This window comes from Mus musculus, chromosome 13, assembly GCF_000001635.26.
Source record: "Mus musculus strain C57BL/6J chromosome 13, GRCm38.p6 C57BL/6J".
Lineage (NCBI taxonomy): Eukaryota > Metazoa > Chordata > Mammalia > Rodentia > Muridae > Mus > Mus musculus.
In genome coordinates this window covers 113,578,995-113,650,770 of record NC_000079.6, presented here as the reverse complement: position 1 = coordinate 113,650,770, position 71,776 = coordinate 113,578,995, and the positions used below count along the sequence as shown (strand labels likewise).

The 71,776-nt window shown below is 46.5% G+C and overlaps 1 protein-coding gene across 1 annotated transcript; it reads left to right on the top strand.

The window, feature by feature from the left end:
• Positions 1 to 32,206: 32,206 nt before the first annotated feature.
• On the top strand, positions 32,207 to 58,592 carry Snx18 (sorting nexin 18). The gene is made up of 2 exons (NM_130796.4): positions 32,207 to 33,969; positions 55,909 to 58,592. The coding sequence occupies exons 1-2, from the start codon at positions 32,376 to 32,378 to the stop codon at positions 56,160 to 56,162; spliced, it is 1,848 nt and encodes a 615-aa protein (NP_570614.2). The 5' UTR covers positions 32,207 to 32,375; the 3' UTR covers positions 56,163 to 58,592.
• Positions 58,593 to 71,776: the final 13,184 nt, after the last annotated feature.

Genomic DNA, 71,776 nt, shown 5'->3' with positions numbered 1-71,776 from the left:
CGAGAGGGTCTGTTTGTGTGTTTCCACAGGACCAGACAGAACCTCTTTGGGTGCCGGAGAGATTGGTGAAACGCTGCAAGAATGAGGCTCCTGATCCAGTTGCCCCTGTGGATGTGGTGGATGATCCCACAAGCACAAAGGATGGAGCCGAGATGAGAGATCCTTTCGGTATTCCAGAAGCCGATACCAGCTCGACATGACATTCAAATTTTTCCACGCTTTTTGATCCCTGAATTCCCCTTATAGAGATAGCCGCTCTGGCTATCTATCCCTTGCTTCAGGGAAGATGAGCGGGGATGAGAGCCCTGGGATGTATGCTTGTTATAGTGTGTGTGTTTTTTGTGTTTGGCACATGTGTTAGGTGCAGAGTGTGCGGCCCACACTTTTGCCATGGTAGCATAGGCTTTTGCTGCAGTGGAGGCGGGACAATCTCCTCAGATTCGGTTTGCCGCTCTAAAAGAAATTATGCTGCGTTATGCCGTGGGGTGCGAGGCTAAGCACTGCACAGAGGATAGCTTGCTGTTGGCATCCTGTGGAAGGCACGTCTGATTGCATGAAGGTTCAGTGTCCTAGTTCCCTTCCCCTAGGAAAAACGACACGGGAGCTGGCCAAGACCTCTCTGGGTGATGAGCCTAAGGGATGGTTTTGTGTAGGGCCCCTATGCTTGCACACTGGGGATCAGACCTCTACCTTCACCCATGAGGCTTGCTTGCAGCAATTAAGATCTGGCCATAGATTAATCAACATCCTGGCCTTTTGATGCACCTGCCGCAAGCAAAACACAATCTCCCCAGGTGTGGCTTGGCATGATAGAGAGGTAGTCAGTGATAAGACTCCCTGGGCATGTCACCAACCTAAGACAGGGATCAAACCAATGCTGTTTGTCACCCAAAGACGGGTAAGGGGCATGGTTGCGAGGGGCTATCTACAGACATTCTCTCTGCCAAAAAAGAAAAAAGGGGGAATTGTGGGGAGCGGGTGTGGTGGCAGTCCTAAAGGCACCAGGGACTGTAGCTAAGTCATATGACTTGCACCTGACTTCCTCATATAAGACACAAACATCTTGAGTGCTGCGCAGGTGCACCAGGATACCGGTGAATCCAATTTGGTGGAGATTTGCCCCTGCTGCCCTGATTAGCTGAAGCTGCGTGCCTGGTGAGGTGGCGTGGCCTGCTGTGCGTGGATGGGAACTGAGAGTATAAAAGAGTGAGAGGCCCAGGGTTCGAGGGAGATATAAAAACAAGGGAGATATAAACAGGGGAGATATAAAAACAAGGGAGATATATAAACAAGGGAGATATAAACAAGGGAGATATATGGAGAAAGAAGAAACAGGACTGAATAAATGTGTGCAGAAGGATCCTGTAGCAGCGTCGTTCTTCCTGGCCAGTTGAGCGCGCGCAACATCTGTGTGAAAAGAACTTCAAGTCTTTGAAGAAAGAAATTAAAGAAGATCTCAGAAGATAGAAAGATCTCCCATGCTCATGGATTGGCAGGATAAACATTGTAAAAATGGCTATCTTGCCAAAAGCAATCTACAGATTCAATGCAATCCCCATCAAAATTTCAACTCAATTCTTCAACCAATTAGAAAGAGCAATCTGCAAATTCATCTGGAATAACGAAAAACCTAGGATAGCAAAAGCTCTTCTCAAGGATAAAAGAACCTCTGGTGGAATCACCATGCCTGACCTAAAGGTGTACTACAGACCAATTGTGATAAAAACTGCATGGTACTGGTATAGAGACAGACAAGTAGACCAATGGAATAGAATTGAAGACCCAGAAATGAACCCACAAACCTATGGTCACTTGATCTTCGACAAGGGAGCTAAAACCATCCAGTGGAAGAAAGACAGCATTTTCAACAATTGGTGCTGGCACAACTGGTTGTTATCGTGTAGAAGAATGCGAATTGATCCATTCCTATCTCCTTGTACTAAGGTCAAATCTAAGTGGATCAAGGAACTTCACATAAAACCAGAGACACTGAAACTTATAGAGGAGAAAGTGGGGAAAAGCCTTGAAGATATGGGCACAGGGGAAAAATTCCTGAACAGAACAGCAATGGCTTGTGCTGTAAGATCGAGAATTGACAAATGGGACTCATGAAACTGCAAAGCTTCTGTAAGGCAAAAGACACCGTCAATAAGATAAAAAGGCCACCAACAGATTGGGAAAGGATCTTTACCTATCCTAAATCAGATAGGGGACTAATATCCAATATATATAAAGAACTCAAGAAGGTGGACTCCAGAAAATCAAATAACCCCATTAAAAAATGGGGCTCAGAGCTAAACAAAGAATTCTCACCTGAGGAATACTGAATGGCTGAGAAGCACCTGAAAAAATGTTCAGCATCCTTAATCATCAGGGAAATGCAAATCAAAACAACACTGAGATTCCATCTCACACCAGTCAGAATGGCTAAGATAAAAAATTCAGGTGACAGCAGATGCTGGTGAGGATGTGGAGAAAGAGGAACACTCCTCCATTGTTGGTGGGATTGCAAGCTTGTACAACCACTCTGGAAATCAGTCTGGCGGTTCCTCAATTTTCCTCAGAAAATTGGACATAGGACTAACAGAGGATCCCGCAATACCTCTCCTGGGCATATATCCAGAAGATGTCCCAACTAGTAAGAAAGAAACATGCTCCACTATGTTCATAGAAGCCTTATTTATAATAGCCAGAAGCTGGAAAGAACCCAGATGTCCCTCAACAGAGGAATGGATACAAAATATGTGGTACATTTACACAATGGAGTACTACTCAGCTATTAAAAAGAATGAATTTATGATATTCCTAGGCAAATGGTTGGACTTGGAGGGCATTATCCTGAGTGAGGTAACACAATCACAAAAGAACTCAAATGATATGTACTCACTGATAAGTGGATATTAGCCCAGAAACTTAGTATACCCGAGATATAAGATACAATTTGCAAAACACATGAAACTGAAGAACCAAGACCAAAGTGTGGACACTTTGCCCCTTCTTAGAATTGGGAACAAAACACCCATGGAAGGAGTTACAGAGACAAAGTTTGGAGCTGAGACAAAAGGATGGACCATCTAGTGATTGCCATATCCAGGGATCCATCCCATAATCAGCCTCCAAACGCTGACACCATTGCATACACTAGTAAGATTTTGCTGAAAGGACCCTGATATAGCTGTCTCTTGTGAGACTATGCCGGGGCCTAGCAAACACAGAAGTGGATGCTCACAGTCAGCTATTGGATGGATCACAGGGCCCTCAATGGAGGAGCTAGAGAAAGTACCCAAGGAGCTAAAGGGATCTGCAATCCTATAGGTGGAACAACAATATGAACTAACCAGTACTCCCCAGAGCTCGTGTCTCTAGCTGCATATGTATCAAAAGAGGGCCTAGTTGGCCATCACTGGAAAGAGAGGCCCATTGGACTTGCAAACTTTATATGCCCCAGTACAGGGGAATGCCAGGGCCAAGAAGTGGGAGTGGGTGGGTAGGGGAGTCGGGGGGGGGGGATATGGGGGACTTTTGGGATAGCATTGGAAATGTAAATGAGGAAAATACCTAATAAAAAAAAGTGTGGAACTATAAGTCTGGACCAAAAACACAGTCCCACCGTGCACGCCCTCCCACATGCCCTGTTTCAGTAAAGGTGTCTTCAGATGGTCTCTGAGCATGCCGGCATCCTTGGTGAATGATGATGCTAGAATGCTGTACGATGAATCTCTGCTAAGTTAGCAATTGATGACCACATATTCATTTCATTTCTAGAAGCCACTCAGAGAACACATCTGTTGTCTCTTTCATTGCCCGAGAGGTGAGTACTGCTTCTAGAAACAATGACTAGTTGGTAGGTCAGCTAAGAACACTCTAAAAACCTGACAAACTCTCCATCATAATTCATTCTAATGCAAATCATGGAACTGACATGGTATTTAGAAATGAAGGGATCAGAAGTCCAGAGCCTCGGAAGTGGCTATGTAGAAAAACATACAAAAACCATTCATTCTTTTTTTTTTTTTTGCTTTCATTCAGCAACTGTTATATTTGAGCACTCACAGTATCTGAGCACTCACTTTGTGGAGTACTCACCATGTCTTAGCATTCAGTGTCTGAGCACTCAGTCACTGGGCACTCACTATATCTGAGTACTCTTGCACCTTGTCTGAGTACACAGTGTGAGCACTCACTCTGTCTGAGCACTCAGTGTCTGAGCACTCACCTTGTCTGAGTACTCACACAGTTACTGAGCACTCACTGTGTCTGAGTACTCACCTTGTCTGAGTACTTACACAGTTACTGAGCACTCACTGTGTCTGAGCACTCACCTTGTTTGAGTACTTACCTTGTCTGAGTACTCACTTTGTCTGAGCACTCAGTTGAGCACTCACTCTGTCTGAGCACTCAGGGTGAGCACTCACTCTGTCTGAGCACTCAGTGTCTGAGCACTCACCCACCATATCTGAGCTCTCTGCTTGCTGTTGTGATGAAATGGAAACAGTATGCCTTTGATCCCAAGGTATCTGTTCCATGGTTTTAGAAAAGTATGTTTGTAAATAAATAAATAAATAAATAAATAAATAAATACTATCATAAGGGATACAGGCGCTACCTGGTGTGTGTGGCAAGAAGAGCCTTGCCATTCTGCCTAGGTTGAGGGTGCCATGGCTGAAACAGCTTTACTACGTAGCCTTTAACTCGCTCTGCAAGTGTATGGCCTGAGATTGCGGCTGCCATACTCTTCCTTGCATCCTTACCTCCTTATACACAGAAAGAGGGACTGCTTTTAAAGGGACAGTGTGGCTGACATAGAACACAGTAGATGTAAGAATGCAAAGCTGGAAGTTCAATCAGAGTCGAGATCCCGACTCCCTCGCCAGTTTGTCTTCTGAGCTTTGCCCCCTGGACTGCTGAAGACTTTATCCTCATGGCAACGGGGACCATAGGAGAACTGCTAACAAAGCTAGGCAGGCGAGTTTGGGTTTTAGAAAGTTCCCTCCAGCTGCTGTGTGACAGAGGGCCTGGAGTGAGACTCCAGAGTTGGGAACATTAGGAAGATACTCACATAGGACTGTTTAATGCCCCCCAAAACAAGGGCAGAGGCCAGGTCTGGCTCTACATTCCTTCTTGTCCTCAGATCCGTGGGTCTCTCACATTCCACTCCTATCTGGATAATAATATAGTCCCTGCATCATCAGAGTAGAGAGAAAGTGACCCGCAAATATATGGCATGCACAGGGGCTGCCAGGTGGAGCAGGGGTCAAGACTGCCCTCCAAAGTCTTAGCTTCCAAGGGGTTTGGAAGATGGGGGTTACATAAGGCTGGAGTCCGGGGAGGTCAATGCAGTTAGGTCACATGTGGAGCCTTGATCTTGTCTCAGAATGAGACAGCATTGTGTGGGAAGCCACATGTGCCATTGCAGAGTGGCGCTGGCTACTGCTGGCCACCACGCATAAGTTTGGACAAACAACCAATGTGTACATATGCAGTAAAGCTTTTTGCCAAGACACTGCCTGGCCTGGGCATGATAATGAGGTTTTGAGAGTATAACCAATCAGATGTGAGACATGCAAATGAGGTATGATAATGAGGTTCTGTGAGGTACTGAGAGAGAGTAACCAATCAGATGAGGAACATGCAAATGAGGTATAGTGCATAACCAATCCGGGTGTGAGACACGCCTCTCCTAGGCCTATATATGCAGCACCAGTTCTGGGCTTGGGGTCTCTTCGCCTCTGCAATCAAGCTCTCCCAATAAATGTGTGCAGAAGGATCCTGTTGCAGCATCGTTACTGCTGGCCAGTCCGGTGCGTGCAAGAGAATTGGGCAAAAATGTGGCACACATTTAAAGATGTGGACATGGGGCTCTCAGAGTGGAGCCTGAACTTGCAGTTGAGGAGGAGTCTCGTACTGGAATTTTCCACTTGGAAGTAAAGATCTCGACAGATGATGTCCTTCCACTCTCAGCTGTCCACACTGAGAACCAAAATCTCAGCCTCACAAAGCACTCTTCCCATTCCCACCATGGTCATCACCAGCAGAGAGGTGGTGAGAAGTCAGGGTATGTGAACCAGATCACAAATTATCTGCTGCAGGGCTGGGGAGGCGAGGAGAGAGAGAGAGAGAGAGCCATAAGAGGGCTCTTAAAGCCAAATTTAAAAAAATTGAATCGTAAAGACAGGAAGTCATGTGCTTTAATAGCTAGAAGTAACTATTATAACTCCCCCCCCCAAAGCTATAATGTTGGGCAGCAATCAGCAAGGAAGTCCACTGTCCTTGGAAAATGGGATTTTGTCACAGCAGTTATTGTCATAAAGTTAGTAAACATTGCAATGAGGCCCATAAGACTGACCAGAAAAAGGAGCTGAGCCCCTAGACTCCTCCATTGTCTGACGTCATGGCATAAGAAGCCCAAGACAATCTGGACCCAAGACACTGAGAATTCATTCGTTTGTTGTTTTATTGTCATTTGTTATGTGACACATGGTCATGAGTAAAAGTGGGTCCTTGCTGGTCTGAGGGAGTCAGGCTCTTCTCTCAGAGTCACAGCATTGTCTCCTGTGCAGGATGCCCTGGAGGAAGCCACCAAGGCAGTCCCTTCAGATAGGGTAAGTCCTGGAAGAACAGTCAGCTGGAGGCATTTTCTAGGCAACACTAGCAGAAGCTAGATGAGTAACTCCTTCATTCCTAGAGGGAGGTCTAGGCAGCCTGGCCAGCTCTCTCCCCACAGTGCTTGGTTTGGGGTTCCTCTGGTCTCAGGCCAGCTCTCTCCCCACAGTGCTTGGTTTGGGGTTCCTCTGGTCTCAGGAAAGAAACTTCAGGAAGTAGCAAGGTCGCAACATTTGAGTGTGTGGAGCCTAGAGCCTCGTTCTGCTTTCTTTCATCTTTACTAAGAATCTCCTCTTTGAAGTCGATGTTCCTGAGTTTTATCTTTGACTTCTTTTGAATTTCAAATTCTTCCATTTGAGAGAAGAATACAAAAGAGGGTCTCTAAGTCAAGCGAGAGAACCAAAGTGATCAGCTTGTGTTTATTGATGGTATCAAAGTGGCATCATCTGGGAGATTGATGGAAACCTGATCACCAACAACACTCTTGAGAATTGTGGTTAGGGTTGCGGGGCACTGTAAATGACGTTTTTAGAATAACCATCTGTAGCAGATTAATATAGGGACTGTAGATAGCTCCCAATAACAACACAGATAAACCAAGATTTATACAGGCTTCATCTCAGAACCTGGACACTCAATCTTAACCCCCTAAAGTAATCTGACTACCTCCCAGCCATGATCCCAATAATACCTGCAATTAGGCCTTCCATGTTTCTGCTGTTCTGCCCTATTCTCTCTTCTTTCCAGCCACTGGGTGATCAGCATTTATTGACAAGGCAGAGAGTAAATGGTAAGAGTTATTTACACAAACTTGAGATAGGAGACTCCTGACATCAGCATTACAACTCCATGCCCGAATTGAAACAAGATATGAGGAGAGAGAAATCAGCATTTGCATAACACAGGGATAACCTTTACACAGCTCACAAAAACATCATGCCTTCAGGGCCAACGAGGCCAGCAAGGACTTCACACATCCAAGCCTGAAACAGTGAGCAAGCACTTGGGGAGAGAAATATATATTTTTTTGAGAATTTATCAAACATCATTTATTCTGTTTCTCTTCCCTCCGTATGCTTCTGTATTCACTTCCCTTACTTCCCCCCATCTTCTTCCTCCTTCATATCCTTTATTTCCTGCTATTCCCCTCTCTAGAGCTCCTCTTACTTGGTTTCTTTTTACTTGGCTGGTGTGTGTAGTTATTTCAGGTTCTAACTCACATCTGAAGACTTTGAGCTCGGAACAACAGATGAGAGAGAACATGAGACATTTGTCTTTCTGGGTCTAGGTTACTATTGAAAGGTGTGTATTGAGTTCAGTCATTTTGTTGTACTTCTGCTGCTTACATTCTTAGTCATTCTTTGTGCCTCAGTAATTACCACTGCATTTGGTTTCTGTCCATAGTTTCTCGGCCACATTTATACACCTCTTCAGCATTTAGTATTCCTTCTAGTGTTTTCTCTGTGAATGAGTTCTTTTAGGATGTTTGTCTCCTAGATTTCTTTCTCTCCTTCAAGCATAGCAGATACTCTTTCAGGGTATTGCAGTTTAGGTTGGTATGTATACTCTTTTGGAACTTGACATACATTTCTCCAGTCTTTGATGGCTTTTAATATTTCCATTGAGAAATCATGTGTTGTTCTGATGGGCTTTGCTGTATATAAAACTCTTTTTTTTTTTTCTTGCAGCCTTCAATACTCTTCTTTTGTTCTTTATGTTTAACTATGATATTCTGTGGGGATTTCTTTTATTGTCTTGTTTATGTGGGTTTTTTTTTGTCTATGTGGGTGTGTTTTTTTTCTTAGTATAAGATGTTTTCTTTTATGATCTTCCCCCCCCCCCAATTTCTATTAGGTATTTTCTTCATTTACATTTCAAATGTTATCCCGAAAGTCCCCCATCCCCTCCCCTCCCCGCCTCTACCCACCCACTCCCACTTCTTGGCCCTAGTGTTCCCCTATACTGAGGCATATAAAGTTTGCAAGACCAAGGGGCCTCTCTTCCCAATGATGGCCGACTAGGCCATCTTCTGCTACATATGCAGCTAGAGACAGGAGCTCTGGGGTTACTGGTTAGTTCAAATTGTTGTGGGGAGAGAAATCTTAATGAAGAGTTCTGTGCATCAGGAGCCAAGGCCTTTAGAGAAGGATGTCATAGACCTGAAGCTGATGCCATCCACACAGGCTAGCCTCCTGAGACAGAAAGTAGAGTATAAGAGGCTGGGAATGAAAGGTGTTCCACAGGTATGAATGCGATAGGCCCACAGGTGAGCTCTGTCTTAGAAATCTCAAAGACCCTGTGATCACTCGAGTGTAGAACTGAGTTGTAAGGATGACGTCAGAGGAGCTCCGACTGCCTTTGCCCATGAGTGTCCTAGGTGACTCTGACAGATCCTCACCGCGGAGACCACCGCTCTGACCCAGCACTGCTTCCCAGGATATTTGTAGTTATCTATCGGCTGCATCAACGTCAGCATCTCAGTTGTGGGATTGCAGTGGAGCATTGCAAGGAGCTATCCATGGGTATGGCGGGGTGGAACGCCAAAAGGAGATGTCAGTTTTTATGGGCATCCCAAAGGAACAAAAATTATTTAATTTATTCATACTTATTCTATTTGAAAGAGTCAAGAATATGCTGCCCCAAACCCCAAAATATGTAATTTTGAACTGAGGACACTTGCAGGGACACAGGCTGTCCAGGAGAGGGCTCCGAGACCTTCCAAAGCTGGCAAAGGACCCACAGTTCCATCAGCCTTCTATGTGCACAGTTTTTTTACCTCTTTCACTGATGTCCTGGGAGAACCGCGTGATCATTCTGCACAATGATGGGCCGTTCTGCTGGCAAACGATATCCTTGTGTGCTATTGCTCTCATAGAGGCTTTCAAGTTAATGGAATTAGCCAACTTAATTGCCATTGGAATCAAGTCATAATTAAAAAGCTAAATCTGCATTAGCAGGCTCTTTTAAGGAACAACAGCTGCTCCAAGATCCCAGAGGAGAAGGGAAATCGAAACACTTAATGGTGACTTCGAGACAGAAAGCGCCCCGAAGTCTAATCCGACTGAAATGAGTGTACAAGAGATTGGGGCTATATGAAGTTCCATGCGCTTGTATTATCTCACATTTCAGAAAGAGAAAGAAACCCCCCCCCCCAGCCTTCACATTTCATACCAGTAATAAGGAAATTGCCTCTAGGTTAGAGGTAGGACATAGTTCTTCTGAAACATCCATCACTAGCGGATTGTCCAGTCGTCGCTTTCACAATGGATCTTAAGTAGGGTTTTGTGGAATGGATAGAATGTGTTTCATGCAGGGTGAATCTAGATGCCTTTTCTACCTGTAACTTCTGTAATCAGGACCCATGTCTCATTTGCCATCTTCTCGAGAAAATATCAGCAGCAGACTAAACAGCACTTTCCCGGGAAGTACAAGATTGTAACGATTAAGTTAAGCTCGTGATGATCTTAGTCAGCAGGTTCAGATACAAAACAACAATCAAAAGGAAACTTACTAAAATTGGCGCATGGCATGCATGACCAATCAGCGTCCAGGGAGTGATTTTTTTTTTTTTTTTAAAGAATGTGGGATAAATCGAACGCGTGTCACTGCCAAAGACAGACATGTCACGGGGGTTTAGCACGACTTCATGCCAGAAATCCTACTATCAAGATCCCTAGATGCTTCATGTAAAAGAGGCCCATTTCCTCACTTATGCCTTAATCATGAAAGAAAGATTAGTAGTTACACTCAAGCACAGCTTTATTATTATTATTATTATTATTATCTTTAATTTTTTTTTTACAGTATAGTCGTTAATCCCCTCCTGGTCTGCCCTCCAACAGTTCATCATCTCATTCCTCCCCCCCCCCCACATCCTCCCATGGCATCTCACTGTTGTGTCTTCTCTCACTGAGCCCGGACACGACAGTCCTCTTCTGTATATGTGTAGGTGGTATTTGATGGCTCAGCATCTGAGAGATCTCAGAAGTCCAGGTTAGTCGAGACTGCTGGTCTTCCTATGGGGTTGCCCTCCTCCACACACAACTTCTTCCAGCCGTTCCCTAATTCAACCACAGGGGTCCCTGACTTCAGTCCATTGGTTGGGTGTTAAGTATCTGCATCTGACTCTTTCAGCTGCTGGTAGGGCCTCTCAGAGGGCAGCCATGCTAGGCTCCTGTCTGTACACACACCATAGCATCAGTAATAGTGTCAGGCCTTGAAGCCTCTCCTTGAGATGGATCCCAATTTAGGCCGGTCACTGGACGTCCTTTCTCTCAGTCTCTTCTCCATTTTTGTCCCTGCAGTTCTTCTAGACAGGGACAATTTTGGGTCAGAGTTTTTGACTGTGGGATGGCAATCCTATTCCTCCACTTGATGCCCTGTCTATATACTGGAGGTGGGCTCGGCAAGGTCTCTCTCCCCACTCTTGGGCATCTAAGGTCCCTCCCTTTGAATCCTGAGAGTCTTTCACCTCCCAGGTCTCTGGTACATTCTAGAGGGTCTCCCATCTCCTACCTCCTGAGGTTGCCTGAGAAACACAGCTTTTATTAAATAAGCTACTGTCATGCTGGCCCTTAAATGATCCCACTAATTACATTCAAGTGAAACGGTGGGGACAAATTGGGTTACTAGACAATCCCTGACAGCCATCTTTCTAGAATCTACTTAGCTAAAAACGACATTTAGTGTTGTTGATGTTACGTGTCCCCTTGACTGACCATCATTAAAGTGAACCTTCAGATGGCCTGTGAAGTAACAAAACTCCCATGAGCATTTCCTGAGCCAGGAAATTAGGGAAGTGGCACCGTTAAGATTGGCCCTTTTCTTTTCCACATCCTGACCTAGCTCCGCAGCTGTGACACGCAGAGGAAGGGACCTTTCACTGTGCTGCTACACCTGCAAACTGAGAGTAGTTCAGACCAAGAACTGGAGCGATCGTAAGCCCCAGATTCAGTGACAGTCACCTCAAATACAGAACATCCAGGAGATTAATCAGAAATCTTCGCCTTGGGATGCTTTAGGTATGATGAGCTAAAGCTAAAGGAAGCAGCAGACCCACCTGAACCGGCAAACTCCGGGCTTGGTTAAAAGATAAGAGAATATATAGTGCCCTCTAGTGGGCAACAGATAAAACAATTTCCCGCCTGGCATTCAGAGTGAAATTAATGACAGGAATGCAACATAAAGTTATGAAACCAAATATTAGTGTCTCAATAGGGTTTTAATACCTTTACATTATCCCATACATTAGTGACGTACAAGAAAGATTTCCTATCCTTTCGTTAGGTAAACATTTACATAAATGGTGAATACAAGTCACAAACACTTTTTTTTTTGCCAAACGAACATGAGCCATTGTGATTAGTTTTCCACAAATGATTGGTTTTTTTTACACACACACACACACACACACACACACACACACACACACACACACACGCACACACACACACACACACACACGAGTCATAGTCATTTCAGCTGGAACTGATAGTGTTTCCCAACTACTTTGGGACAGACTTTGAGTGCATCTCATGAATCGAAGATGGAACAAAACCTTTTCCAGTGGTGCTGGGCTGCCTTTTTCCCTCACTCTGTAGCAGGCCGACCCGTGTGCTGTGTCAGTAATAAGGAGAGTGGCTTGGGTTCCACCCATTAGTGATGTACTTGGGTTCTCTACCTGGCCAGAACTCAGCCTGAGAAGTGGAGAGCCAGCTACAGAGGAGACCCTTGGAGACTCCAATCGGACATGCAAACCTACAGTAGCTGCTTGCACAGTGTGGACCTTGTGCCGTGTAAACTTGTATAGTGTGGATCTACCGCACCAATATTTTTTAGAAAGAAGACTTTGGTGTTGGCCAGAGTGACAGAAAAGGGCTCCAGAGCTGTTTTTGAAGCATGCAATAGAATTTGGCTAGGTAAAAGGAGGGGAAAATTATTTTTGGAAACAGATTGTTTCCTAATATCAGAACAATTTATATTAGTATATAATTGTAATAAGATATAAAACATTGGTCAAAATGAGTAACTCCTAATCACATTGGATGAGGTATGATGTCATGACTAAGCTATGGTAGTGAAATTGATGAACATTTTTCAACATCTGGTTTTTTTTCTAGTTGTGCAGCCTAATTGCCAAGAATGCTATAAGCACAGCTGTGTGTGTGTGTGTGTGTATGTTTGTGTGAGTGTGTGTATACTCACTCTTTAAAACAACCCTGTATCCTCCATTCTGCAACTGATGCTGTTGAAACACAGAAAGCAGCCATTTGCCCAATGTCACCTGATGTCTGGTAGTGACAACCTTGTACAATCACCTTGCAGACAAGTCTCTGGGCACACTCTTGAGGGAGTTTTTAGATTGGCTTAAACTGAGGTGGGACAATGCACTCTAACTATGGCTAGCACTAGTCCATGGCCTGGGGTCTCAGATTGAAAAACATAAAAATAGGAGACAGCAATCTGAGGAGCAGTGGATGCTGTGTGACCAGCCGCCTCATGGTCCTGTTACCATGTGTTCTCTGCCGTGGTGAACTGCGTCCCCTCACACCGTAGGCCAGAATAAAAACGTTCATCCCTAAAGTGGCATTTGCCATATTTCTGATCACAGCAATAAGAAACATAATTAGCACAATGAGAAAGCCAGTGAGACACAGAGATAGCTGGGCTTGAACCCAGGCAATCAGACCCCCAGAGTCTATTCTAGTCACACCATCCTGTTTTGCAATTTCTCTGTCGGAAGAGGGGGAGGGGCTGGTGGGATCTTTTGTGGAATGAGCCAATGAACAGACAACTGACCACAATGAAGGCTTAGACTGGCTTAGGCTACCAAGGGAAGGTAGGGGACAGGGATGGCTGGAAAAGCTAGGCACGCTAAGCCAGGTACAATGATGGCACAGGCACGTAATCCTAATGGGAGAGTGTTTGGTTTCAGACCTTGGAACAAGGAACTGAGGTGCATATTTTATACATCAAAGCAGGCCTCCAGGGTCTCTCAACCCTCAAAGTTACCTTCCTCTAAAGGCGTTTGCTTTATGATCCAGACATTTTGGGGGCTCTCCCTCTCTCCCTCCCTCTCCCCCTCCCTCTCCCCCCCCCTCCCTCTCCCCCCCTCTCCCCCTCCCTCTCCCCATCCCTCTCTCTGCCTGTCTCTCCCTCTGTCTCTCCGTGTCTCTCTCTCTCTGTCTCTCTCTCCCATCCCTCTCTCCCTCTCTGTGCCCAGGCCCTTTCTCCCCCCATACTCCACCCCATGATGACTTCCCAGGCCTCAGTCCTTGGGGCCAGCGAACTCACCTGAGAGCAGCTTCCGGATAAACTTGTATTTAATATGACCTAATCTGGTTTGAATAGGCTCATTTCGCCATCAAAGAACTAGCCTATTAGGGAGAGGTAAAGGCAGGAAGGATGCTTGTGAGCTTGGAGTCACTTTGAACTACAGTGTGGCTTTATCTCAAAACAAAACTGCCCAAACAAAACCAACCAGGAACTTGGTATAAAGAAAAGGACTGTCAGACTATCATGAGTCTGTGTTCGCCGCTGATTTATTTCAAGGCAGACTTCATTGCCGCCCTGTCTCCCGAGAAACATGAAGGGACACTAGACTGAAACTAGAACTTGACCTTGGCGAGGCCACTCATGGGAAGGGGCGTGGCTAAAAAAGTAGCTATACATTCTTTCGTCCTTTATTTCCAACCAAGACTGGAGCCATGATTCAGAGGTTTCATCGGTATTGGAAAGCTGAAACTACAAGGTATAAAACTCCCTGGATGGGGGGCTGTGGAAGAGGCACAAAAGGAACCGCAGCTGGGGCAGGAATAAGGTCCTCCCGGTGCTGTGGATTTAACAGGTCTGCCCAATTTCAGAGTCCCCAGCCACTTCAAAGGGGACAGAGTGGGAGAACTTGGATACAGCTAGGAAGTTTAACAAGAAACTTTAGAGCACTGTAGAGAAGAAACCAAACGTGGCTTCTGCCCTGACCACACTGTTGTGTGCTGTGAAACAGGAAGTGGCTGCTGAATGTCCTCCTCACGCGCTCGCTCTCCACCTTCCGGGACAGAAGTTTCCCTGGAAACCCGCCGCGATGGTGAAGCAGATGGAGGGAGGCAGGGTGAAGAGCAAAGACCACATGTTATAAAACGGGAACACTTGCTTTTATACATCGAGTGTGCGTAGTTGGTGCCCCCTTCATGGTTCCAATCCTCCCGATCGTTCGATAGGCCCTCTGTGTACAGTACACTTGCCTCTGACTGATTGTGCCTTCAAGGGAGGGCTCCTCCCATGCCTGCCCCGGGTTTCTACGTGCCTCCATCCTGCTTCAGCCTGGAACATTCTATTAATACTTCTAGCAAGACTCGTTGCTCTTTTTGTTTTTAAATCCTAATCTTCCCCTCTCAGATTATCTTGAAAAGAATCAGCAACGCTTGGGTGTGTCGCTTTGTACATTGAACGGCTGTCTGGTCACCCTGAAGGTGATGTGGTAGACACAATAAAGCAACCCCACTGATCTATATCCTTGTATAATCTTGTCCCCTGGGTATTGGTAGAAACTGTGACTTGCTTCTAAACTGTAAAACAATGGCAAACATGATCAGATGTCACCCTGATGACCATATTTTGTTATAAAAGACTGTCTTGACTGGATGGAAAGGGTCCCTTGCTAGCTTTGAAGATACTGTGTTATGGGAATGCCGTAGAGCAAGGAACTTCAAGAGGATAAGGGTCCCAAACCAACAGCCAGCAGGAAAACAGGGACCTTGGTGTCCTAACCTTAAGGGATAAATTCTGACAACACGGAAGGAGTTCAGAAGCAGGTGCTGGCTTCCCTTTTCAGGTTTCTAGAGGAGCACACCACCCAGCTGACCCCCTGTAGCCCTCGGATACCCTGAGGTCAGGATATAGCTGAGCCGTGTTCAGATGCCTCCCATGGTAGGAAACTCTGAGCTCACAGCAAGGCGAGCTTTTGAAAGGGCTAACTCGGCAGGCACGCAGTAGATAGCCGAGAAAGGCAGCAGACAAGAGATACTCTGGAGATGCTTGGTGATAAGAAGAAATCAGAAAAGACAAGAGACTTTTCAGAGCCTCTTTTAAAGACAGGCGTACTTCACAGAATGCCCCACCCAGCCTGTGCTGTGTCAGTCATGTAGAATTTGCCTTGTATAAACACTGCGACTATGGCTTTGAGGAGATATTTGCGCCAGTCAGGTTTTAGCCAGGAAAGCAGAAATCATTATGCCACTTGAATGATGTAATGCACATGCTCTCTTGAGCAGGCGGTGAGAGCAGACAGCAAGCCTGAGATGAGCATGGCAGCCTAGAGGCTAGCAGCAACTCCGGGGTGAGGGTGGGGGGGTCTAAGCAACCTCCGGGCTCCTCCCTAAGTTCCGTATTTTATATGGTGCTTGTGTGTATGCACAGGTTAAGCATTTTGTTTTGTTTGAGACTGGGTCTGGCTCTGTTGCTCAGGCTGGCTTCACACCCAAGATTCTCTTGCTTTAGCCTCCCAGTAGCTGAGATGACAGGTATATTCCACCGTGGTCTGCTTCAGTTAGGGAACGCGTATGCCTTGTCTTATTATTAGTTGCTTATTATTAGTTGTTTCAGCAGATTCGATTACTGGAAGTCTGAGCTTCCCTACGGTAGCTGAGAAATAAAGCCACGGATAAGAGTCAACAAAATGACCAACAAAGAGACCTTCAAGGGATCCAGATCCTGGGACTGTTGCGGGAAGACTGGAAATGGGCAGCATCCTAGGGGTAACCAGAGAGCTCTGTTTCAGCGTGTTACCATAGTTGTTCTATTCCATTCCCATGAGCAATTAGACAGTTCAGAAAAATAGCTGGCTCAGGACAATAGAAACGTCTACTAATGGGACCATAATGCTTTGCTAAGCTCTGGTGCATTTCCATCTGTAAGCAAGGTCTCGGGGAAGTGAAGGGTCATTAAGTCACTAGATTCTTCATCTACCCTGCTTTATCCTGCAATAGCAGATCTCTCTCCACACACTGCTCATCCTTTGTTTCAATCAATGATAATATTTAATTTCAATGTTGAAGCAACCATCTCAGAACTATTCTAGACACTTCCTCATTTCTGTGGGTCATCTTCCATGAACACAAGAAGTACACACATAAAACTTCTGTTTGTTTTCTTTTGATCTTGTTCAGTATAAAGCCACCTTAAAGTAGGCCATTATTGAGGATCAAGAGAAAATTATCTTCATTCCCCTACACTGTGTGCTGACATGGAACTATCATAAATGTAAGACATATCATAAATGTAAAAAGTGAACTGCAAAGCCGGGCGTGGTGGCGCATGCCTTTAATCCCAGCACTCGGGAGGCAGAGGCAGGCGGATTTCTGAGTTTGAGGCCAACCTGGTCTACAAAGTGAGTTCCAGGACAGCCAAGACTATACAGAGAAACCCTGTCTAGAAAAAACCAAAGGGGGGGGGGGAGTGAACTGCAGAACATGTGTGATATTTAGGATAAAGGAGAAGATGATGATTAGTTTTGTCAATTTGATTGGATGTAGAAGACCTAAAAGACAAACATCTGGGCATGGGCATGAATGAGTTTCTAGACTGGATTAATTGAGGTGGGAAGATACATCCTAGATGTGCACGGTACCATTCCATAGAGTAGGGTCATAGACTGAATGATACGAAGAAAGCCAGCTGAGTGCCAGAGTTCATGTCTCTCTGCTTCCTCACTGTGGATGCCACGTGGCCAACTGACTCCTGTTCCTGCCTCCCCGTCCTTCTGCTATGATGGGCTGCAGGCTGTGAGGCAAAATCCACCTTTCCCTGAATTACATTTGTATGTAGCAAGCAGAAGTGGGGAAAGACTCTCCACTGTCTATTTTAGGTGTTAAGCCTGAAATCCTGAGGGTTGTCATTGCCTACTCGAGTGAGCAAGCAAAGCCTTAGCTACCTCTGCTCTTCCTCCTGCAAAGAGGAAGAAGAGGAGCCACAAACATAAGCTTGGCATCTGGTAGACCTGTGCTTAGCCCGCTTAACCCCAGGCCTCCACTCACCAGCTCTTGGCCTTAGGGACATGTTCTCTATAAATCTAGCAGTTGGTGTGTTATGTACTCATATGATATATGTATGTGTGTGTGTGTGTGTATATATATATATATATATATATATATATATATATATATACACACACACACATATATATATATAATGTGTATATATATGATGTGCATATATATGTATATATGTATATGTATTATATATATAAGTATACACACACACACACACACACATATATATGTTGTCTTACTTTGTTTTCTGTTGCTGAGATAAATTCATGACTAGAATCATCTAGGGGAGGGAAGGGTTTATTTGGCTGATGCATACCAATCCCAGTCTATTGTTGCAGGAACTCAAGCAGGAGCAGAGGTGCTCGCAGTGGCTTGCTTTTCACTTCCGCTTTCCTTATAAGGCACAGGACCCCCTGCCTAGATGCAGCACCACCCACAACGTTCAAAAACCAGCTCCATCATTTAGCAAACAAGAAAATGTCTCTGCCGACACGCCCCTAGGCTAATCTGAGGGCAGCAGCGCTTCAGTTGCCACAGCCTCTTCCCAGAGCAGGTTGACAAATTAACTACTGCATATGTGTTTGCCTGTGTTATTAACACACATGATAGTGTGTATTCTATGTGCGCATGACTAAAATACATTTGAAATAATCAAATACTCTTTTCATGTCTATTTCCCTCTGCCTACTCAAGTGCTTGGCTTTCCCAGCTCTTATCCTGGTACAGTAGTATAGGGCATTGGATTGTGCCAGGAAACTTGGTAAGGATGAGCCGGTTGGAAGCCCCAGGTCCTCTGAAGAGGATGGGAGGAGCTTCAGGTGCTTCTGACCAGGTCCCTGTCACATGACCACAGCACCCCATGGAGAGGATCATCAGTCACATAGGGGCAGCTGCTCCAAGCCCCTCCATTAGGGATGAGGCATCCCTAATATCTTAGAAGGAGCCAATAGAAAGCATCTGCTGTCAGACTCCAACCCGCCCCAAAATGTATATAAGATCCTATCTTTATCACAGGAATAGAGGTGTGAGAACTACTCCATCATTGGTCACCTGAGAGTGCTTTGTCATAGGAGAGCTGTGATACTCCCTGGGGAAGCCAGCGCTCACCCAAAGCCATCTTGGGTTGGTTGCTTCTTGCTCCAGATCCTGACCTTGTTGCCTAGCTGCTGCACCTGGCTTGCTTACCGAGTCCCAGCCAGCTCAGTGAAGTACAGCATCTTGCTGCTTCAAGCCAACTTCAGAGCAGCAGAGGCAGCTGGAGCAGCGGTGGGGTGGTTGTACTTCTCCCTCCCTCTTCATTTCCGGAAGGGCCCCTGCAGATGCCCACAGACAGAGTCCAGTACATAGACGGGCACAGTAGACTGCTATGATTAGCACCCACATTGACTCTAGTACTGATACATTGTAAATACTTGAAGAAGTAGCTGCTAAATTGTTGGCGAAGTAATAGATCCGGGTCTTCAGAGCACCTGAAAAAGTGTGGGGGTGGGGTGTGTCGGGATAAACAAACCCCAAATAAGAACATCCTGAAAACTGTCAGTGAAGTGTTAGGAACTCCAACAACCAGGGAATTTTAATTGCCCCCTCCTGATCCCACTCCATGACAACCAGAAACACTACATCCCAGAGGGAAGATTTTCTCTTTCGCCTGGACTAGGTTCTCCTTAGACGTAGCTGAAGGTTAACTGAAGGATACACTTTGTGGTCAGGTGCACCTTCTCCGTGTCTTTCCCGGGAATCATGACATTCAAGACTTCACACTCAGAGAGCCTCAGAGATCCGAACTCTACCGAGAGCCTCAGAGATCTGAACTCTACCGATATTTGCTGCTCACACTTGGAAGTATATTTTGTGGGCCCTCAGATTTTGATAACAAGGACAAAGAGACAATGCAAGTGAGATTTTTTTTTTCTTTTTAATTTGCTTAATGACTTAGCCTTGGGACTGCTCTCCAGAGACCATGCGTTTATTTTTACAGAGAAACATGTTTATGTAGAAATAACAATTAAAAAGCCCCTTTACATATTTGTCTGACATTTCAAAAGAATTTCTTACCAAAGAGTACAGTTACAATATTTGCAAAATAGAAAATTGGCTGCCTATTTAAGATCTTTTGTTTGCATGAATTTTACTTTATTTTTTTTAAATCTGATATTCAGTGGTGTGTGTGACCCTGAATTATTCTTGGAGTATATTTTTTTGAGTTCGTTGGAAAAGCTGTATGAGATTTGTTGATCTGTATGCTATCCGTGCTGCAGGATGGTCACCTGATCCACTCCGGTTCCTCTGACTTCTATAAACACGCTTTCTTACTTTGGCTGGTATACGTAAAACAAGATGGAAAAATGTCCCCTCCCAAGCAGCCTGCCTTTTCCTGCAGTGACAGAGAGCATGTGAGTTTGTGTCACAGACAACAGCGCTTTTCTCCAGGGGACAGTGTGGGCCATGACTATTCAGTGCCTGAATCACCTTCACAGGAAGCGAGAATCCTTCTTTCAGACTTCATCCCCTGTATGGCTCCAATTCCTGGAAACTCTTTAAACATTGCCAGGACTACAGCACATGCCACACAACGTCACTGGGCAGATCTCAGATATTTCTTCCTGAGACCTGCATACTGGGAGCTGCCGACTCAAGGTGGGAGGTAAATCCTGCCGTTGGGTTCATGGTGTTTGGCTCATGGGTTGTTTTCAAAACCAGGACTTTTTTTTTTTTTTTTTTTTTTTTTCACAAACCAATCTTGCTTCTCAGAAAAGCCAAACCACGCAGCAACATAAATACCAAGTTCTTGAATGTCATTTGGGGGCAGAGGCTTAGTCTCAGAGATGGGGTGAATTCTCAATCCACAAAGGCCACTTCCCTCCCCTCTGCAGAGCACACAGGAGCATCTGAATCAATGGCTTCTTTAAAATGCTTCCAGATCATCGTTCTCCAGTCTTAAAGGCGCCGCCATTATGCAAAAAGTCGGGCTTTAGCGGAGCTCGCAAAACAGACTGTGAAAGCAAACCTTCAGTCAACCATCATGAGGTTTTGGCTACTGTAGTCATTTATGTCTTTGAATTTTTCCTCTGTAGTTCTTGACCTCCAGGCAAAGGAGGGATGGAGGAGGCTCTGTTGTATTAATGACATAGAGGCCTCCATAGAGGTCTTAGTAAAAGGAAGTGACACAGCCCTTCTCAGAGAGCCATCATCCTTAGCGGCTGGGGGTTGGTGGGGTGGTAGTGGTGGTGGTTGAAGGAGGCACTTCCCTGCTTTTCCTGGGACAGGCTGGTCCTCCTATAACCTCTTTGCCCTCCCCTCCCCTTCCTGTTCTGTCCTTTCCTTTTCCAGCCTTCCCCCACTCCCTTGGATGTATGGCCTTTTACATTTGAACTTGACAAATAACATCTTTTCTTTTCTGAACTGAAGAATGAAAACAAAAGATTCTTTGTACTACCATATCCAGAAACAAATTTCTCCCAAGCATCTCCTTTTATTCTTTTTTTCTACATTTGGATAATGCTCACATTTATTATATGTCTGTGTTATCCGGGCCCCATGGTGGTGCAGGCCTATAGCCCAGCACAGAGGGAAAGACAATAGGATCATGAAGTCAAGGCTAGCCTGAGCTACATTGTAAAATCCTGTAATGGGGTAGGAGGATACCCCTAGTTAGCATCAGGATGGGGACGGGACACTGGTAAGACTCAGTTTGATTAGAGAGGTGGGCTTTCAGCCCTAATCCCTAGACTCTGGGAGGACCTTGGGCCTCTTGGAATAAAATACATGGCCCCCCTCGTAGGGAGGTATGGATGCTGTGATTTATAGCTGGTCAGAAGTACAGACCAGGCTCTGCTACAGCTAAGCAAGCACACAGAGCCCTGGCTTCAATCCGTATGACCACAGCAAACAAATATACTAACAAAATATAGGGCACAGCATGAGGTTTGTGGGGGTCAGTCCTGAGACAGAGCCTTCGAGGTGAGGGATCTAACGATCCCTCCAGGTTAGTAGTGACCACACAAAATTAAATTAGAGGCGCACCCGCCTGGTGTCTGCTGGAGCATAGTTAATTACTTGCTTAGTCAGTCCTTGGAAGGAGTCTCCATGTCTCGCTTGAGGCCACAGTTGTCTTTGGTTTTAGGTGGATGCAGGATGAAAGTTCCTTGGATCTCCCGGGTGTGGAGAACGAAAGGAGAGGAGTCAGGGTGTATCTGCCCTGGGTGTGCTGGTCACACTTGTCTGTCTGTCTGTCTGCCTGCTCACTCATTGACAATGTCCCGCCCTCCTGACTTCAGTTGCCAACCATGAACTGGTGATTTCGAACTCAAGGTCTACACATCTCATGGCTTCCTTTTTGGGCAACTGCCTGGTGGATATTTTACCCCCCTGGTGTCCTAAACTCTATCCACTTATCTTAGTCCAGTGTCTATAAGTACAGAGACCATTCCTGTCACAGTTTCTTCTAGCATACCAAGACACAGAGTAGACACTCAAATCCTGCTGCAAAAACTGAAAAAAGGCAGAACAGGCCTTGAGTTTGTAACTCCTGCCAACCTTCAGGGAATAAAGGTCATTCGAATCTCTTTTTCCCCTCCCTCTGTAGCCCACAGCTATCAAATTAGACTCCTGTTGCTGCAAAAAACCTTTCCCTGGCTACACCTTCTTCTTTTGACCAAGTCTCAGAATTTCCTGCATCCACAGCCTATGGGTGTTACACCAGCTTCACTTAAAAGCAGCCCAAGAGACGAAGCAGACACTGTAGTCTTACCTTGGTGAGTCCTTGTCTGGTAGAAGGCAGAACCAATATCCTAGGAGAAGTACTGGAAGATTTTTGAGCATAAGTGTGGCACTCAGAAGAGGACAGTGGCAGTGACAGATGTGAGGTGCCCATGGTGATGCTGTGGGATGACTGCTCTTTACCCAATAGTCTTGGAAGTAAGACAATGGGGACAAGTGGAGACTGTGGTTCTCTAGAAAGAACATAGCCCAGATATAGGGACAAGTTAGTCGCCTCTATGACCTATAGTGGTTCAGTGCGGATTCTTCTAATGCTCCCTTAGTTTAGGAAGTTAGAATTGTCCTTTGAAATGAAAAATCTCATACCCAGATGCTTATCAACATATCCTTCGGTTACTGCTGACTAAAATGATCATAAATTGGAAACGTTGTAAGTTGGAACTGTATGTGTACCCCATGCAACACCATAGCCTAGCAGCTCAGCCCACCTGAGAGTGCAGGCTGGGTCGTTTCCCCTTGTGAACACATGGCTGACAGAAAACCGTGACTCCTGCTGTTGCTGGGCATCACAGGCAAATCAGGAAAGATCAATGTCCAAAATACAAAGGGTAAGGTTTCTACTGGCTTCATGTTTCGCTGCACAACAGAAAGCATAAGCCAGGAGGACAGACGTGGTGGTGCATGCCTGGAACTATGGAATACACCTGGAACCTCAGAACAGGCCTTTAACTTCAGAACACGCCTGTCAGCCCGGCACGTAGGAAGTAAAGGTGAGAGGGTCAGGAAGTTGAGGTTGTTCTGGGCTACATAAGATCCTTTCTTAAACAAACAAACATAAAGAGAAAATAGTCAACAAGAACAACAACAACAACACATACACACATAACAGACAATATCTCTGGACCAGATGGTATATCTGGATCAAATATGTTGATCAAGCCAAATACTCAATCAGATTCAGGTCTTGGTTGAACAATTTGTGACTTCCCCTTGGAGGAAAAACCATGGGCTATTTCTTCCTAGACTATAGAAATGTGAACGCGTTAACACCGGGAAGAAAAACAGAAACCACAATTCAGCTAAAGGGAAATAGGGAAATACGTCCAAAAGCGTGGAGTCTTCGGCTAGCCCCAGAGCAGAACACGTGTCTGAGGAGACAGAACCATTTGTACAGAGAGCAGGCAGGCAGTGAATCCTGTAGTTGGGTCCTTGATTGGAGTTTGGGGCAGAGCTGAGCTGTGTATAAAGAGGGTCCAGGCATGAGAATGGATTTCAACAACAGTGGTAGGTATGTCTTCAGAGAATTTTATGTTCTCAACTGTAAATACTGTAACTGCTACCAAGGACATGAACATCATAGCAGCCAAGTGTAACAGAAAATCCACCCAGGAGAACACTCTAGCTTTGCCTTAGGAATAACTTGTTAATCTGAGAAGTTAATTTTAATAAAAATCTGGACTGTCCCACTACTAGTAATAGTAGTAATACAAAGTTATTTCATTAAATCCTAATGTGATTTAAGGCAGGAGATTTTATTTATTTATTTATTTTTAAAATATTTTTATTAGGTATTTTCCTCAATTACATTTCCAATGCTATCCCAAAAGTCCCCCATACCCTCCCCCCCAACTCCCCTACCCACCCACTCCCACTTTTTGGCTCTGGCGTTCCCCTGTACTAGGGCATATAAAGTTTGCGTGTCCAATGGGCCTCTCTTTGCAGTGATGGCCGACTAGGCCATCTTTTGATACATATGCAGCTAGAGTCAAGAGCTCCGGGGTACTGGTTAGTTCATAATGTTGTTCCACCTATAGGGTTGCAGATCCCTTTAGCTCCTTGGATACTTTCTCCAACTCCTCCATTGGGGACCCTGTGATCCATCCAATAGCTGACTGTGAGCATCCACTTCTGTGTTTGCTAGGCCCCGGCATAGTCTCACAAGTGACAGCTATATCAGGGTCCTTTCAGCAAAATCTTGCTAGTGTATGCAATGGTGTCAGCATTTGGAGGCTGATTATGGGATGGATCTCTGGATATGGCAGTCTCTAGATGGTCCATCCTTTTGTCTCAGCTCCAAACTTTGTCTCTGTAACTCCTTCCATGGGTGTTTTGTTCCCAATTCTAAGAAGGGGCAAAGTGTCCACACTTTGGTCTTCATTCTTCTTCAGTTTCATGTGTTTTGCAACTTGTATCTTATATCTCGGGTATACTAAGTTTCTGGGCTGATATCCACTTATCATTGAGTACATATCATTTGAGTTCTTTTGTGATTGTGTTACCTCACTCAGGATGATGCCCTCCAGGTCCAACCATTTGCCTAAGAATTTCATAAATTCATTCTTTTTAATAGCTGAGTAGTACTCCATTGTGTAAATGTACCACATTTTTTGTATCCATTCCTCTGTTGAGGGGCATCTGGGTTCTTTCCAGCTTTTGGCTATTAAAAATAAGGCTGCTATGAACATAGTGGAGCATGTGTCCTTCTTACTGGTTGGAACATCTTCTGGATATATGCCCAGGAGAGATATTGCTGGATCCTCCGGTAGTACTATGTCCAATTTTCTGAGGAACAGCCAGACTGATTTCCAGAGTGGTTGTACAAGCCTGCAATCCCACCAACAATGGAGGAGTGTTCCTCTTTCTCCACATCCTCGCCAGCATCTGGTGTCACCTGAATTTTTGATCTTAGCCATTCTGACTGGTGTGAGGTGGAATCTCAGGGTTGTTTTGATTTGCATTTCCCTGATGATTAAGGATGCTGAACATTTTTTCAGGTGCTTCTCAGCCATTCGGTATTCCTCAGGTGAGAATTCTTTGTTTAGCTCTGAGCCCCATTTTTTAATGGGGTTATTTGATTTTCTGGAGTCCACCTTCTTGAGTTCTTTATATATATTGTATATTAGTCCCCTATCTGATTTAGGATAGGTAAAGATACTTTCCGAATCTGTTGGTGGCCTTTTTGTCTTATTGATGGTGTCTTTTGCCTTACAGAAGCTTTGCAGTTTCATGAGGTCTCATTTGTCAATTCTCGATCTTACAGCACAAGCCATTGCTGTTCTATTCAGGAATTTTCCCCCTGTGCCCATATCTTCGAGGCTTTTCCCCACTTTCTCCTCTATAAGTTTCAGTGTCTCTGGTTTTATGTGGAGTTCCTTGATCCACTTATATTTGACCTTAGTACAAGGAGATAGGAATGGATCAATTCGCATTCTTCTACATGATAACCACCAGTTGTGCCAGCACCATTTGTTGAAAATGCTGTCTTTTTTCCACTGGGTGGTTTTAGCTCCCTTGTCGAAGATCAAGTGACCATAGGTGTGTGGGTTCATTTCTGGGTCTTCAATTGTATTCCATTGGTCTACTTGTCTGTCACTATACCAGTACCTTACAGTCTTTATCACAATTGCTCTGTAGTAAAGCTTTAGGTCAGGCATGGTGATTCCACCAGAGGTTCTTTTATCTTTGAGAAGAGTTTTTGCTATCCTCGGTTTTTTGTTATTCCAGATGAATTTGCAGATTGCTCTTTCTAATTCGTTGAAGAATTGAGTTGGAATTTTGATGGGGATTGTATTGAATCTGTAGATTGCTTTTGGCAAGATAGCCATTTTTACAATGTTGATCCTGCCAATCCATGAGCATGGGAGATCTTTCCATCTTCTGAGATCTTCTTTAATTTCTTTCTTCAGAGACTTGAAGTTCTTATCATATAGATCTTTCACTTCCTTAGTTAGAGTCACACCAAGGTATTTTATATTATTTGTGACTATTGAGAAGGGTGTTGTTTCCCTAATTTCTTTCTCAGCCTGTTTATTCTTTGTGTAGAGAAAGGCCATTGACTTGTTTGAGTTAATTTTATATCCAGCTACTTCACCGAAGCTGTTTATCAGGTTTAGGAGTTCTCTGGTGGAATTTTTAGGGTCACTTATATATGCTATCATATCATCTGCAAAAAGTGATATTTTGACTTCTTCTTTTCCAATTTTTATCCCCTTGATCTCTTTTTGTGTCGAATTGCTCTGGCTCGGACTTCAAGTAAAATGTTGACTAGGTAGGGAGAAAATGGGCAGCCTTGTCTAGTCCCTGATTTTAGTGGGATTGCTTCCAGCTTCTCACCATTTACCCTGATGTTGGCTACTGGTTTGCTGTAGATTGCTTTTATCATGTTTAGGTATGGGCCTTGAATTCCTGATCTTTCCAAGATTTTTATCATGAATGGGTGTTGGATCTTGTCGAATGCTTTCTCCGCGTCTAAGGAGATGATCATGTGGGTTTTGTCTTTGAGTTTGTTTATATAATGGATTATGTTGATGGATTTCCGTATATTAAACCATCCCTGCATCCCTGGAATAAAACCTACTTGGTCAAGATGGATGATTGTTTTAATGTGTTCTTGTATTTAAGGTAGGAGATTTTAAAAGTCTTTTTTTTTTTTTTAGTTTTATTTTATGTGTATAGGTATTTTCCCTACAAAATGCCTGGGCATCACTTGTATGCCTGGTGTCCAGAGAAGCCAGAGCATATCAGATTGCGTAGAATTGAAGTTACAGACAGTTGTGGGCTGCCATGGGAGTGCTGGGAATCAGCCAGGTCCTCTAGAAGGGTAGCCAGTGCTATTAACCCTAAGGCATCTCTCCAGCCCCTGTGGTTAATTCTTATTTTTGTTATTGTTGTTTGAGACAGGGTCTCTTTATGTGACCCTAGTTGTCCTGGAACTCACTATGTAGACCAGCCCTGCCTGGAATTCACAGAAATCTGAGTGCTTCTGCCTCCTGAGTGCTAGAGTTAAAGGCGGGTACTATCATACCTGACTCTGGTGTAGTTTTTTTGTTTTGTTTTGTTTTAATTTCTATTTTTGAGGAGTAAGGGTTGGAAAACTTTGTTCATTTATTTATCTGTTTGATGAGTATTTAATCTAGAATGCATGGCATCGTGGCAAAGAAAGATGATTTTTAAAAAATCTGGGGGCTGGTGAGATGGCTCAGTGGGTAAGAGCACCCGACTGCTCTTCCGAAGGTCCAGAGTTCAAATCCCAGCAACCACATGGTGACTCACAACCATCTGTAATGATATCTGACTCCCTCTTCTGGAGTGTCTGAAGACAGCTACAGTGTACTTAGATATAATAATAAATAAATCTAAAAAAAAAAATCTTTCCGGTAAAGTTCAAATTCCAAGTGTCACCAAGTAGACACAGGGACAGTCAGTGAACGGCCTTCCTTTTGCCTTCTAGTAGAGGTCTGACCCAGTTTCCAGTAGGTGGCCAGCCGTTTTAATAATACCAGTAATTTTGAGGAACCAGCAAAGTACAGACCCATGACTCAGGGAATGGAAGTTCTCAAGACAGCTGAGTAGCTTCGAGGCCACTCACCAGCCACGCGCCTTAGCCAAACACCCGGTCTGTGGTCTACAACAGTGTCAGCTCTGTGCTTGGAAGAGCCGCTTGAAAACAGCAGGGGCTAACACAATGCAGGTGAAAGTGCTTATAGAATCTCTTGGGTAGTGCTTGACATATTATATGCATGGTTTCAGGTAATTATATAAATACAGCGTTATTTAAAAAAAAAGACCCTTTCAGATAATTCCGAGACATTTCCAGAGATCTCAGAAACGCTGCAGTCCTGTTCGGGATGGAGGAGTCAGCGTTTAGTCTGTTGACTTGACGGGATCCTGTTGCCCTTTGAAACATTTAGTTTCAGCCAGAAGCAGCAGGGCCCAAACCAGTAGACCCAGACACAGTGAGAGTCACTTCTCACAGCTGACATCACTGGGGAGGAAATAAGTGGCTATTTTCACATTCCTTCATTAAACAAATATTTGCTGGTTGCCTACTCTTGTTCTGTTCATTGCTATGACCTTGGTGTCCAGAATAATACCACTGCTCCGAAGCGGAATGGATTCTAATAGGAGGAGGTGATTAATATAGAGAGATGTGTTGTGTTAGGTAGTAAGTGCTACAAGGAAAAGCATGACTGGGCTATGGATGCTGGGATGGAGGGAGGGAGGGAGGGAGGGAGATAGATAATTAAGGCCAGCTGTCTCAACAAACAAACCCTGCTATTTCAGTGGCTTAGCCCTGCAGAAGCTTTCTCAAAGTCGGACTGGGAGTGGAGGCTCAGAGACTTGCCCCCACCCCCCAAGCCTTCCATCTCACTTCTGAGTCTTTGAAAGAAGCAGGGGGAGTCTGATGAGGGGAATGTGCTGCACTCGGACCTCTAGGGTAGGTCGGGGTCCAAGCAAAAGAACAGCAAAGGCAAAATCAGGGGGCTGTCCCAGGAGGAGTAAAGAAACCAGCCCGCCCTCTCTCTTGTGGAAGAGGCAGCCAAGAGCCATGCACCTTAGCTTAGGCCTCCCTAGCCATGGGAGAAAGTAAGAAAATACAGGTGTTAGAACCACCTAGTGTCCCTTAAAGAATTTCAAATATGAAAACTCAGCGAAATAGAAACAGTTGATAGTGGCGACAGTGACTACATGAACTAAGTTATGAGTATGTTCTATATTCTAGAGAAGTAATTCTCAACCTATGGGTCATCCGATACACTGTATGTCAGATATCTACAATTCAAACAGGAGCAAAATTACGGTTATGAGGTAGCAATGACATAATTTTATGGTTGGGGGAGGCATCACAGCATGGGGAGCTGGGATCAAAGGTCACAGCATCAGGGAGGTTGCGAGGAAGGCCGCTGCTCTAGAGAAAAACTTCCCTATCCTTTCTCACTCATGATATTTAGAACAGATTGTACGAACTTAGGTACATAGCTATGTGCCATCATTATGAAAATTAATTATTTATTAGTAATAAATCAACAATTTTAAACAATCCTTTTATATGCTTATGATTTTACCATTTATTAAAGATAAAATTGCATACTAATAAGTGTGCCTGCTTGTTTTTAAGTAAGAATTACATCTTGGATAAATGCTTGATACTGAAGGGCACAGGATCTTCAGTGTTTTTCAGAGTTGATTGGCATTAGTTTTTATAGTCATCAGTTCTTGAGAACTATCTATTTCACATAAATATGTAGTACAAAAAGTGGCAGAAGTATATCAAAGGTCATTTCATAAATTGCTAGCAAGTTCTATCTTATTCCAAGCCAAAAATTCACCTTTTTGTTTCTTTGTTTTTCCAGACAGGATTTCTCTGTGTAGCCCTGGCTGTCCCAGAACTCATTCTGTAGACCAGGCTGGCCTTGAACTCAGGGATTCATCTGTCTCCACCTCCGAAGGACTGGGATTAAAGGCATGCGCCATTATGCCTGACTCCAAAATTCACTTAACAAGTTTTTACAAACTTAAGTAACTCAAACAACAGCTGGAAGTCAAACACTCTGAACACAGCCTAAAGATGATTTGACACATACATGTTGAGGAAGGGCGGCAAGAAACTATTCTCTCTCTCTCTTATTATTATGCTTCTATAAGAGCAGAGAACTTTATATTCACACTAAAAACATTGCTGCTCATAATACACAGTTGTCTTAAATCACAGCTGGGGACCCTTGGGCACTATTCAAGGGCATGTCTGATGGTCTGCATCCTGCAAGGTGAGCTTATTGTGTGTCTGAAACCAAGGCTGCAGTGACGTTGGGCTCGTGATATGGCTGAGCATTGGCCAGAATCACCTCAGACTCATTATGTATTTGATGCTGAATTAAATATTTGTTCGCTGCCTGTTCCGGGAAAATGTTACTGTCACGAGTCATGAGTTTCTCATTCAGCTATGTGGACTCTCTATGGGGTTGTAAGCCACAGTTTAAGCTGTGTTCTAGACAAATCTTTTATAAATGCATTGATATATTTACTTCCATAGGTGAACGATTGCAAGTTATTCATGCTAAAACACATTTTCTCCATATCCAAGACCATCTTAGGGTAGAGTATTTCCTACCATTCTGACCACAGGGCCAAGCACCGTGGCAGTTTTGGTCCCCTCCCTCCCAAAGCCTGATTCCTCAAGAACGCAAGTCTGTAACCTTTCTCTCCGAGGCTGAGCACTCACAGAGCCATGCACACTTAGAACATGCGCACTGGGGGTAGAGAGCATGCGCACTCGGGGTATCACTATTCCCCCCCACACACACACCCCCAACACGCGGAGACCCTTAGCAATCGCTTCTGCAGTTGCACAACCCTTTTGAACAGACTTTCACGTAAACTCATGGAATCATTATACCTGAGATAAGCCTGAAGTTACTGTAACTAACTCTCGAATTTAAAGTTTACTACTGACTAATCCGTTGTGTTTTATCTGGACCATCCGAGGTGAATATCTCATGGATCATACATAATTTAAGCTGTTCAGTTGGTGTTGACTTTATGTTTCCGACTATGGCAAGTTGAATCTCACTGATTGGTCTCCACGACAATCGTCACATTCGGAATTTTGAGCTGAAAGTGCTTGCTGCACTTCAGAAAGAGCTCAGGAGATTGAGTTAAGGCTGTGCAATAGGAGGCCCAGTGCGGGTGCCGAGTGTGGTGTACTTTCGTTAGTGGCTTTGAACAGGATGCTAAGTTAGCTGCCGTGCTTAGGAGAATGGAATCTTCTGGTCTGATTGCTGGATTGCCATAGAAGGGGTCAGAGGGCAGGCGGAAATTCATGACACGTGACTGTAGAACTCCAGTTAGAGGTATCCTCAAAGGATTAGGCTAGACTCAGTAAGCGGAGCGTGAGAAAATAAGCCTTGGGCAAATTACATATTGAAGGAAAAGATTTGAAACAAGGCAACCACGGGATATTGACATACGTCTATTAAACTCTCAGGAAGTGATTTTTGATCTACTTAACATAAATTTATTGAAAAGGAGAGGTTTTGTCAATGACCTAGGAGGAAGTGTAAAGTTGTAAGCCTGTTGCGTACCACACCTATGACAGCTCTAGTTATAACTAGTTCTAGGACCCTTCTTTCTCTCTTAGAAAAGAGGCCAGAGATCGCGTTTCCCCTCATAACAGCCGCAGCCAACAAGTGGACAGTGCTTACCGAGTATATTAGCATTTCACTTCAGTCACCTGTAAGATAAGAAAGCCATTATCACACAATCCACAAACTCTCAGAGATAAGGACAGCGCAAGTGACAGGCTCAAGGTCATACAGCCAGTCAGAGCCAGAACCGAGCCTGGCTCCTGCGCCCTGGGCCCTGAAGCCTGAGCTTTCATTCGCTGCACGTGTGCTAGCACCCAACTCTGCACGTTCACTGGAGACTTCTCAGCTCTCTTTCCCTGCACCACCCTTGCCTCTGGTCAAACAAGGATCTTCCCGAATTCCAGCTTTGTTCCAGGCTCCACTCCTTGTGTACAAGATCAGAGAGTACAGGAAGGAAGGGAACCGCACCTTTAGTGACAAGATGAGGATCTTGTGAGTTACTACACATTAACCCTGGCAAAGACGTACTTATCAGTGCAACAGCTAATCTTCTTTGTGAACGCCTTTATTACAAGCTTGGGTTAAGGTCATTTTAAGAGCATTTACTCTGAGAAGTAACAGCTGGCTATCGTAGATATAAATAATCTATTTAAAAACAACAACAACAAAAACCCCAAAAACAACAAAAAACAAAAAAAGAACAACAACAAAAAAAACCCTACCCCACATTTTCTAACGTACAAATCTAAACAATTTCAGATAATTCACTTCTGAAAGCCTCCCACCCACCACGTGGTCACTCAAGCGCGCGCCTTTTCCGTAGCCGCCACAAGGTGGCAGCGGCGGCCGCAGAGTCGGCGCAGGCACGGCTGCTCGGCCGTCGCTTGCTCTCGTCTGGCACGCGGCTCTCGGCAATGGATTAGCTCTGCTGGGGACGTGGGCGCTCCGGGCCCCGCCCCCGGCCGGCGGCGGCCCCGAGTTGCAGTCGCTGCTGCGAGCCGAGCCGAGCTGCACGGAGGGCGAGAGCGGAGCGGGGAGCGGACCGGTGCGCTGCCCTCCAGGCTTCCCTTCGGCGTTCGGGGGGGGGATCCTGACTGCAGGGGCCCTCGGACCGGCCCGAGCTCGGGGCGCCGGGCTCGGGACCATGGCGCTGCGCGCCCGGGCGCTCTACGACTTTAAGTCCGAGAACCCCGGTGAGATCTCCCTGCGGGAGCACGAGGTGCTGAGCCTGTGCAGCGAGCAGGACATCGAGGGCTGGCTCGAAGGGATCAACAGCCGCGGCGACCGCGGCCTCTTCCCGGCCTCCTACGTGCAGGTGATCCGTGCGCCGGAGCCTGGCCCTCCGGCCGACGGCGGCCCGGGAGCTCCGGCCCGCTACGCCAACGTGCCGCCCGGCGGCTTCGAGCCTCTGCCCGCCGCGCCACCCGCCGCCTTCCCGCCGCTGCTGCAGCCGCAGGCGTCACCCGGTTCCTTCCAGCCGCCGGGCGCCGGCTTTCCCTACGGCGGGGGCGCCCTGCAGCCGTCGCCCCAGCAGCTCTACGGTGGATACCAGGCCAGCCTGGGCAGCGACGATGACTGGGACGACGAGTGGGACGACAGCTCCACGGTGGCCGATGAGCCAGGCGCGCTGGGCAGCGGCGCGTACCCGGACCTCGACGGCTCGTCGTCGGCGGGCGGCGGTGCGGCCGGCCGCTACCGCCTGTCCACCCGCTCGGACCTGTCTCTGGGCTCCCGCGGCGTCTCGGCGCCCCCGGCGCACCAAGCGTCTGGAGCCAAGAGCTCGGCCACGGTGAGCCGCAACCTCAATCGCTTCTCCACCTTCGTCAAGTCGGGCGGGGAGGCCTTCGTGCTGGGAGAGGCGTCAGGCTTCGTGAAGGATGGGGACAAGCTGTGCGTGGTGCTGGGTCCCTACGGCCCCGAGTGGCAGGAGAACCCCTACCCCTTCCAGTGCACCATCGACGACCCCACCAAGCAGACCAAGTTCAAGGGCATGAAGAGCTACATCTCTTACAAGCTGGTGCCCACGCATACCCAGGTGCCCGTGCACAGGCGCTATAAGCACTTCGATTGGCTGTATGCGCGCCTGGCGGAGAAATTCCCAGTCATCTCGGTGCCCCATCTGCCTGAGAAGCAGGCCACCGGGCGCTTCGAAGAGGACTTCATCTCCAAACGCAGGAAGGGTCTGATCTGGTGGATGAACCACATGGCCAGCCACCCGGTGCTGGCGCAGTGCGACGTCTTCCAGCATTTCCTGACCTGCCCCAGCAGCACTGATGAGAAGGCCTGGAAACAGGGTAAGCGGAAGGCTGAGAAGGATGAGATGGTGGGCGCCAACTTCTTCCTCACTCTGAGCACCCCACCTGCCGCCGCCCTGGACCTGCAGGAGGTGGAGAGCAAGATAGATGGCTTCAAATGCTTCACCAAGAAGATGGACGACAGTGCGTTGCAGCTCAACCACACCGCCAACGAGTTTGCGCGCAAGCAGGTGACTGGCTTCAAGAAGGAGTATCAGAAGGTGGGCCAGTCCTTCCGGGGTCTCAGCCAAGCCTTTGAGCTGGATCAGCAGGCCTTCTCCGTGGGTCTGAATCAGGCCATTGCCTTCACTGGAGACGCCTACGACGCCATCGGCGAACTCTTCGCTGAGCAGCCCAGGCAGGACCTGGACCCAGTCATGGACCTGTTAGCACTGTATCAGGGGCACCTGGCCAACTTCCCAGACATCATCCATGTTCAGAAAGGTAAAGCTTGGCCTGTAGGGCCGGTGGCACGGGGTGTTTTTTTAAGGTAGAAAGTGGTGACTTGGATAGGCATACCACTGCCGGGTTTCAGGCTCCTGGTGGTTCTCCGTGTCTGGGGATCTTAGGGTTGTGGACTGTTGGGATTTTCCTTTCCGAGTGTTCAGTGGATTGTTAGAATGCTCCTTCTAGTCAGGGACTGCCTGCCACTCTTTAGAGGGCTAGATTTTCAGACCGTGTTGTCACTTCAGAATTTGAATAGGCAGAGGAATCAGCTGTTCTGATGTATAAGCTTGTGGGCTGGGCAGAATTGGCAGGGGCACCCAAGCCAGACTAGGCAGCCCTTTGAACACTGCAGGGCTGGCAGAGATGGGAGAGGCAGTAGGAAGAATGGATGCCTGGGAATAAAGGTAAGGCAGGCTTTCCCCTCCATTCCTGCTGTGGCAAGGGAGTTTGGCCAGCCCTGTTCACAGTGCTGGGGCAGCACAGGAACTTCCTGTGTCAGCTTGCAGGACGGCCTAAAGGCTCTCGACCTTCAGGAACTCAGCTCTCCTTTCTCTGGGTTTGGAGTTTATTAACCAGCTGACATTTGGACTGTTCTTTAGGAAAGTGATGTGGGAGACTAGCTGGGTGAAGTAGGAGTGTTGTGTCTGAGAGCACGAATTCGCTGTCCCAGCGACAGAGTGCTTTAGTAGTTTGGTGTGTCGCTGGCTTTTGTTAAAGCACTGACTTTGCAAATGATTTTTTTTTTTGTAAACATCAGCAGTCATGCCTGGCTGACCTGAAGTTACTCACTAGCTGGCCTTCTGATATAATGGCTCCATTGATTGAGAGAGAGAGAGATGGGAGGTGTTGCTATTAAGAACATGGCCTTGCTTCTGGAGGTCCGGTGTGGGGGAGGTGGCAGTCACCTACTGTAGCGTCCTGGGCTGGTGGAAGGCTGCTTGGATAACCAGATCTGGCCTTGGGTAGGGGGGTGACCTGCTCACTTGCCGGCCACGTGGAACAGAGCATTTGTGAACACATCTGGTCTTTGGCTTTGTCTTTCTTATATTCAGCCAAGTCCTTTCTCGATTGGCTCTCAGGACGCAAACAGAACAAATCTGTGTCAAGCCTTCAGCCGTTTGGAAATAGCGGTCGGTCTCTTTGCCATCTCCTTCCTCTCTGCACTTTCCTTCCCCTCCTCTGTGTGACAAGGCCTCGGACTCTTAAATAGGGTGGGGGGATGGGAGGAAGTTCAAAGGTCCTGAGTCCATTCTTGCTGCTTCGAAACACAGTGCTGCCGTTATCTGTGGAACTGGTCTCCTAGAGTAGAGCAACTTTTTTTTTTGACAATTTCTAAGGCTGAGTTAGCTCTCGGAGCAATACTATTGCTGCTGGCCTGGGTTTAACCCTCATCTGCAATCAGTATGTTTTTAAGTGGTTATGAATCCTTACCTTCTGGGCGACTGCTAGTGACACTGACACTTTGAGTCTTTAATGCAAGATGATACCATTTCGATTCCATTGTATTACTTCGGTCAGGTCACATGCTGGCTGCCTACTTAGGAATGTCCCTGAGTTTGTACAGAGCGCCGGCAGTCACCGAAGGAGCCCCAGCACAGGCACCCGTGGGGGCGGGCAGGTGTCTGTTTGCTCCACCTCTGTGTGGGCTCATTCGTGGGTTTTACTGTCAATCAGGCCTTTGGCATGTCCTGCTGTGGAAACTGTATATCAGAAAAGCTGTGTTTGTCCAAAGGGCTGCTTGAATGTGCGGTTGGTTCTTTTAGTCTAGTCAGCCATTGAACTTTTTTTTCCCTAAATCCTAAAACTTGGATTGTCTCCTGTTGCTTAGGCTCTGGAAATCCTTCCTTTCAAAACCAGGGCCGTTTCATGTGGTTTAAGCAGTTCTAGAGATTAAACATCTGTACGCATTGGCAGCGAATTTTGTTTCTGCTGTCGCCTTGGTGTGTAATGTCTAGATGACTCGCCTTAAGAACGGTGCCACCTAGTCCCGTGCATACGTCCCGTGTAAGCGTCTGCTTACAGGCCATATCTGCTAAGGAAGTACAGATGAGGTTAAAATCCTGCCCCAGCCTGGGTGAAGCTTTTTCAGCATGCTAGGGGACTTGGCGACTCCCCTCAACTGCATAGCTGCTGTTGTGTTGGAATGACTCTTTTCAACCTGAGCACTTAGGAGTTTGTTTACTGCTTGAGGGTTTATTTTTTCCATCCAAGGTCTCAAAGTGTAATCACATCAAAGACTTTTGAGATTAGCAACAGAAAAAAAAAAAAAAAAAAGACAAACAAGAAAAACTCACAGTGGCTCTCCAGTATTTCGCTGTAGGTGATCCAAAGTTCACATTTCTGTTTAGGAAGAAATCTTAGAGTTAAGAAATTCAAAACAGTTGTCTTACCCCTGGTGTGCTCATTGTTTAAGGAAAGGACAGTGCTTCGTTGTACGTACGCGGTAAATTAAAATTAAATCTGATGAAAACGTCAGTTTCTCACGCTAGTGGTCTTCAAGTAACAAGTGCTGAAATGGTTTGCGATGAGAAGGTCGGGCAGGAAACGCAGGCATTTCCATCATTGTTCAGAGTTCCATTGAACAGCCCTGCCCAGCAGGCTGTGGCTTCAGCAACCCCTTTCCTAAGATTCTCGGGCCAGTTAGTAATCTTTCCGTGAGTTTTCATGGTAGTTTTCTTTCTCTTGGGTAATCCTGTGGCAATACTTAACTTCCCTAGTGAGTGTAACTGCTCAAGCCCGGGTCGGAAACAGGTTCTGCTGGATCCCTGTTGCAATCTTCCCAGTCCTTCCTTCGCCCTGGGAGCATTGTGTCTCAGAACACAACGCTGGCCTCCTTTGGGACTAAGCCATCCCGGAGGGGACCCCCACCATTACAGAATGAGGGTGGGTACTCCTAAATATGCTGGGCTAGCTTTTGCTTAGGCTAATAAAGGTCTTAGTTTAATGCTTTGAGCAAAGGTGAAGAGAGCCATATGGTCCCATCAGCTAAATGATAATTCTAGAATTGTGTTTTTAAATCAGCTAATGGACTCTTAGCTAAATAGACCTGCTTAGTTTAATGGAGTGGAGCGGAGGCTGAAGGGGGTGGGGTGTTGTAGTCTGTAGTAATGTTGGATGGAAATGTAGAACATGCTCAGGTTGGCAGTGGTAGTTTTTCTTGACTTAACAGGAGTCCTCTCAGCTCGGTAGACATCTGTAGGCCGTGTGTGCTCAGCTCTCACTGGCCTGGAAACCCAGAGGCTCTGATTTTGCTTCCCTCCGCGGTGGGGTTTTCTTTCCTCTCTGTTTATCATTCCTGCCCGCAGTGTGCTTTGATGATGCCGGAGCCCGGAGACTCTGCGGCAGTACATGGGAGAGGGTTTATTGTGCGAGTCACAGCACATTCAGCCTGCTTTCCAAAGATACGCTGAGCTTCTCCGGCTAATAAAAGCCACATCTGGATGGCAGAAAGCCACAGTTTAAAGTTTTACATTTATCTCCTGGGTGTCACAGCCGGGGACGACCATAATGGTAAAATGAGGAGACCCGGGTTTTCATCTTCTCTGATAAATACGGACTGCAGGCCTGGAGGGAGTCACACAGAGCTGCCTCGTTATTCCAAAGAAAAAGGCATCAGGCCATGGTGCACTCTGAAAGTTTGAAGGAGAATCTTAGGAAAGGAGTTTCCAGAGCTACAGCAGTGCTACCCAGTGGAACTTTCAGCAATGACAGAGGAGATGTCTGCCGGTGAGACCTCATCTGTGCCTCGGTGAGACCTCATCTGTGCCTCGTTGTGACCAGAGAAATAGAGTCTTGCCTTTCGAATTCTTTGCTTGATGCTGCAAACTCTGACTTCTTTGCTCTCTAAATGTTCCAGATGGCACTGCCTTTTCAACCAAAAACTAAGCCCCGGACCTGAGGTGCGGTGGCGGCCAGAAGCCGGCCTGTCCGTCCTGCCGGGTAGGATTTCACCACTGTACCTGCCTTTCACCCGCCTGGGGAGGGTGGGTCCTGTGGCCTCAGACATTAATTAAAGATAGCCAGGCAGGGCAGGCAAGGTGAGGCCGTGGTGCTCCGGCATTCGTTCAGTGCCCCTGTCTCCTGTGCTGAAAATAGCCTGAAGAAGGCGGTGCCAGGAGTACAGAGAAAGGGCCAAGGGGGCGGGCGGGCTGTGTGCAGGTTCGTCCTTCTGAAACCCCCCTGGGCCAGAAACTGAAGCCAGGCCTTCTTTGAGTTTAACTGTTTCATCTCGACTGGATCGTTTCTCTCTTCTCCTACCTCCACCTCAGCTGTTGACTTCATTTCTCGATGTGACCTTTGCCCCAGTTTGCCCTTTTCTTCCTTTGGTTTTTGAAGTTGAGGAATCAGTTGCTTGGTTAAAGCTTGAATGTGACTGGCGAGGACCACTTCTCCTCCCGATCCGCGGCTGTCCTGCCCTGGTAGCTGGATGGATGCCTCTCCATTCTCCCGGCCAGTGGTTTCTAAACTTTGAACCCTGAAGTCCTGTCTGTCCCACGGGGAAGCCAATCACAGCTGGACTGAGAGGAGGCAGGAGACTTCCATTCCTTGCCAGTCCCACCAGGAACTCTTGTCACCCAGGGGTTCCGTGGGGCATCCCTTCTTGATGGGAAATGACACCTGTCAGGTCACCTTAGGATCTCCTAGCACAAGAAATTCTATGATTCACTAGGAAACAAGACATTTCCCTTACACCTAGGTTCCTTTTTGGCAGCTGTATAAGAATCTGCTGTATTATTTCTAATGTTTTAAAACCAGAGTTTAGGATTAAGTTGGGTTGTATCATTTCTGAAGCCCATAATGTATGATTGTCACCAGTAAAGTGGTCTGGAGGCTGACCTGTGTTTACTGCGGTTGTATCCAGAAGGCAGAGGCTGGACCACCTGGCAGCTGGGGTTCAGACAGCCAGACCAGATTTACTGAGGCATGGATAGCACCCTTGGATTCTCAGTGAGTCCTCTGCTGTGGGAAAGTGGTGGTGCGTCAGGTTTCGGAGAGCCTGGGGGTGGGGGTGGGGGGCCACAATGGAAACAAGGTGTGTTCTTAGTGTACCGGTGGCACTAGGGAGGTTGCAGGGCTTGGGTCTGACAGCTGAGCTGCAGTAGCCAAGAAGTCTTGTGTGCAGCTTCACGGCTGTGCACCAGGCCTGTCTGTAGACGAGCGTGGTGTGCTCTGGTGGGCCTTATACACGAGTGAGTGGATGCAACTTTGAAGAGTAATTGGAACCTCCACAATCTTCAGTGGCAAGGAGGGAGACCTCCCTCAAGGTCGTCATGAAGACTATGTTTTCTGGTGCTCAGTAGCTACTTACTAAGTGTTTGGTGATGAGAACCGGAAGGTGCTTTAAAAGAATGGGAATTTCCACTGAAACACAATTCAAATAAGCGTAGCTTCCCTCCAAGCAGCCCGGTAACCGTCAGAGCTGCAGACACAGGGGCAAGAGCTGGGGGAATCGCCAGCTCGGGGTGTTCTGGTTTAATCAGGTTATTCTCTAGTGAGACCAGAAGTACTACTGGCATCAGAGGGATAAATGCAGATGCTATCTGGAGTGGTTGCTATTGTTCACATTGGATAGTTTATGTAAATTCTCTCTGGTCAGCCCTCCTCCTACCTCAGATTAATTTGTGCAGGAGCAGATTGCTTCAGCATTTCTGAGCATCCTTCCCCACGTCTGTGCAGAGATGATGTTCTGCATTTCCTAGATACTGCTTTTGTTTAGATGATTTTTTACTTTGTTAAATAACATAATTTCTATATTGAAAGCAAAACAGCCCAAGACTGCAGTCAACGTTTAGACATTGTCACAGGCTGGTTTCAGGAGTGTTTTGTCTGCCCATGTGACCACAAGCTGGGAGCATGAAAGCCCTTTATCAGCGGACAGTGTTGAGGACATTAAGTTCAGATCAGTAAACATGGGTCCCTGGCTTCATTCATCAGATGCTTCTAGAGGGAAGGAAGGCACCTGGCCTCCCGGCTGCCGGGGAGGAAGGTACCTGGCCTCCCAGCCAACGTCTGCAAGTTCTAGAACGCAGATGAGGGTTCTAGTGAATGGGTTCTAGTGAGGGTTGTCATGAAAGGGGCCACAAAGCAGTCAGTTGGAATGCTCTTTTTCTTCTGTCTGCAAAGAGAACTTTATTTTGAACTCTAAATACTGTCTCCTTTCCCGAAGTAAGAGAAAATCAAGTAAATAGTTTACTTTTCATGTTGTGACCAAGCATCTGATAAGAAGGGAAGAAGGGCTTGCTTTTACTTGTGTTTGAAAGTGAAAACCTCACCCTGGGAGAGGAGACACAGTGGGTAGACATGGTGGGTCCGTGATGGCTGCAGTGTACAGTTGAGATTCTTGCCTGCTTCCAACTCTGGAACAGGAAGCAGAGGGGAAGTCTCGGGCTTTCTCACTCTTCTCTTCAGTCAGTGTGAGACCTACCCAGCCTCTATGTGGTCTTCAGTTTATCTTTCTTATTAGCCCCTCACAGACACGCCTAAAGATGTGTGTCACGAATGCCTTTAGTCCAGTCAAACTGACAGTCAAAACTAGCCCTCCCCGTGGTGTATAGTCTGACTAAACTGGTGCGAGTACTTCGACCAGAGTGTCCATTCCTACCCTGTTCCTTACAGCTTTGTAACTCTTGCTGTGATTGGATTTTCCTCTGTGTATTCAGTGGAATGGGTGATGGTCACTGGGAGAAAGGCAAAATCATTAAGTTTATACATAGGAGCCTCTAAAAGATAAACTCGATTTTTATTGCATAAATATTTAAGTAGACATCATAACCTAAGCACTGCCAAGATTACATCATTGACCCAAGTGACTGCTGCCCTTGGTTGCTTACATTCTAGCAGGGGGGAGACACAGTGAGAGACAAACACAGCAAACCGTAGTGCACAACACACACACACACACACACACACACACACACACACACGTGTGTGTGTTCAGAAGTGGGGCAGGGGAGGGAGGGTGTAGAAGACAGGATGGAGCACAGAGAAGTATGGCCAATGTGGACCTCACTGAGGAGGTGGGGTTTGAGTGCACTGTGAAGGAGGGGAGAGGAGGGAAGTTACAGGTATTGCAGTAGAGGGTTGTTGGGCAGGCAGGGGGTTCATCTATAACAAGGCCCTGGATAGTTGTGGGCTAGGAAGGTTGAAGAATAGCCAGGAGGTCAAAGGTTGGGTCTAGAGGCTGTCCTAGTAGGAGAAGCCATCACAGAAAATTGCATTGGTATGGCTTTGTGGGTCATTGTCGGGACCTGTTAAAAATTCAAGCAAGATGGAAGCTCTTCAGGATCTTGAGTGAAGGGACAGCATCCATTTGTACGTTTCCTAGTTATGCCGAGTAAAAGAATGACTCAGACTGGAGCAGGTACAAACAGGAAAGCAGTAGAAATGGTAAGGAAGTCCCAGGCCACCCGAGATCTGTGTTGAAGGTGCAGTCTGCAGGGTAGAAGGAACTTTTGTTTGAGCCTGGTAGATACATTGGGCCCTGCATCTCCTTTCCACACAAGCGCAGGCAGAAACCCCAGATCTGGACCTAGTGCTTGGAGTCTCCTATTTATTGAGGGTGCATCCCTTGATAGCAGTTCAGTGTAGGGCTTGGTGATTGTCTGCTATTTGGTGTCTCCCTTTTGTGTTCCTGCATTATATAGCTACACTAACTGATGTGTTTGTGGGAAGTGCTTAATACACGTTGGTTGAGTTAATGAAACAGGCACTTACTGATACACTACTTGGCTGACTTTGAGAGAGATGTTTTCAGTGACTTAGGAAATGCTCTTGTTTTCTCATTTAAAAGTGCACAGGATCTGAAGATAGAATCTACATATATTTTATGGATGGAGTCATTAATATGTGAGTGATTTTAAGGTCTTAGATTTACGTGGCTTTGAATTGACTATTCAAAATTCATCGGAGGAAGAAAAATGAATATGCCCCTCATGATATTTCTTTGTGTGGGCTGCTGGGTGTTTGAACATGGAGAGACATAGTTCGAGCGCACACACACTTCTTTATGGGGCCCCCCTTTGTTTAATTTGGAGAACGAAGACGTGTGTGCATTGGCGTGATGGATGGCCTTGGAATCCTGGAGCTCAGACGCTGAGCAGGTGGTGCCTCTGGGAATTCACTGTTCTGTTGGGTAGGATGTGTGTATGGAGGACGCAGATAAAAGGCAAATTCACCTCAGAATGAGTGTATGAACATCCAGGAGGTGGAGAGAGAAGGCTTGCCAGCTTGCATTAGTGGTCTGTGTGGTCTGGGCAGAGGGTACTCGGTTTCTACTCTGATGAAAGATATTCACATTTGACTTTTGGAAGAACACGGATGGAGAGTACCCGCTTGGTCTTGGACATGCTTCAGAATGGGTGTAACAAAAGCGTTACAGCTGGGCCATTCATTGGTGCCACTGAAGTCTGAAGGAACGTCACGTAGGACACACACAGTCAAGGCATACACTGATAGAAGTGCATCAGGAGAAGGTTTTCTTGGTTTGGTTTTTGGTTTTAGAGCTTTATTGTAGAAAGGCAGAGAGAGAGAGAAGGTAGAGAAGGAGAGGCCGGCCATGGTCACGTGGAGAGAGAGGAGAGCGAGAGGGCTAGAGAAGCCAGAGAGGAGAAGGTGTTCTCCCCCCCTCCCCCAAGACAGGGTTTCTCTGTGTAGCCCTGGCTGTCCTGGAACTCACACTGTAGACCAGGTTGTCCTTGAACTCAGAAATCCACCTGCCTTTGCCTCTGGAGTGCTGGGATTAAAGGCTAGGAGAAGGTGTTCTTAGTTGCACAGTTTGGTTCAAAGATAAGTTTTGAAAGCAATTGTAAATTGGGAGGGAACCTCCCAGACTAAAGGAACCGCGTATGCAAAAATCAGTCCTGGCAGCCTCTCAGAATCAGCTGGGACCCACCCAGCTATTGAATCTGAATGTCAAATGCTTGCTGTGTGGCCTTTAGTGCTTATATTAGCGTTAAGCTTCTGGGGTTTACAGTTGCTGTTTGGGGGTGGTGGGGGAGTCTTATAGAAGGTGGGTATTAATATGGCCAGGTTAGCATGTCCGTGGGACAGGTGTTTGGTGTGAGAAGCTTTTTGAAGTAATTGAGGCAAGACATAGTAAAATCTTGAATGGAGCTCAGTGACACAGGATGGAGAAGAGACAGGAACTTGTGTCTGCAGAAGTGGAGAGAGGGGGACATAAGATGACCTGTTGAGCGTGCAGTGTGGAGCCACCAGTGTAGATGCTGGCAGGGCAGATAGCTTTAAGCGGAAGTCTGTAGGCTGCAGCCCCTGGGCAGGTGTACGAAAGTGCTCGTTGACGGCACTTGAGCTAAGGATGGCTCTCAATGGTTCTGTAAGCGCATGTATAGTAACCCCAGTTCTGCTTGTTGGTCTGCAAAGCCTAAAATGTTTACTGTCTCCCCTCAAAGGAAATGCTTGCTGAGCCTCTTGTTAAAGGACAAGCAGGTTAGTGGGATGGAGATATAAGCGGCGATGTTGCTGTTTATCGAGTTTGCTCTGTGATTTTCGCTATTTCAGGCATACGGGGGTGGGGGGTGGGGGGGCATTACGTCATAGTTGTTTAAAACGTGCCTCCCATCTCTGTTGTAATGGAATCCATGCTTAATGTTTTTAAGCATTGGTGTTAGCTCCTGTATTGGTTTCCTCGGGCGGCTTTAACAGGTTCCTGAGATCTGGGTGTGTCCCGTTACACTTCTGCAGACTGGCTGTCCTAAACGAAGGTGTTGGTGGAACCATTGCTCCCTCTGCAGAGACCACTTCCGTTCCTGGTTACGGGCCTGCCTCAGAGTGGCCTGGCTATAGGTGGTCACTCCAGCCTTTACCCATCGTGACATGGCATTATCCCTGTGTAACTGACTGACTGACTGGCTGGCTCTGTGCCCCGTTCCTTCCTGCCTGCTCTGTCACATTTGACATCAGCTCTCTAGTTACATGTGCAGAGACGGGCTCCAGGTGGACAAGGATGGGGCGATGCGCTTTAATCCAGTGCAGTTAGCTAGCCCCCCACCCTCACCCCCCCAACAGGAGTATTATTATTACCTCCTGAGGCTGAGAGGTTGAGTGAGTCCTGTATCACACCACTGTCAAGGCAAAGGCAGGATTTGAATTGATCTTTCTTCCTTGAAACTGTTGTGCTTTTCACTGCCAGAATCCTTGCTAGGAAATACAGTTGACTTTTTTTTTTTTTGGGGGGGGGGCAGTTGGCAACCAGTAGAGGTTTTTCAACTAAATAGTGACACCCTGCCCATTTTCAAAGTAGCTAGCATAGTTTGAAGGCTGACCATGTACCAAGCATGCATGGCACGTCCTGTTCTACATTCACTATACCTGCTTGAACCTCAGGGAGCTTTTGAGGTAGACACTCCACAATTCTCGCTGCTTCACCGCCTGGAAGCCCGAGGCCCCGCTTACTTCCTGGTGTTCCCTGTAGATCAACTTTAGGAAGCTCCGCCCATGCACGCGGAGGGGCGGAGGCTGTTGAGTGCGTCTGTGATGCGCGCAGCTTTGGAAAGAGCGGGTGGACTTGAGACATCTGCTAGCTCCAGTGGAAGCACTTGGTGTGGTGCTGGCTGTGGCAGCAGCCTGTGTTACCTTAGGTGTTAAGTTGGAAACGCTGAAGCCAGCAGTAGGGACAGATGAGAGAGGAGGAGTGGGGTGAGGAGACAGGAGTGGGGCTGAAAGGAATTATGGGAACTCCTGCAGCCAGGCTGCTTTCTTTGTTTTGTTTTCAGACTGGTCCGGTAAGTAGCCCAGGTTTACCTTGAATTTATGGATGTCTCCTGCCCTAGCTTCACGCCGGGATTGCAGGCGTGCGCCACTATGGCCACCATCATTGTTCTAATTAAAGGAAAAACTCCAGTTTCTTTTGATCTACACCGGTAAAGGGAGGCTCTGGCTAAAATAAACGGGTATCAAAGCCCCGCCTCCTGAGGCTGGCAGCATAAATGAGTGATTCCAGCTCTTGACAGTGACCAACAAACAGAGCCTTCCAGGAGCCTGGGGGTTTATGCCTTTGTCTCACAGGGCACTCAGTTCCTGCTCTGCACCACGGGATACCCGTAACCAGTGCAGCATGGGTCATCTCTTAATGTTCTTGCTAGACATTTTCTAGGTCTTCCGTTTTGGTCTCTGGTTGGTTGGTTGTTCTTTTGTTATCTTACCCAAGGACGTGCCAGAGGAAAGAGTAAAGCCAGGGACTCTTGGTCCTGGCCAGCACTGGGAAGCAGGGAAACCACAGGGGGGGGGGGTGGTGGTGGTGGTGAAGGGGCTTCAGTTTAAAGTGGCTGACTTAGGAACTGCCTCCCCCCGCCCCCCAATCTTAGTGATCCTTCCTCAGGTGGTGAGCAGGAGCAACCCTCATGGAGTGGGCACAGTGAAAGAAGGAAGAGCAGACCTGAGCCGCTTTCCTTGTGTGGTGGGGGTTGTAACTCAGCTATAAGCTGGACACTCTGAGAGAAAAAATACTAGACAGCAAAAATACATCCTCTGGAACTACTCCTGTGGTTCCAGGTTAGCACTGCCCTCCTGGGAGCCTTCACAGCCCTGCCTCCTGGGAGGCCTTGGCTCTGGGCTTCCAGCTTCCCACTAGATCTGGCCTGCCCCGTGGGGAGTGTCTCCTCTGTTTAGCAGGCTGTAGAGATTCGGTTTTAGCCCAAGCTCCATTTTATCTTCCCAGAACAAAAGAAACCAAGATTTTACTCCAATTAAAAGTACTTTCTGAGTCCACTTCTCACTGGTAGCCAACCATTCCTGGCGTTGTTTGGGGAGGGTCTGCTAAATGTAAGTGTGGGCAGCTGGCTGGCACGGCTTAGTGGGATTGTGTGGCCAGAAAACACTCAAGAAAAGAAATAATACTTGCTTTGCCTTTTTTATACTCAGAGTTTTAAAGTCTTTATCTGTATTTGTTGATGTAGAGGGTGCTCAGCCCGGAACCTGGTCTTCCAAAGTAAAGGCGTAAAAGCGTAAAGGCGTAAAGGCGTACTGTATGTAGCCCGGTGCTGTGAGGCCTCCTTGGTTCCAGAGCTCTACCTCAGGCTTTGCTCGAGGAGCGTGGCTCCCCGCTGAGCTGCTTCACCCAGGTTTAGTATTTCTCAGGAGCTCAGGCTTCATCAGAATCTTTATGAAGTTCCAGCTACGAACATTCTGTTTAACAACTTCAAGGGCCCCATGGCTCTGGGCTTCATGGGGAAGGAGGCAAACGGAGCAGTTAGTGAGTTAGTGAGTGTGCCTCCTGATGTTCTCATGTGCACTAGGGTCCTTCTACCTGTGGACCTCGTGGACCTCGGTCACTGGGGTGCAGCTGAGCCAGCAAAGCTCTGCTAGCGGCCATCAGGCTGTAGCAGGGCTTTTGTACCACCAACAAGCAACTTCTTTTTTATTTTTAGGGCCAAACCGAACTTAGAGAATGGAATTCTTTAAATGGAATTCTTGAAAGTTCTTTTTTTGTTGTTCCCCTGTTAACACACAGCCAGGATTCACTCACTCTTGTCCTGGCTCTCTTGAAATAGCTCCAGACTTCCCTTCATTTAGTGCAGTTCCAAGTTCAAAGTGAATTCAAATTAATTTACCTTTAAATATTTTAGTGCTTGGTTTTCGTGGCCAGCTTAAGCCCCTTCAAAACCTTGTTTGGGGACTGGGCATTGTAATCCTAGGATTCTGAGAGACTGAATTTTAGAGGATTGTGAATTCAAGAGTAGGCTGGGCTACCTAGTAGGTCCATGTCTGGAAAACAGATACAAGCTGACAAAGTGCTTGCTCACCAGGGCAGTGTGTGTAAGTGTGCTCAAACCCTCCTCTGACTTGAGGCAGTTTGGATGACGGCTACCTGTGACTGGGCAAGGGAGTTCCTACCAGGCTGTGGTCAAACAAACTTCCCAGCTTCCTACGATCCAGTGGGTGGAGACCCAAAAAGAAGGTGGGGAACAGGCTGATGGAGGGAGGGGGGCTGTAAGGGGGTGGGGACCAGGAGGAGGAGGAGAAGAAGGAAGTAGGCCACCTTGGTTAAATTAGCATTTTCTTTCAGCATCTGTAGCATAGGGGAATGAAAATAACCCATCCCTGCCATCCACACCTCCCATCCCTGCGCTCTGTCCTCTGCCTTGCCCCTTAACCTTGAGGCCTCTGTTTCCTGAGAAAGCCCATAGGAAGACCAAAAATCTACCTTGTGTTTTTGGCACCTTGGTGATTTCAAAATTCAGTGAGTTTTTCCACCACTCCCCTTTTCTCTTTCAAGGGAAAAAGCAGCCTTTGGATGGATCCCTGTTGCTTAGTGACTGGGCTTTTTGTGTAGATGGCTTTTGAGGGACAAAACCGGGAAGGCTGAGGTGCGGAGGGAGAATGTGGGGGGCACAAAGTGCCCCGCACCAGCCCTGGCGAGGTTTTCAGTGGGGTTGGGGCAGCCCTTGAGGCAGTAGAGCGGCTGTGATGTGTGGAGGGGCTTTTCCTGTCTCTTGCTGGGTTGGTTATGCGAGGAAAGTTGCCTGTCCCCTTAGAGGCCAGCGAGACACCAGGCGGCTTGCCCAGGCCCTTGTTGACTTGGCCCAGTTTAGGTAGCTTGTCAGTGTTCACTAAAACCAGAGCTGCGGCGCTCCCGAGGTCTCCAAAGGCGGTGACCTGAAATGCTTGGGGGGCAGTAGCTTTTTACAGAGGGGATTCATGCAGTGACACCGTCGTATGTAAATAGTGTCGCGCTCTGTCACGTGGCGCCGACTTCCTTGACCATTAGTCATTTGTAGAATTTGAGTCCTCAATGTAGTGATATTAATAAACTTTGTTAATAATTAATTCTTTTGGCTCAGTATTCATGGTAAACACGAGGACCATGTTCCTGATAAGGGAGCGTGTGCAGAGACTCGCCTCTCTGGCTTTGCTGGTGGATAAGACTTCACAAGGGGCCCTACCCTGGTGGCACACTAACATAGGAAGGGGATGGAAGTGAATCTGAGACCTCGGGCGTCTGTGGAGCTGATTCTAATGTTGGAAATGCGGGGTAAAGTTCCTTCCAAAGGTGATAGGAGTGGGGCAGGTGTGAGAATGAACCTTGCTGAATTTTGCAGTTACAGAGTCTGCCTTGGAGTTTAGGAGATTTTGTTCATAACAGCAAAGTTAAAACATTGGTTTACTTCCTCTTAACTCTCAAAATATGGAACATGAAAGGGTCCCCTTTGGGCTTTTAGGACTACCTGGTCTCTGTAGCCTAGGCTGGTCTTGAATTCACTATATTGTTCCAGTGCCTTTGAGCTAATGTGAGCTTCCTGCTTCTGCTCCCAACTCCTGGGATGCAGGTGTGAGCTTGCGTGCTAGCTTGAGATGCTCAGCTCACGTTGTACCTGTAGATGCCCATAAAGTTGTCAGCAGTCCCCTGGAGACACCTGTGTAGGATGAAAGCGACAAGTGCCAGGCTGGCTGCCAGGTGGGAATGGTGGGCCCTTTGAAACACATAGCTCTGGGACATTCTGGACCAGTGACAACCTCTTACTTGTAAGATTCTAGAATTATACCAAGAACTTCCAAGCACCTTTCGGCTTTAAATAAATAAGGAAGGAAACCTGGCACCAGCGCTACTCTGTGCACCTGGGCCAGAGCTGAAGCTCGCCTCTCAAGTCTGTCAGGCCTGGAGGGATGGGGTTGGTAATCCATCGGCCACTGAATAAAAATGGCCCCCATAGGCCCACAGAGAGCAGCACTGTTAGGAAGTGTGGCCTTGTTGGAGGAAGTGTCTCTGTCCCTTCCTGTTGCCTTGACCTCAGGGGTCAGGGTGCGCCTTTAGAAATAAATCATTAGCTGGGTGAACTTTTGGTCTTATTAGAGAGGACTCCGGATAGTTTGTCAAACTAACTCAATAAACCAACCACTCACTGTACTACTCACTGTAAATATCCCTTTCGACACATGTCTTAGTTAGGGTTCCGCTGCTGTGAAGAAACACAGTGACCACGACAACTCTTTTAAGGACATTTAATTGGGGCTGGTTTACAGTTTCAAAGGTTTAGTCCATTATCGTCATGGCAGGAAGCATGGCAGCTTGCAGGCAGACATGGTGCTAGAGAACGAGCTGAGAGTTCTACATCTCTTTGTTTTTGTTTGTTCTTTTGAGACATGTTTTCTCTGTGTAGCCCTGGCTGTCCTGGAACTCTGTGGACCATGCTAGCCTAGAACTCACAGAGATCTGCCTGTCTCTGCCTCCTGAATGCTGGGAGGTATACAACCATCTCCTGACTCGAGTTCTACATCTTGATCCAAAGGCAACAGGAAGGGACAGAGACACTTCCTCCAACAAGGCCACACTTCCTAACAGTGCTGCTTCCTGTGGGCCTGTGGGGGCCATTTTTATTCAGTCGACCGCAGTGTAAGCTTTTTATGTGTTTTCTCCTGCCCCTTTGACCTACTCGGGGAGCCTCTCCTAGGAAGGGGCTTTTAGAGTGTCCTAGAGGCCGGGCTGCTGCTCTGGGACAGCCTGTGCTACCTCTGCCTTCTGGGCAGGTTGCTCAAGTGTTGACCTCACTTCAGGCCCCTTCCTGTGCTTGGAGCCTGTGTCAGGGCACGTTTCCTGTGGGTGACTCAGGCTGCTGGTTTCACCACCTTCCTGTAAGAAGCAAGTCCTCTGACCCACACGGCCCCATATCTCTGCTGAAGAGCAAACCATGCTCTGTAGTAGACCCTTTAAAGTCAGCGTGCCTCCTGGTCAGGTTATTCCAGGCAAGTAAGGTCCCATTAGAAACCATCCCCACCCATCACTTATACACTTTCCTGTCATTTATGCACAGGTTCACGATATGGGAACAGGATTTCACTGTGACTTTTTATACACGTTGGGAATATACTTTGAGCATAGTCCCACCCTCTTATTTCTACCCCTTCCTCCCATGTAGTTCCCCTTCTACTTTTATGTCTTCCTTTAAAAAAAAAAAAAAAAAACCCTAGATTTTTTTTTCATGAGAGACGTGTGATATTTGTCTTTTATGTCATGTCTCACTTAACGTGGGATTCCCCTGCAGCAGACAGGGTGTTGCAATGCTTCTGTGTGCTCCAGTGTGTACTTCTGTTAGATCTCTCATTGAATCTGGAGCTCAGACTTGGCTAGACTGCCAAAGAGACTCTCCCCTAGCCAGGAGCCCCTCCTGCCTCTGCCCCTCCGGCGCGGGGCGGTATGTGGGGCGTGTGGCAAGGGCACCCCTCTGTGTCTACCTCTTCCGTGGGCTGTGGGTGTCAGGGATTTAGCTTAAGTCCTCAGGCTTGCAGGGACCTGGCTTGAGCCGTCCCTGCAGCCCCAGTTTGTACTTCTTTATGGCAGAATAATATTCCGTTCTCTATGCCCGCCACATCGCCCTTATTCATGCATTTCTTGAGGGCCCCTGTGATTAAAGCTGTAGTAATTGTGAGGGGTATCTATGGTATGGTATGCGCGCTCATTTTTCCAGAGGCTGCAGTGCCTTGGAGTCCCTCAACCTTGTGTAAGCCCCGCCCCCAAACACCACGTGCTCTCCGAATTCGCTTTATGTCTTCCCGGTGGCTAAGAATTTTTTTCATGTGTATCTTGTCTGCTTGTTTACATCTTTGAGAACTGTTCACTTGCCAATTTTTGGTCCGACCTGTATGTCCTTTTCTTTCTTTGAGAAACTGCCGCCCTAAACGTGGGCATCACGGGACCTTTGGTATAACAGTGCTCCCTTGACTTTAGACCTTGCCACATATTTTCTCCCCCCCCCCCCCTTTCATTTCCCTCTTCGGTTTTAAAGCAACATGGCAATACTATGGGAGGGACCCGGTCCCTCCTAAAGGAGCCACTTAAGGAGCAGAGCCTCTGAAACCTTCGCCTGTTTCCCCCGTCGATTCGCTGATGGAAATGTGTGGCCCCTTTGCTGTTCTGTTCTGGGCAGGGTTTTTAGCTTTCATTTTACCGGCCTCCTGGGTTGGAGACAGCTTCAGGTCTGCCTTCCTGTGACAGCAGGCTGCAGTGTGCACCTCTGCAGTTGTCCCTGAAGCCATTCAAAGTACAGCCCTTTTCAGAGAAGGAGCAAGCCAGCATTGGCATTAATCTGACTCCGCCCACTTTTCCTCTCTGGGTCTCTTTACATATTAGATTTGCTGGAAAATTTTGCAAGCTGCTTTTATTTTGATATTTACCATGTTAAACACGAGATGATGTAAAGGGCTGCTCAGAGTTCCCAGCTCGAGAACCATCAGCTTCGGGAATGAGCAACCGAACAGAACCCAAGTCCTAGCCCAGTAACCCTGGTAGTTCACTTCGGCGGTCAGGAAAATGTGTTTGCTCTGCTCAGTGAGTGCAGGTTGGGCACTCTGGGACCATAAAAGTAGTCGTGTTTCCCTTTCCTGTGTTCACGCACCCCTGAAGTACGCGTTTCTCAGTGCTCTACTTACTCCCAGTCTGGATTAGGAAAGTAACTGGTAATATTTAATCTTGGTCATAGAAAGGAAAACACTCCAGCTACCTGTCTATCTGGTAGAGGTTATAAAACACAACATTTTAATAGCTTTCTTGTACCAAAAAAATTACTTTTTAAGGAAAAAAAAAAAAAAAACAACCTATATGTTGCTTCAGATGTAGAAGCCCCTGAATTGTGACTCTGGACTTTGTAGGCAGGCCAGGCTGCAGGTCCCACACTGAAGCTGAGCTGTAGAATGCTTGTGGTTGTCTTCCATTTTATTTCTCAGTATAATTCTGTCAGTTTGTTTTGTCTTTAATCATCTTGCTTTCTTTTGACAAGTAGTTCTGGGAGGAGCCAAGCGACGTTTCATTTAAAAGGCATCATTTAAAGAGACTGCGCTACACCCCGAGCGACAGAGCCAGTGGTACAGTTTGAGGCAGGGTCTTACTGTGTGGGCCAGAGGCCTGGGATGTGCGATCCACCTCAGAACACAGCTCTTGCCGGTGTGAGTGCACGTTCACACCTCCACATACTGTTTACCTGGTCTCACCTATTTCAGGTGTGTGTGCCTTGTTACCTCAAAAATGATTTGAGCCCTTGCACGGGGGCCACATGTTTCATGGACATGTCTCCTGCTCATCTCTCTGTGGCAGACTTGACCCAGTATGCCAGCAAACTTGAAGTAAGTGGGTCACCTGGGATCCAAGTGGAACTGGCTCCTGGCGCTCATTCTTCCCTCAGTCCTGTCCTTTTACAGCCCTGAGTTGTCTTTGCAGAATGTTACCGTTTGCCCATCAAATGAACCCATACATTCCCGAAGCAACTGTGTAGTAATATTTAGGGTTGGAGTCTGACAATCTGTGTCAACTTCTGAAGCATCTAAGTAGATGGAGGAAAAAAAAGAAAAGAAAAACATAAACTCCCTCCCATATTTGAGTTTGTGTTTAGACTTTCGAATACCGTAGTGTGTACCTTTTCAATATTTAAGATAAGAAAACCATACATCTTAAAGTATAAAAGGTTTTACAGGTTCAGTTAGTAAGTTGAATTAGGTCAGTAAAAGGAAAGTGTCACACATAAACAAATAGTTTCCTGTATACATTCAGAGTACCTTTTGAATTACGCGTTTGAAAATGTCAGGGGCTGGAGGGGTGGCTCTTTGTGTAAGAGCTGAGCAGGAGCCGAGCGCCAGGATCTGAGTTTGGATCTCAGCATCTGTTTCACAAAGCTGGGTACGGCTTCAGCTGCCGGGGATCCCAGTACTCTGGGAAGAGAGGAGCCAGCAAGGTCACCGCGCCTGCTAACTCTGGTCTTGCTCCAAGTTCAGTGAGATAATGTTATAAGGGAATAAGGTAGAGAATGATAAAATAGGACACCACACTCACATACATCCTTGATATCCATCCTCCCTCGACATACACGTATGTGTGCATGGATGTGTGAGCGCAGCACACACCGTGTACACCACACAAGCCTGTGTGAGCACACCAGCAGTCTGCAGCCAGAAGGGAGCAACATTGGCTGACCTGTAGGCAGGACGGGCTCCCCTCTGCCCACCGTCCCTGCTTGCCTGTCCAGGCACTCGCTCCTTTTCTGCTGAGTCAGGGTATTTGCTCTGAAATCAGGTACACATTCAGACCCCACCTCTTACTACGGGGTTACCTGGGTGACTCTCAGGTTCACGTAGGGAGCAGCTCTCCATTTCCCTTGTTCAAGTAGGAGTAGTAATATCTGCTGTAAGCTGTAGCAAGGGCAGGAGCAGTGTGCATGGTGCCTAGCCTATACCGGGGCTGTTTTTGACAATGATCCCTTAATTTATCTCCTTCCTATATCCCCACTACCCTTATCACAACACATGGCATCTTGCTGACCCTTTGAGCAACCGTAGTGAAGCTAGCCTGTGGGGCATTTTCTGTCATGACATACTTGTGGTACCTTTGGGAAGGCACATCTGGCTCCCATTCAGAATTCTGAGCTTTGTAGTATTGTGTCACTGAGTCTGGCTGGTGTGCCAGTCCTGAGTGTGCTTGCCTGCCACATGGTCCCCTGGTGAGCTCACAGAGGGTTGGGGCTAGAGTACGCGTGTTAGATTTTACCTGTTCTGCAGAGTCAGCATGTTAAACCCGTTAGGTTTGCTTGCCATCGGTATTCCTTAACTGCGTTAAGGCCATTACATGGGTTGTAAAAATAACCGCTCTGTACTGTTTACCTAACAGAGTCACAGGTGGAAGAACACTCAGTCCTGAATTTTTTTCTTGGCCCCTTGAACAAACACTCACACTTGGAAGCCTTGGCAATTCTGTCTGTTCAGAGTTCCTTATCCTTTAGCTTAGAGGACATTCACCCGCTCCTGGGCCATGTTTCACTCCTGAGCTCTCTTGACGGCTGGGAGCCAGAACACCGCAGTGAGACAAATGTTATATACTGCACAGGCACCTGAGCAGGGCGTGCACTGTGCAGCCATGGGGAGCACACATGGCTCGGTGGTCAGTGGTAGAGCTCATCTCTTGTGTTTGCGTCCTGGACTATGGTCTCCAGAAGCACACAGTCAAATCACAAAGGCCTCCCCTCTTCCCTCCATGTCATTTTAAAACGTGGATTTTTTTTTATCTTTGGGAGTCTTTTGAGATTTTTTTTTTCTCTAGAGTGTTGCCTCTCTGAGTTCCCGGTCTTTTCATTTTTTATATCTGTACATACATGGGAAGCCTGCACAAACGTAACAGAGACACTCACTGTATTACAAAACTGCATGCGGCTGGGAGGGGTCTTTTTACCATGAAGCAGGCAGGGCCAGGCACGGTGCACATCTTTAATTCCGCACTCAGGAGGTAGAGGCAGACCTTTCTCTGTGGGTTTCCTCTCCCCCTTCCCCCAGTCTACAAAGGGAGTTCCAGGCCAGCTAGGAGTTTACAGTAAGACCCTGTCTCAAAACACACAAGCAACGATACAGAGCAGGCACATGCTAAAACTTCACTGATGCTGTCAGGCTAGGAGAAAGGTTGAAGGTGTCATACTTCCTTAGCTGAGCAGGGGTAAGGGGCAGTCTTGAAACCATGAGTTGCTTCAGGGGGATCCTTGCCGCCTCTCTGCCTAGCAAAGCATCTTTCTCAGTGACAGGGTGGAATGATGCCCGCACGGATGTCTGCCCCTGCTGGGCTGTGCCCTGCTGCTCTGGGACTCTGCCCATCTCAGTGAAAGATCTCATTTAGAAAGAGCTCATGAAAAATGTGTGGTATGTACGTTCCTCCACAGACGTGCATTTCTCTTGGTAAAATCTGCTGTTGGCGGGTTTTCACTTCCACTCTGGATAGTGTGAAGCAGGGCGGGGCCACCCCAGAGCGCAGTGGTAGAAGAGTGTGGCATATGTGAGGTGAGCCTGCATTTTCTACAAAAAGTACTAACATAGCATTTTGAAAAGCACACTGTTTATTTAGCCTTAGTTGAATACTGGTTTGCTCTCTTAATTTTCAGATTTGAGGGTAATTAGAGACAAGGTGAGCTCCGGGTAAACGCAAGCTCATAACTGAATAGGTTTCTCCTCGACATTGCACTCACAGACTGCTGGGTCACCCTCCTGGCTTCCACGTTCTCTAGTCTCTGCCTTTTAGATTGCTTAAGTTGTATGAGTTCTAGATGCCTTTGACATCTCCATTCTAAAACTGCTGAAATGTGCTCAGACCATGTGAGCGTCAACCTTGTTCAGCCCTGAAGCCAGTAGATACTTTCATGTCCTGCCTCCTCTGCCTTCCGTGTGGCATGTGCTTCGGAGGGAGAGTCACCTCTTGTGTGGCCCCTGCCAAAATGACCGATCCCACCCTGCCCAGCAGTACTAGATAAGAAGCTGTGGTACCCTTGGTGACCTTCTGAAGCAGTCATTAGAGCAAACTTAAAACCCACGCAAGTCTCCCAGACGATGCTGCTGCCAGACTAGGCATCCGTTACCCCCTCCCCATCCCCCCGCTGCTGTCAGGCACATCATGTAGGCTCGGGCTCTGGGTAAACCTGGCATGAACTTGGGTGCCCTGACAGCTTCATTGTACCCTGGCAACACTACCCAGACACCCTCCCTTCCCCCACCATCGTTTGATTTCCAGCTTGAGTTGGTATTGACAGGCTTCAGAGACGGCTCTGACCTTATACAGTAGCACTGTGGTGACATTTCTTTTCCTCAGGAAAGGGGACTCAGCCTTTATAAGGTATTATAATGATTCTCTTAATATGCAGGGGTATAATAGTCTTAAGCACTGTAAAAACGAAAAGTATGGTTTGGGGGTTTATCTTTAGGACAAATTTTTGTACCTTTTTGTTAAGTACAGAGGCTTGGTCAGCATGGAACATTGGTTGGAGCGCTGGTCAGGCTGCTTTATAAATTGGTATTTACAGTCACCATTTTGAATTCCAAAGGCTGCTGAAAAAGTTTAGGCAAATACTGACGGTACCCAAGTTCCTGTTACTTAGCTATGTCATTGGGATTTGTGCATGTGTGTGTGTGTGTGTGTGTGTGTGTGTGTGTGTATGTATTTTAATTAATTGTTGTCTTTGACCACAGGAGCTCTTACCAAAGTAAAGGAGAGTAGGCGACACGTGGAAGAAGGGAAGATGGAGGTCCAAAAAGCTGACGGCATTCAAGACCGCTGTAACACTATTTCCTTCGCCACGTTGGCCGAGATTCATCACTTCCATCAAATTAGAGTAAGAGACTTTAAATCACAGATGCAACATTTTTTACAACAACAAATAATATTTTTCCAAAAAGTGACCCAGAAGTTGGAAGAGGCGCTTCACAAATACGACAGCGTCTAATGACTGCACATGGGACCGCGCTCTTGTTTTCAGTTGAACGATAATTTCCACAGCAGAACAAAACCTGCCTTCTCAGAGCTGTTGCCAACTCTAGGTGGTACAAGGACGGCTTTGTGTTCAGCCGAAACCGGCTGGATATATAATTATGTAGGAAAGAAGCAGTTAATATGGCTATGTAGCAGAAACAGTACCACACTTTGTAACTAAATTATACTATGTATGCCTACACTACCATTGTAACTTTTGGATAATGATTATACTATTTGCCTTATTGCTTTTTGAAGTATGGGTATATTAGTGTATACTTTGTAGACCTCAAAACCCATGAAGAGTCTCAAAGAAGCTGGCTGGATAAAAGCCTGCTGTGGATGCCTTTTTAGTCTCAGAGATCGAGACTACCTAAATCCAACCTATTCTCTGTTTACAAACTCCAACCGGAGCAGCTATGCGACTTTGTGCCTTTAGTCCGCTTGTTTTCCTTTCTGTCCCACCTGGGTTCGAGCCCCCAACGTTTCTGATGGAAAGAGCAAAGGGCGGGCATGTTGGTGACAAGCCGATGACAAGCTCCCATTTCTGGGGGTGGTGGGAGAACCAGTGGCCATCACTTTGCACAGGAAGCATCGCCTGGTAAGATGCTGGCAGTTACAGAGGCAGGAGACGCTTCTGCCGTCTCTGGATGTGAAGTCTCGTAGGGGAGAAGGCAGTGTGCCATATTCCCTCACATCTGTAGTTCACGGCCTCGACTCAAGGGTCGCACGGATTGGGCCTGAGGATTTCGGCAGTGCCCTGAGCACGTGGAGAAGGAGGAATCCGATCGGGGATAAAGAACAGAAACAGTGGGTGACAACGCACTCCATCTTAGTTTGGGGGAGGGTCTCCTGTCTTCCTTTTTCTTTTTTCTTTTTTCTTTTATAGCTTGAAATTTTAATGTTCAGCTTTTTGTTTCGGTTTCAAATGGATCTACACTGTTAACTGAATGAGACTCCACTGTGATTCACTCGTTTACTTAATCAAAAAAAATTTCAGGGATGTCTGTAAATTTCAGTGTTGTACGCGATGAGAAGTGCTGTTGGTTGATTTAAGGAGGGACCAGAAATAATTTCTACTATTCCAGTACTGAAAGAAAAAAAAAATACTGATTTATACTGTTTTTAAAAACTAAGTATTGATAAAGCCCCCCTCAGAACATTTAACCTTAAAATTATTTTGAATATCGCCTTTTATTATTAGAAGGGAGCTGCAAATGACTGACAAATACCAAAAAGATTTACATGCAGGCTTCATCTAAAAAGCACAAAGAGGTTCTGGTGTGAAATGCCCAAATCTCAACTGTTTTTTGTAGTTGCTGAGCTAAATAATGTGATTCTTGAGTTTACAGATGTAAGAGCTGTCACTGAAGGCTGAGGTCCCTGCATCTGCTGTCCCTGTGAACTACTTCCACCACCCCGGAAACCCTGGTCCTGACATGGTAACGTGGGGGTACAGAGGCCAGGCTCAGAGGGGGTGAGCCACAGTTATCCGAAAGGGTCAGCTTGCAGAAGGGTCAAGCAAGGAAAGGCGAGTGGGATAATTACTTCACAGCACATTCACTCTCTACAAAGAAATCACATATGGGTTGACATTTTAAGAACGGATGATGATCATTTTGACCTCTGGTCAAATCCTTGTGCTTCAGAACTCTGAGGCGGACGTGGCATCCTGTGGCGCTGTCTTTACTACAGGCACGTGGGACTGCCGCCAAAAGCCATGCTCTCTTAAAAAGCAACTTCCTCTCTTGGATTGCAAAGTACAGCGAGATAAAGAAAACGCATATATATTTAAAAATTAATTTTATTCCAGAATTTTGGAGGTTACAATGATAGCATTTAAGTTTGAATTGGTGTTGAAGAAGCAAGCTCTCTGCGTTTCAGATGATTTGAGCGTCCCATTTATTTGCCTCTTTGTTTTGATGGTGGTTTGATTTTTTTTTTCTTTTAATAAAATTACTAAACTTGTGCAATAGTAGCAAGGACATCCATCACCTGAGGTGTCTGATTGTGCTTTAGCCAGGGTGGACATAGCTTAAATCATAAACTAAGATTAAAGTCCAGAGAAGTGGAAAGCTGATGCTGCCTCCTGCTGAGATAGCGTTTGTCCTCCCTAACCACACAGCATCATCTCACCGGCTCGTGGGACTTGACGTGAATTCTGTGGGTTAATGCACCAGGCTTACTAGTGTCCATTTTCATCCAAGATCCTTACTCTCTAACGTTCTTGGTCCTATTGAAGCATTTCAGTATCTAAGCATACTGCAATGTTAATACCCAAGAGAAAAGCCATTACGTACGTATTCTGGTCACACGATCGGTGTGGCACCGTTTTATTTGTTACTGTTGTTGTTTTATTTTGTTGTTTCTGTTTTTTAAATAAACTATCACACCCTCCAAGCCATCGCTTGTCTTTTATTTCTAGAACTTGTAGTTTTGGTATGGAATTATGTATACCACGAGGGTGGGAGGGTGGCCCTGATGAGCCTGGTCTTAACTATTTTAATTGCAGGCAGGGAGTTGTTTATGGGCGGTAGCCATGGTGCAGTGAGACTGGTTTGACAGTCATGCATAGTTTTCTAGGTGGCTGTATCTGAAGGCACAGTCACACCCCGAATGGAGAAACACATTGGAAAGTGAAGCATCAATCAGAGCCCTTTGGCTTGAACAGTGCAGGAGTGCTTTTCCCAGACTTCTCTGCTACACTGGCTTGCATTTACTGCTAACAATACAGCAGGCTCTCAAATGCTGGGTTGTAACCGTCTTACATTTTGCGGCTGTTCTCATAACTAACAACCTGAAAGAAGTTCCAGTTTGTCAAGTCGAACATGTAACATTTGTATGTAACCCTTCCCGTGCCAGTATCCACTAAGTTCCTCCATCTAGACATTTCCTCCCCTGGGAGCTTGATTCCCTCTCTCAATCAAATCCTCTGTCTGAGCCTTTCATGGCCCAGGCATTATCTGCTTGTTCTCTTTCAGCGTTGTCTTTGACTAACAGAGGGTTCGTCACACAGGGCATTGTTGACGATTGCTTACTTCCTTCACAATGTTATGAGTAGTGCGGATCAGACAAATTTATCTTTCCAAAAATAAACAAGGGTTGCTTCATCCTCGGCTTCAGTAGGGTGATGTGTTTTCTTCTTTCACCAAGGAAGCGTTCTCTAACATGAGACACAGAGACGCTGAAAGACAGTAGTCGGCTTTCAGCAGAACTGGCCACTTGTGTCGTCCATGGGACGCTGAATGTCAAGCCATGCACCATCCAGGCGGTCTTCCTGGGCATTTATGTCGGTAAACTGAGATCCTTCAGATGGTGGTTAACTTGGATCCAACCCCAAACACACAGTAGGTGTTGGAGTAAAATCCTTACAAACTGTCTGCAATGGTTATGAGAAAGGGCCAAACTCAAATCTGCTGAACCCAAGAAACAACTTGCAAGGGACCTGGGCCATCCCACAAGGGGCCACAGTCCCTGGGGATTTCCTTTGTTCCCTTTGGAGTTTTCTGAGGTGATCCCTGTTCATCATTGCAATTCTGCCTTCCCGCTCTCCCTCAGCCCCGCTAGCCTTCCTTTCTCAAAGGACCTGCATGGGAAGACAGGAAGTGCTTGGCCCCTCTCACCAGGAACTGCATCCTGTGGTCCACACGAGCCGCTGAGGAGGAGTCTGTCCATTCCCATTGCTGTGAGTGTTAAAGCCCCAGTGAGGTCTTGTGTCTTTTCCCAGAGATCACACAAACTAAGGGGTGCCACTGCTGACGCTCATTCTGGAATCTGGCCGAAGCCTCTTAATCTTACCTGGTTCCATTGGGTGACATATGGCCGCTTTTGGACATTCTCTAAGACCCCTGATACTGGGTATATGGGAACCCTCGCATCCTTTGGCTGTGACATAAAGGTGTAGAAGACACATCTAAAATTTGCTTTGCGCCTGTTCTGCTGGGAGTACGAGCGTGTGTGGAACAGCTTTGTCTTAATAGGAAGAAGTGACTGAAGTCCTGACAGACTGGGAAGTTTGTCAGAGCTTATTGATGCTACCTAGCTCCCTCCCCATACCAGTAACTTGTGACGTAAGAATGACCATGGTTGAGTGTGGTAAGATGTTTGATCCCAGATGGTCAGGGTGTAGCTCTGACAAATGCTACTGGTCACACATGGGAGCAACGGACTGTTCTCCAGTGTTAATGTTCTGGTTACTAAGAGCACGGGAGGCTGCTGCTGTTGCTGTGCCAATGCTCTGGACAGGAACCCAGGAAAACCCCCACAATGGAAGCCTTTTGGCCCTACCCCAGGCCTCTGAGGTGGAGGGAAGTCAATCAGGATTGGTTTGTGGCCACAGCCCTGGAGGTCACAAGTTCGCAAAAGGCCCTGGTCCCTTAATGTCCCTACACCATCATTCTTGTGGTAGCCCTAGAGCTCTCAAACATGATAGTGGCTGTCTTGTCTTTTTTTTTTTTTAAGACATATTTATTATATATAAATACACTGTAGCTGTCTTCAGACACTCCAGAAGAGGGTATCAGATCTCGTTATGGATGGTTGTGAGCCACCATGTGGTTGCTGGGATTTGAACTCAGGACCTTTGGAAGAGCAGTCGGTACTCTTATCCAATGAGTCATCTCAAAAGCCCGTGGCTGTCTTGTCTTAGTCCATCCTTACTGGTAAAGTATTTGAGTCATGTACTGAGGGCAAGACTGATTGTCCTCATGAAGTTACGTTCAGGGGGGCTTGAAACACTCAAGAGAGTGTTCTATTGCCTTGTGACTTTGTTAGCCCGTTGAGAAATGGACTCTGAGGCTGAAGTCATATTTTCCCTGTGCTTCCCGTTTTCATACACTCCAGGAAATGACTCTCAGGCCCTCAGAGTTTGCTGGGTTGGCAGGCCTCTCTGCAAGCTGAGCCAGCACATCAGAAAAATGACGCTTTGGAGCCAGAGGCCTGGGTCCACCCCAAGCTGCTTCATACCTCGTATGACCTCAGGCAGTTGGCTGACCCATCTTTGTCTTGTGTTATGCGGTAGACCTCCTTAGAGTTTACGACACTGGGGACCTATTGATGCAGACCACCATGGAAAGTCCTTAGCCATTTTACAATTGTCTTCTCTAACAGATATTAGAAGCGATCATTGATTCCAGAATCAGGTAATGAGTGTCACACGACCTTGAGCTGCGAGTGTATGTGAATAACCTGCAGCCTATAAGGGCTTCGTGTGCCCAGCTGTGAATGTGACTCAGAACAAAACAGTGTGTGCTCAAGACATTGAGTTATTTTCATAACTCATTTGGACAATCCTTCATCTGGGGCTTCGTAAGTGACAACCACGTGCTGCGATGTCTGATGGCTCTGCACTCCTGGGCTTTTCTGATCTAGCTCTCCTATTTTTTAATAGGATATAGTGACTCCTCGACAAAGACAAGGCAACAGTTGAATGGCAAATGAACCCTGAGCTCAAGGATGGGAAGAGAGGGTAAAGCAAAGTTCCCTAATTATAGGGGACAAAGTGACAGGAAAGATTTGGAAAATGAGAACCATGGTGGCAACAGTGCCACAGAAAAATGAAGGAATCCCCAGTAGGGTCCCAAGCAGGCATGATGTTCCTGTTCGGTCCTGCCTTTCTTCTGCCCTGTGTGGACAGGCACAGGACCAAACCTTCCTCCAGCATCCCACTCCCCAGAGCCCAGCCCAGCCTCCTGAATCCTGCAAACCTGACTCCTATCACTCTCAGATGCGCTGAATGGATGATGGGGCTTGGGATTCCAGCTCAGGCTTCATCCTTTGGTACCACTCCCAATCCCTGAGCTTTCTAAGAGCTGAGTGCCAGTGTTTCTAGGAAGTTGTCCTATAGCTCTAGGCAAGAAGAAAGAGCGGAAGACGGCTCAGAATTCTGCTAGCTTGTTCTACATAGCACCATAGGGCCTACATAATGAAGTCTCAAATAAATAAGAAATCTATATGTGAGTTTAGAATTTCCAGAGAAAATCCAATGAAATAAGAGACAGAGCAGTATCCCACATGCTGCTCCAATGAATAAAACAAATGCTTATATGTGTGTGGATTGTTTCATACATACCCCCAGACTGGTAACAAGGTTATGTTGTTTGCTTTGGGGGCTGAAGATTTGGGGCAAAGAGAGGGGTGGCTGTTCATTGAAATCTCTGCTGGAGCTTTTGTGGATGAATGGTTATCTCTGGAATTTCAAACAAACAGAGCTGGAGATAAAATTTGAAATTAACCAAGGGACCAGCAAAATTTAAGAGGGATGTCAGAGAGGTGGATGGGGCTACAGCCCAATGCCTTTGGGACCTTGAAACGAATCTATTCACTGTGTTACCCCTTGTTGAGACCCACTACATTTGGAATAACTGGACCATGGACCGTAAGGACAAGTGTGACCAGGCCACGGACTCTTGTTTTGTGTACTGTGAGCTATCCATTTGTCTTGCTGATCAAAATCCCTCCTGGCTCCTGATCTGTGAATCCTTGTGAATCTAAGGCTCTCTTCTCAGTGCCTGGCCCCCTCTCTCTCTACCTTCTTGTTACTGTCATGATGACATTTAGCAAAGAGTTACCTGTGGATCCAGGAACAGAACCTCTTTCTCTCACCATTTATATGTGGAGTCTACTATGGGCATGATTCTCCATTCTGCCATCACAACCATGCTTTATCTACAGGAATCTCCTCAATTTGGTGAGCAAGGAAGATAGAAAATAACAGATCTAGAAAGAGGCAGCGCTGGAATGTGACTACAGGTCCCCTGACCCCACAGTCACCAAAGCGTTCTAAATCTCTTGTTACCTAGGCAATCCTATGCAAGGTGGCGGGGAAGTCGTGCTGTTGTTGTCTGTTTCTTCCCTGTCCCTGTCTTCTACTTCCCCAAGATCCCAGCTGTACAAAGAGCCAGCAAATGCAGACACAGGCAGCCTTAATCACGAAAACCCGCGAGTGACTCCCCAGGTTGGTGAATGATACTAAATGGCACTTTAAGAAACAAATGAAATGGAGACATTTGAGCCCTGTGCACCAGCCCTGCCAGCACACACAGTCGCCTTCCTGTGAGGGCCATCGTTCACAAAGACAGGCCTCTGTTCAGCTTCCAGGAGAATGGTGGGCCGGCTGGCTGCAGAGCGAGCGGCCACAGAGACGCTTTGTGCAGCAGGGCACTGCCTCTGTGCACCAGCCTGCCGATGCAGATTTGTGGCCCTGCAGAGTGACAGATCCCTCCCCCCTCCCCAACCCCCACACATCACACCCTTCTGAGCCATTCATGAATGGCTGGCTGTTGGGTTTTGACTGTCAAACCCTCCACTGCTAAGCTGCTGCTGTGCAGTACAGGGAAAGGGCTTTGGGAATCGGGAGGGAGGGAAGCCTTTGAGTTGGGGGCCCAGGGAAACGCGGCATCGTCAGAGCTGCTGGAGAGATACCCATATGCACCAGGAAAAAGTCACTTGCCATGTTGTTTCTTTTACTTACTGTAAACACTCCAGTGAAGCAGACTTCAGACCAGCATGCTCTCTGGTGAGTCTGAAGCCCTTTGGGAAGCCATCATTTCTTCAAGGACATTTACCCCAGTGAACCACACACTGAAGTAAATTAGTTCCAAAAGCTCATGAAGGCAGCCATCTACATGGTAGAGATGTCCTGGACATGAGGTGATGGCGTGCTTCATTCATTCCACATAATTGGGGCTACAGCAGTGATAAAACTCACCAGACTGTACATCCTAGTATACGGAGACCGGGAATAAGTTCATTAGTGAAAGAAATAGTAATATTTGGAAGAGAGCAAGTGTTCCAGGGAAAACATGAAGTGGGAAGAGATGGAGGATGAGCAGTGAGGGATGGTTTTGCTATGAGCTGGTCAGGACGGGACTTACGACTTGAAGGGTTTTAGAGAGAGCCACATGGATAACCAAAGACAGAATGTTGCAGAGCATATAGAGCAGAAGCAAAGGTCCTGAGCCAGGACCATGCCTAGCATGGTTGAAGGACAGCAGGGCACAGGGATCTGTGTGGCTATATGAGGAAGGGTGGGTGAGGTGGAGTAGGTAGTCTTGCAGGGTTGAGTGGGAGATTAGCCTAGAGGAGGAGGAAAGGGCAGAGAGGGCCATAGCTGTCAGGGAATGCTGTGAATTTCTCTCAGTGCGATGGAGATCCTTGCAGAGTTCAGTGGAAAAGGTTACAATTTGCTTTGTGGGACCTGAACAATGGCCACTGAGCCGGTGAAGAAAGGCAGGGAGACCTACAGAAAGCTTTGCATCCTCCAATGTGGGCGTGGCCTATGCCAAGACTGGCAGAGGATGCTCAGGACAGCTGGGTTGAGACCCTAGGCCAGGACAGCATATCCCCAGAGTATGTACCTGTGTCTTCTTAGCATCTATCACTGGCGACCGCCTGCTTTTGATTGTTGATGTATTTGTAGTCTGTTGACTGCCTTGCTCAGTGAATTGTTGATTCACTATTGTTAGATAGGCTCTCCTATGTACTGCCTTCATAAGGTAGCTGGGAGGGTTATCCTATGGACCACTTCACTGTCGCTACCATCTTCAGGTATAATATCCTGACCTAGAAAACTGCCTTCCAAGTCTCTGAGTGCCACATCTATTTTCAGTTTTTCTTGAGTTTTCTGAGAACCTTGCCTCTGGGATCAATCGAGTCTGCCTACTTGTCATAGACGCCAAGTTCCGTCTATCCCTGGGATCTCTACTCCAGGTCTGTTCATTGACCCTGGAGACTTTGTAACTGCCTGGTCTTGAGTTAGCCAAATTGGACAGTCTGAGGGTGCTCTTGGATTCCTTCCCACTGCCCAGGACAGTCATTTTCCTAGCTTTCTGTAGCATGGGGCTTTAGCTGTTTGCTTGCCTACCAGGCTGCCACACCTCCAAACTGCCATGTGAGGCTTCTTGTACCTCTCTTAGTACTTTTGGTTCTTCTTTTGTTTTTTTGTTTTTGTTTTTGTTTTTTTTTTTTGTTTGTTTGTTTTTTGTTTTTTTTTTTCTCTCCATTACTTATCTGCAAATGAGCTAGCAAAACCACAGATTCTTTTTCTTTTGGATATGGTCATTTTGGAACCAAGTTTAATGACAACATCACCCAAGGACCTTTAAATTAAAAATGTTATTCTATTGGGCTGGAGAGATGGCTCAAGATGGTTAAGATGGCACACTGCTTGGTTTTGCAGAGGACCTAAGTTCATTTCCTAGCACCCACATTGGATGGCTCACAACTACCTGTAACTCCAGCTCCAGGAGGATCTGAAGTGTTCAGGCATGTACACACATGTGCACAGGCACACATGCATATATACATAATTACAAATAGTAAAGGGCCTTTTACAAAACAGTTGTGATGCCTAAACCAATCAAGGCTGTGTCTTGAGGTGGGCTCAGGCTTCAGTGTGCTGCCAAAAGCTCCCAAATAATTCTGAATACAATGTCACTTTCCTCAAATAAATATGGGTAGGGCCAGGCTCCACAAACTAGACTACAGCTCAGAAATTCTCTCAGGGTGAGGACGTATGGAGAGTCAGTCAGGGGAGAGATTAGAACAGTGGTTCTCAACTGTAGCAAGTAGTTTCTATTGATTTCTACTTTATGCTCTGGGTAGACCACGTTACCATCCACAGCCTTACTTCCCTTGGATCCTAGAATGAAACACACACACACACACACACACACACACACACACACACACACACACACACACACTTACTAACATGCTCTTACCTTCATACCCAGCTCAACACCTCTAAATCTGCCCTCAGCTTAGTTGTGTTTCTAATTTCCTGTCTGCTACCCAAGGCCCAGTCTGGGAAGCAGCCTATGGCTACTCTCCCCAAGATCTTACATGGCTGCTGGCTCTCTTCTCCTCTGAAACATGACAAAACCTCTCCTCCTCCGCTCTACTAGCTTGCCTGCAGGAATCTGGAAGTCCCACCTCTTCCGCCCGGTCATTGGCCACTAACATCTTCATTGATTGATCAAAAACCAATTGGGGAGCAGGACCTTCATTGGTCACATGCAGATTCCCTATCAAAGCATCAGAACGAACCCCTACCTCAGCTTCCCTAAGGCTGCGACCCTTTCATTCAGTTCCTCGTGTTGTGGTGATCTCTAGGTATAAGAGTATTTCCTTGCTACTTCATAGCTGTAAGTTTGTTACTGTTATGAATTAGAATGTAAATAAGCAATGCCGGGTATCTGATATGCAACCCTCAAGGAGGAACGACCCACAAGTTAGAATTAGAAGAAGTTGGATTAGAAGAAGAAAAACATTCATTATATAAACTTAAATCTTTGTTCCATTACCAGGACCCAAGGCCTGGAGCGCACTGTGAGTTAATGTGGTCCAGTCTATAATCTGTTTTGAGTAGCACAATCCTGTATTACAGTTTGTGTGCATGGGTGAAAGGTGGTGATTTGCTAACTGTGAATGATTTCAATGCATCATGAAATGTTTCTCATTCTTTAATGCATTCGAGAAGCGGCCTCAGCCCACCTGGGAAGCAGGGACTGGGGAGAGTAGACATGGCCAGGAAGACAGAGATTTCTAGAAGTTGGATCATCTTTTTTTTTTTAGGACTCAAGACATTGGAAAAGTCTCTTAGCTTTCCCACAATGGGAGGGTCTGTGTGTCTCCTATTACAAAGGTGGAGGACTAAGGGTCGGGAAGTTAATTATGTACAGGTCCTTCATGCAGTTTTGTAGAACTTCCTGGTCTCCTTGTGCTACCCCACCCATCTCGCCACACTGGACCTCATGCCAGCTGGCCTTTTGTAAGCCATTTCCTCTGTTGTTCTGCCCTCCCAAGTCCTCTTTGTCTGGATAGATCCTGCTCCTCCTTTTGGAATGGGTTTGGGCATTACCTCCCATTGGCAGCTATCCCTGTCCTGTCTTCCTAGCCTTACTTGGTTAGGTGTCCCGCCCCTTGGATATTTGTCATACTTCATATAATCTCTTCCCGACTTCCCCCCCTCTCCTTTATTTTGCTTCTTTTCTAGTGTTTAACAGGTTGGCCAGCATATTGATTTATGGAATAAAGAGTGGGTAATGACCCTTTTCACTGTTAGGTTTTAATTGCCACGTAGTTCCAAGCAGAGTGACTTAAAAGCTCAGTGGCCATCTTCCTCTCCCTCCCTTCTGGTTCAAATTGGTTGGCAAGAAACATCACCCCCCTCTCTTGGGCAAAGTACACAGCCCTTAGCATCCATTGTCACAGCACAGTGCTTTACCAAACTCCTTCAGATGGGTGTTCCAAGCATCTGCTGTGACTCAGATGTGACTTAAGTATACTGGAGGCTCACTCCTCACTCTGGTGGTATTGTAGCTGGTGGTACCTGTAAGAGATGAGGCCTAGCAGAAGATGGGTACCATCTCTGAAGATGCATACTGTCGTTCTTGGGAGCATCTGATTTTCATGATAGCAGTTGTTAGGAAAAGAAAGAGCCTGGCTCTAACTCTTTCTCTGGCTGCTCATCTCACATGTGATCTCCTCAACACACGTACCTGCCATTGTGATGCCTGTTAGCAGCAGTCCTTCCCAGGCAGCTGAACAGATGGGGTGGTCTAAACTTGAACATTCATTCTCTAAAAACTGCTTCCTTATAAAACGGCTAGCTCCAAGTCCTTGTTAGAATGATAGAAAATCACAGTTGGTGGTGGTGGTGGTGGTGGTGGTGGTGGTGACAGAGGGTGCTTCAGTGCACCCCGTTACTCAGTACATTAGTTGCCTGCTGTTGCTATAACAAACCATCACAAACTCAATCACTTAAACCATCAGACATGCATTACTTTATCATTCTGGATTTCACAAGCCCAAAACAGATGGCATGGAGGTCAAGGTGTCAACAGGATTGCCCTTTTCTTTGGAGACTACAAAAAGGGAGGCTCTTTTCCTGTCTTTTCTAGAGTCATGATGATGACTTCATTTCCTGGCTCCAGGTCTCTTTCATCTTGACAGTTCACACTGACTGAGTCTCTCCTATTTTGAATCACTCTGGCATGACCCCTCTGTCATCCTTGTTCCCATTTAGAAGGCCCTTGAGGCTACACGGGGCCCAGCAGGTAAATCTAGGCGACTCTTACTTAGTAAGGTAACCTTTATGGCATATGCAGCCTCTGTTGCCTCTTGCCATGAATGTAACAGAGTTACAGGTTCTCAGATTTAAGATGTAAACATCTTTGGAGGCAGCTTTATTCAGTTTACCATATCATCTATCTTTGAATGTTTGTATGATGATCTCTGTAAAATAAGTTAACTAGACATGAACTTGCAGAATCGTGGAAGATTTGCATAGTTTATTTGCCTTCATGGTGGTCTAGAGTTCTGTCACCCATACAAGCAAGTCCCAGGCCTGTCACCCTCCAGCCTGAACATTTTAGTGCATTAATTTATTGTCAGTTTTACAGTTGAAAGTAATTTAGTACTGCAGAATATGAAAACTAATAAAATTTGACATGTCTATTTCCCTAAAAGCTGATGTAGCACAGATGTACCCAGGATCCAAAAGCTAACTGTGTTTGCCTTTCAAAGGACTGTATTCTGCTTAGGTTAACATTCATACAAGTTCACATGATCTGAGAACCAGCAGTCAGTGATGTACAGAATCAAGGATTAGGGAATACTTATGATAATTTGTTTAGCTAAGAATACATCCTAGGATTTGAATCCATTGATTTATTGACTTGTGCATTCATTTTTAACATACAACTTATAAATACCAGACATTCTTCAATTTCTAGGAACTTACAAATCATTAAAGGGGCTAAGATACAAATGCCAGTACACAGCAAATAATTGACAGTTGATGATTATATTTGAATAAAATCCATCCGTTGCAACTGTGTACTGTCCTATTACAATGGACCACCTTTATTCTGGGCATTTCTATTTTGGACACCTCTATTCTGGACATGTCTGCTTTTAGGTAAATAGCCAGACAATTATGCAATAGAAAGCATAGTGACCCAAGCTTTCGCTTGAGAACAAATGTTTATCAATTTTCAAAGGGTAATCTCAACAATAGACTATCTGAAATAAGCCAATCACACCGTTTCAGCAGGTAGCATAAGGTGCCTGGAACTGTCAAATCCATAGGCACAGAAAGTAAGATCATAGTTGCCGGGGTAGACGACAGAAGAATAGGAACAAATGGTGGATGGGCAGAGATCTTTAGGGTTTTAATTTTGCAAGCAGCAAAGCAGTGTTAACTCGCTTAATGTTACTTAGCTACAGACTCAACGAGGACTGAGAAAGTAAAATTGTCGTGAATACCGCCTTTTATTTTTCTCTTAAAGATTTCTTTATTACATGTAAGTACACGGTAGCTGTTTTCAGACACACCAGAAGAGGGCATCAGATCTCATTATGGATGATTGTGAGCCACCATGTGGTTGCTGGGATTTGAACTCAGGACCTCTGGAAGAGCAGCCAGTGCTATTAACCAGTGCTATTAACCACTGAGCCATCTCTCCAGCCCTATACCACCTTTAAAAACCCGTCAAAATGCTCTTTTCTAAGCAGTCCTGGGAGGAAGTTACTGCAAGTTCTTGAGTGACGACCCATCTGTTCCTTGCCTGGGTAGTACTTACCCAAACCTTTCCAGTTAGATATTAACTAGTCTATTTGGCAGATGAAGAAGGCTCCATAACTGTCCAGCCATAAACTAGAATTTGAACCCATTTTATTTTTCTCCTGTGTTCTCGTGCTTAATAACTAAAGGCGCCCAACTGATTTACACGGAGTATCACCCTTCATACTCTCTAAGCCAGAAAGAGCCATATTAAAATCGAGCTGGTCCTGTTGGTGGGAGCCTGTAACCCAGGTACGTAAGAGGTAAGAGATCGGAGGGAGGGTCAGGAGTCCAAGGACACTCTTGGCTACACAGTGAGTTTGAGTCCAGCCTGGGATTAATGGACCTTGTCTTAAGAACAACAATAATAAAAAGATGATTCCCAGAGTGGGGCACAGTAATTCACACGTGTCTGACCTCAGTAGTCACGAGGCTGAGGTAGGAGGATGGGGGACTGTGGCTTTCAATCCAGTCTGGGCTATATTGTAAGACCTGTTTCAAAACGACAAAAACCCGACCAAAACACAAAAAGACTTCCCCCTCCCATACAACCACAAACCACCACAAGCATATTAACTCAGAATATAAAAGCCTTGGAAATATCCAGCATCTACAAGTCTATGTTACTAAGAAGAGTTCTTCCTTCCTCCTCTCTTTCTTCCCTTTCTCCCTGCCCTTCTTGCTGGCAGTGTTAGTCCTTTAAGAACGACAGTGACACAATAGGGCAACTGGTATCAAGGTGATTTGTAATTATACTATCTACACTATCGGCTCTTCTGCTCGGAAGGCTAGGGCGGATCTGTGAGAGATCACACAAAGGACATGCCCCACCTGCTTCTCCTCCTCCAGGGGCCTGGATGACATCATATAAGAAGTCATTTCCTGCTTGATTCTTATCTCCAGTGCTCACTAAATTAATGGCCTTACATCCTTTACGCTGAGAATGGAAGTACAATAACTTCCTATTGAGGTTTATGCTTATGACCCTGAAAGGTCATGAGTTTGGTTGGCTTTCTTCTCTCTGGGGGAGGAACAAAAAAAAAAAAAAAAAAAAAAAAAAACCTAAAAAACAAAACAAAACAAAAAAACCCCAAACAATAGTTTGGTAAAACAAACGCTGCTGAAATCCAGTCGGCACTATTGCCATTTGCTGAGGGATGTATTTCTGATCCACAAATTTGCTGACTTAAACAAGGCCTAACAGACAGTATAGAAGTTTTACAATGGGTTGAAAAGGGCCGTGGTCATTATAAACTCTGTCACTATGCGACACTCTGAAGCTGATCACCCTGTACAGGAAGGAACAATGAAAACGGTGGTGTTCCCACTGTATTCCCACTTTATTCCCACTTTGCCACCAGAATCCAGCAGCTGCCCATTCCAGAAGGAAACTGGATATTGATTAAGGAACTGTCAGATTCCTTGAGGGAAATTCACAAGACTGAGAGGAGCAAGCTGTAAACTGTGGCCATCATGGAGAGAGGGCTGAGGTAGTTACTAATAATCTTTACGAATATCGTGTTTAGGTGACACCACTCCAGAGTCAAGCTGACTGACAAAACTCACTGAAGACTGATAGTCACCACCCCGTTAATTATCACAAATGTTTCCTTTTGTGCCCCAGAGGTTTTGGGGTGTCATCTTATTGTCAAGTCTTGACGGAGTGCTCTTTAATGCAACAGAATGTCATCGATGTTCACTTTATAGATGTACTAACGGTTTTCAAATCTCGTTCAGTCCTCACCCTAGAGGAGGGGAGCATGTCGCTCTCTGCTGTTGCGTACTAAGAACGAGGTTATTTACAGAAGGTCAGAATAGGAAGAATCGAGCAAGCAGTGGGTTTAAAGTCGGTAGTCTAACCTCAGAGCCTTTGTTCTCCACAGTGGCTGGATTCCCTTGAGTTTTCTTTGAAATATGTTACAAACGTGGAGACAGACTTAGATTCTTGTGACTAGGAGGGTGATTGGGGGACAGGGTGTTGGCCGGGGGAGACACCTCGTCTCTATTCCTTGTGTGGTATA

What these genes read in the sequence shown, in the direction of transcription:
- Snx18 (NM_130796.4), top strand. Translation starts at nt 32,376, where the DNA reads ATGGCGCTGCGCGCCCGGGCGCTCTACGACTTTAAGTCCGAGAACCCC. An exon ending in CATCATCCATGTTCAGAAAG is followed by an intron (nt 33,970 to 55,908) that starts GTAAAGCTTGGC and finishes CTTTGACCACAG; the next exon opens with GAGCTCTTACCAAAGTAAAG.